Genomic DNA, 60,948 nt, shown 5'->3' on the forward strand with positions numbered 1-60,948 from the left:
GAAATAAATATGCAGTTATTGCTATCCAAAATAAACATCTCAATTTGGCCATTGTCTAAAATTAAGGTGGTACTGTGGTAGATTGGTAGCGTTCGATCAACTGGTTGAACTTTCTCCAATTTGATAGGCAACTAACTGGCTTGGACTATACTAACCCGTTTGGTTATACAGATGAGATGAGATTAGATGTTTTGTTAAAAACTGAATAAAATATTGTTATAATATAATTTTTTAATGTTAGTTTTGTTTTGAGATTTGAAAAAGTTAAATTGTTTATTATATTTTATATGAAAATTTGTAAAAATTATAATAATGAGATGAGATAAGATGAAATATTTTGGATAGCCAAATGGGATATAAAATAATGTATATGGATATTTATTTTTTCCCCATAAGAAAATTAAATTAACTAAAATTTAGAATACATTATAACTGTGGAGAGGAGATTTTAGTAAACGAAATGTTACTGTACTCTTTAATTTATACTGTTCATTTTATCTCTTTGATTGGACATTATAATATGGTACCACGTGCTTTATTAAAAAATCAGAAATGATTTGTGCAGTCGGGAAATGCAGTCGGCATGCAGTCGGCTGTATAAAAAAAATTAATACAGGACTTATATGAAAAAAAAAAATTATTTTTATAGCTTTTTATAATTCATGCAGGTCCCCCTGAATATAAAATAATTTTTTTATAATTTTTTTTTATTCATTCCGTACAGCCGACTGCATGCCGACTGCGTTTCCCGACTGCGTGTAGCAAAGCCCTTAAAAAATATACAAACTTATTTCAAAATATATATATATAAATATATATATATACAAACCTAAAATATAGAGAAAGTCTAAAATTTTAGTCTATATTTTTTTATATTTTAAAATACTATTTTTTTAAATATATATTTTTAATTTTTTTTTTAATAAATCATGTATAAATTAGAGGCATTGGTACTCTTTCGCAAAACACCCCAATAACTAATTGGCAGTTCGAAATAAGAAAATAATTCCAAATATATAGACGTGTATGTTTCCTTCGAAATGTGCTTCATAAAATCTAGATATGGGATCCCGTTAGTGTTTATTTTTTTTTTTTGTTTCCTTTTATATATATATATTTTAACACTTTTAAATAATCTTATTATAAAAAATTCACAATATCATTTAAAAATATTTTTTTAATCATTAAATTAAAAAAAAAAAAAATTTCGAATCCCTGTCTGTAATTGCAGCATTTCTCTGAAATCGAGAAGGGATTGCTATTGGCCGTTCATGGTTAGGCAATGGAGACGCCCCCAGACTAGCATCCACTGTCTCCTACTGTGGTAAGAGTACAGAGTACAATCCTATCCCAAAAAAAAAAAAAAAAAAAAGAGTTCAGACTGCGAAGTGCAAACTTTGGCACTTCAACTAAACAACTGAACGCGCTCCAATCGCGCGTTTATGTCGCATCGTCTTTTCGCAGCGCAAAGTCCCACAAGCACTCAAATTCACACTTGTTCATGTTGTCCTCTTGCAAGGTGCGCATCCTACACAGCACCAAACGCTAGTCGTAACTGTGTTCGCCACTGTTCCTTGGTCAATGACTCAAACCTAGAACCCCTCTCTCCCAGTTCTTCCGAGGGAGCTCACGGGGTTGCAATCTCACACCTTTCGTAACCAGAGATCCCCCAGGTAGCTCCAATTTCGAAGGTGATTTTCTCCCTTGCTCACATTTTCAGCTTCATTTCTTTCTATGCATGCATTTTGGATTATATGTCCCAAATGTATTATCTTTCGTGGGATTGATTTTCCTTCTGTGTCTCGCTTTTGGAGTTTGAGGCTCTAGAATGCTCTGTAAAAGTCAATTCCATAGTCCTTTTCGCCGATCCGTTTACTTCTTCTTGATTATGTTTTGTATTTTAATAAGAGTTTTAGGCATTAGATCATTTGGGTCTAGTTAAGAATAACTGCTCTATTATTGGTTTCATGTATTTTGAATGTCTGAGGCCGCTCGAATTATTTGACAGTATTGTGGTCTCAAACGCGAGATTATATCAGGTTTTTGTCAACGGTTCAAAACATTGAACTTAATAGGGTTGATTGGCTTCCCAATTATATGGAATAATTCGTTTAAGATGTAGTTCTTGGTGTTATATTCAATTTTCTTTGGTCTGAGGTTGTCCAGTGGTTCTACCAAAAAAAAAAAAAGATGCAAAAGTAATTGAGAAAAATGTTTTTGTAGTGTTGGGTCAGAGCCGAGCTGGTGAAGCCCGATTGTCCAATTTTTATCATCCGTTGCTTGCCATGAAAGGGGTATTTAGTAAGATTTTGGATAGATTTTAGGGGTTCCATATTACCCTTAAGAAAAATTCTAAACATAAGCCCACATACCACACACCACATTTTTTTTTTCTTTTACCAAATGTTTGGTATCTGGATAATGAATAGAAGAATTTAATTAGTTTAAGAAAAAAAACCCAAAAAAAAATAAAAACAATAAAAAAATAAAAAAGGTGTAGTGTGTGGTGTGTAGGCTTATGTGTAGCACAAATTGAACTAGCCGGTGAAGAAAAGTAATTAGACTGATGGAAATTATCTGCAAGAAAAAATGTGAAAGTTGATTTCTTTTTATTTTGCCTAATTCCAGGTAATTTTTAACTTTTAGGGGACTTGCAATGGGTTGCAGCTCAGACGAAGATACAGATATTAGTGAATCTGAAATTGATGAGTATGAAGGTAAATCTTATGAAGAATTGAAGAATGGGAATCACAGCTTCAAAAACTCGGACGAGACATTTTCTTGCCCATACTGTCCGAAGAAGAAAAAGCGGGTTTATCAATATAAGGAACTTCTTCAGCATGCTTCTGGGGTGGGAAAAAGTAGTTCAGAAAAGAGAAATACAAAAGAGAAGGCTAATCACCTTGCTTTGGTGAAATATTTGGAAAATGATTTAGCGGGTCCATCAAAACCTGCTGGCAAGAGTGATCCTCCAATTGACTGTGACCACGATGAGAAAATTGTGTGGCCTTGGACAGGAATTGTTGTTAACATTCCTACAAGACGAACAGATGAGGGGCGATATGTAGGAGAAAGTGGATCCAAGATGAGAGACGAGTTCAAAAGTAGAGGGTTCAATCCCATAAGAGTCCACCCTCTCTGGAATTTTCGGGGTCATTCAGGAAGTGCTATTGTGGAATTCCACAAAGATTGGCCTGGATTACATAATGCTATGTCATTTGAGAGAGCTTATGAGGCAGATCATCATGGGAAAAAGGACTGGTATGCGAAGAATAGCCAAAAATCCGGTCTCTATGCTTGGGTTGCTCGTGCAGATGACTACCATTCAACCGAAATTGTTGGGGACCACCTACGAAAGATTGGAGATGTTAGAACCATTTCTGAAATTATGGAGGAAGAAGCCCGGAAACAGGATAAACTTATATCTAATCTGACAAGCACTATTGAGCTGAAGAACAGGCACTTGAAAGAGATGGAGGAAAGATGTAGTCAGACTTCAGTCTCCCTTCGGAACTTAATAGAAGAGAAAGATAAGCTCCTTCAAGCTTATAATGAAGGTTCGTTTTGTTATAGAGATTTATTTTCTTTAATTACCTGAACCAGGTCATGATGCAATATACTGCACTTGTTGGGTAAAATAAAAGACGTATTTATCTATTTACAGCTAGATTTCACCATATTGGATTTGTTACTATACATTCCTTTCTCATGTCAGGCTGTTCTGGTGACATTATTCTATGCCATGTTTGTTTGCATCACAGATATAAGAAAAAGACAAATGAGTGCAAGGGATCACTTTCAGAGGATTTTTAATGACCACGAAAAGATTAAATTGCAATTGGAATCTCAGAAAAAAGAACTTGAGGTGCGTGGGATAGAATTGGAAAAGCGTGATGCACATAACGAAAATGAAAGCCGGAAGCTTGCTGAAGAAATTGAAAAGGTATAATTATTTTTGGCCTTGATTACTGTCACAATTTCTCTTATAGTTCAATGATTCCTACTACTCTAGGATTTTTTAAGATTAAAATTTCATGGGTCAACAAAAATTTTAGTATGAAAGAAATGGTCAAGTTTCTCTAACTCATAATGGATATCAGTCTCAATCCTGTCTAGAAGTGGAAGAGAAACACTTTAACCACAAAATGATCACAAAACTATTCAAACTTATTATCATCAAAGCAAGTCCTGTTATTTGTTTAAGGGTTTTCCAACCAATTGCAGCATTGGTTGAATTTTTTAATGACTTTATGCATGCTTGCAAGAGATATTCTTGACCGTGCCTCTTTTTGTGTTTCTATCAGAATGCCATTAGAAATAGCTCCCTGCAATTGGCCTCTCTGGAGCAGGAAAAGGCTGACGTAAATGTATTGAAACTGGCTGAAGATCAGAAGGTTTGTTGGCTGTTTTTGAGTGTTTAAACAATAACATGAACATTTACTTGAACCAGTTATATATTACCCTTGGTTTCACACAGAGGCAAAAGGAAAAACTTCATAACAGAATAATTCTACTGGAAAAGCAACTAGATGCAAAACAAGCACTAGAGTTGGAAATAGAGGGATTGAGAGGGCAATTAAATGTCATGAAGCACATGGGAGATGATGAAGATGTAGAAGTTCTGATGAAGGTGGAGGCAATACTTAAACAGTTGCGTGAAAAAGAAGGAGAACTTGAACATTTAGAAGCTCTGAACCAAGCTCTAATAGTGCAGGAGCGCAAGAGCAATGTTGAGCTGCAAGACGCTCGAAAAGAATTAATTAGTGTAAGTTCTTTTCCCGCTTCATTTATCAAAGTTATGCAGAAAGATGCTGTAATTATGCAGATGAAATAAAATGGTGTTTATTTACCAATAGTAGGTACTAGTTAATGAGTTAACTGGAATACTTGGATTGCCAGTATTCTACACTGTGACATCAATTTAGACCGTGGATCATGAGCCGTCTTGTTGGAGTTTTCCTTGTGTTCTGATATACGGTATTAATCTCAATACAATTTCCCATGACATGTGAGGAAAGACTAATTCTCTTACTCTCTAGGGCTTGAATGAAATAGCAGGTCGTGGTGATATTGGGGTTAAGAGAATGGGAGAACTTGACAATAAACCATTTCATCAAGTAATGAAGAGAAAGTATAATGAGGATGAAGCAGATGAGAGAGCGTCAGAACTGTGCTCGTTATGGGAAGAATATTTGAAAGACCCTGACTGGCATCCTCTTAAAGTTACCATGGTTGAAGGGAAACATCAGGTGTTATTCTTAAATCCCATAAGATCAGGTTTTTCTAGATATTACTTTTAATAAACCTGTTCCATGGTACATAGCGCATGTTATTTTTCATCAGTGTGATATATTTTGCATTTCTTTATATGTGCTAGTCAGGCATAATAATTCGTTTCTAAGGATGAGAAAAGGAATTTGATTACAACCAACTCATATATGTGCCTGCCCACCGAATTGAGCAGACCAAGCGAGAAAAACCTCCAACTGTATGAGAAGGGTTCTTTAGCACGGTCATCACTAATTTTCTTCTTTTAGTTATGATTCTTTGAAGTTTTACACTTTATTCTGAAGTGTTAATGCCTGAATGCTGAAGTTGCTGGACACTTGCACATTTTGAGTGCATTATACTTGCTATTGCCAGATGTGCAGATCACATCAACATATGTATTCTGTTCTTGAAATGATGGCCGCTGTTCCTAAATAGGAGCAACTTGACAGCTTTACCTTCCCTTAGATGTACTTTTCCAAGCAGCTGGGTTTTTGTTATTGTCAGTTATTCAAAATTCCCGTTCTATATGTGACGTTTATATTCCTATTCTGAATTATTTTGGTTATGCCTGCCAAATATTCTGTTGCTTATATGGTTAGATAGTCTGAATTTGTGAGCTACAGTAGCAAACTCCCTTGCCAATGATATGCCTGTTTGTTCATATAAGCTGCTTGCATGTCTGTTCGGTCATTTGTTGATGTCCTCTCATGTAGCTTATCAGGAATTTGCATTCTGCCATCCATACGTATTCATATTCATATTCATATGCATCTGCACTAGTTAAAGTCTGGGCGTGCACTTTGGTACAATTTTTTAGTGTTACAGACTCCCAGAAATAATATAAAGGATTATATTGCCTAATTCACTATTAAAACTCTTCACTGGCAATGCTACCATAGTCCGTCCATATTTACTTTGCCACCCTTTTCACATGATGGGGTTTACTTAAAATGGATGTTATTGTTTCAGAACGTTATAGATGCTGAAGATGATAAATTGAAAGGTCTGAGGAACGAATTGGGTGATGAAGTTTACAAGGCTGTGACTACAGCTTTAATGGAGATAAATGAATACAATCCAAGTGGGCGGTATATAACATCAGAATTGTGGAACTACAGGGAGGGAAAAAGAGCTACACTCGAAGAAGGAGTCATATTTATACTGAACCAGTGGAGAATAGCTAAACGCAAAAGGGGAATGAGTTAAAGGTCAGTGCTTCGAATAGTGTATTATAGACATTATGGCTGATAATTTTCTTTTGATAAGCAAACTAAGGGTTGATAAATGAATAGGTCTTAGTGGTGCCGATGAAAATATTTGAGCTTAGCTTTTGCTACCTTATTGACCAGGTTTTTGCTACCTACACTAGGCGGCATTCCTTGGGTGGTTATTGACATGCTTTTCTACGTAGTCTAGGTGCCGTCTTTTCATAGCAAAAAATGGACGTCACTTCATTTTTTTTTTTTCGGTAAACAAATTTTTATTGATCAAAAGAGTAGGCAAAAGCCCAAGTATATGGGACATGTACAAGAGACTTCATTTTCTAAAAGCAGTACCCGCAAATATTGCATTTGCATTCAGCTCAGTTTGTATCTACATCAGTAGTCTAGATAGCGTTGTAGTAGGTAATGTACCCATAATTTCAGTAGCACGCGAAGCCATATTGAATTTTTCTCACATGAAAACATTGTTGCTGGTGTGCAGGAAATAGCATATCTGTCTCCAAATGAAGCAATGCAGTTGCTAAGTTGGCATTTGGAAAACACGCTACCATGGAGAATGAGCTCATTTGCTTATCGATGGGACGCGGTCAAGGCAATTTTTTTTCCTCGTTATTCGTTAAATTATGGAATTTCTTCTTGTGGGGGGATTTTCTTTTATCCATGTAACAAATTTGTTGAAATAGACTATTCGTCCATTCTGGCTAATGCCTTGCATTCCTAAGGTTCACGGATGGAAACCTATTTGACAATGTAGCCTGAGATCTCGAACTCATGTTTTAAAATAAATTCTTTCCCTGATTCTCGATCTTTACAGTTACTCTTGTTGTCAAATTCAACCAACATCGATGGGTGGTGTTGATATTAGTTCCAAGATACACTCAAACATCAAACATCATTGGTTTAGAACAAAACCCTAGTCCATTCGTGGCTGGTTGAAATATGTGTGCATCAGCTTTCTTCTTTATCGGGACCACTAAATTGTGCAACTCTCAAGGCCTAGTTTTGGGGTCACTTAAAGCCAGATTGATGAAGAATAACACAACCTGTGGTGGCTTAGAATAATGTGCTTTTGTTACCTGAATTTGTATTCTGATCTGTGGGATTAAACTCCTTGCAACTGATGTTTTAGTATACATGCTCTTCAGACTTCTGGCGCATTGCAATTGTTGATATGTTTTGTGATAACTGATAACATTTTCAACTTCATCAGAAAGCATTGGTTAACAAGACTAAAAAACAAAAATTAGATGCTTACACAATTGATTGTGTTTGAGGTGAGAATACATTTCTGTTTATGTATTCTCTTAGAATCAACGGACTTTTTGCTACTTGATCTAATTTCCAAAACGGGTTTGAAACCGAAAACTGTTATCAGAGAATTACCTTTGGGTGTGATTAGGCAGCGGCCAGACAACCGTAGGGATGGTATCCACAGATGGCGGGCTATTCTATCTCGTTTTCATCTACTCAATTCCATCTCACATTTTTCTTTCTGATATATATCTATATATATATTCTTTATGAAATGCTTCCATCATTTTAATCCTTCAGCAACTTAGAAACTCAAATGTAAAGCTTGAACATTGTCAGACAATTGGTTATTAGATACAGATCGGCGAATAACTCATCCATAGCAACTACGTAATTAACACCGAGATTTATAGTAGAAAATGGTGGACTTAGATATGAGTTGGGGCTAGGCTAAGATAGCTAGCCGTTTTGGTTTGATTACCTTTTCAACGCAATCCAAGTAAATATTTGAGTCGATTAGTCATTAAACAGAAAGGCCAAACGTCCTTGAGCAACGGTTGCCAGTGGGAAGGAAGGGGAGTCGCGCTGATGACATAGGACTTTTGAATTAGCTCGAATGGCTTTTTTCGCCAATAGACGGATCATGGACTAATTGGCATACAATTTTCCAGGTTTCCAACGCCGGATTACTTTCATTCGTGAATACAGAAGAAGTTCGCCGGCAACCAAGAAGTTTCTACTTGCAAATGTTAAAAGATATTTGAAAAGTCAAGCCTCTACTGCACAACCTCGCTAAACTTCAAATTATAGCAAGAATTTCAGTCGATTATGGTCAATTCATTGCCTGCCTGCCTGCTTGCCACTTGGAACTTATCTCGCAATGATAATTTTTTATATCAGAAATTCAGAATCAAGTCCAGCCATTTTCCTCGCATTGGAATGATGTTTCAGAATCTTAAATTCACATATGCACACAATATGAAACGATTCACCGAAGACCAAACTAAATTAAAATACTTCATCATTCATGTATATATAGGTATAGATTAAAAAAAGAAGAAGAAGAAGAAGAAGAAGAAAGGCCGCGGGCTTTCATAAATTAGCAGCCACTTCAGCGCCTAACATTCACTTTTTGCTTTCCCTTTTTTCCCTTTCACCATGACCATGACTAATTGATCACAACACCCCTACCCAGAGTCAAAAAGTTTCACCACCACCAACACACTTCCCCGCATTTTCTTACCCTTTTCCCGCACATCAAACTTTCCCAGAAAAACAAAATAAACGGTAAATATTAAATTAAAAAACACGACATTATATTGAGCGGGAAACTCGGAATTTTTCTCAAACCCTGAAATTCTTCCCAGTGAAAGTCTGTCCAAACTGCCAATTGGAAGGGACAATGTTCCATGAAGTGGAGCTGCGACGGTCACTTGCTGTGACCCTGAAGGAGAGTGATTGACCAACCAGAACAACATTTGACTGCCAATTCTGACCCCAGTTACGGCTCATAGTCATCCACCCAGTCCTTGACCCCCTTACGAGCACTCTCGCTATATCCCCTGCACCCGCGACATTGGTTATCAGAACCAAATTGAAGTAACGAAAGCCGTTGATTGTGAACCTGATCCCTCCTCGCTTTCGGCACGGCACCCTACACAAAACATACGAGAATCAAAATTATTTTATTTTTGAAACTTCAGGATTTTATAAACTCAATATCTAATAAATATATATATATATATATATATAAGATTACAAATCGTATAAAATGTTTGGTCATCCATGCAAGTGTAAAAACTTCACTCTTAAACCTGTTAAAGACATAATGACAAAATACAATAAATGATAATTGTTTGGTCATTCCGTTTTCAATTGGAAGTTATGTATTTATTTAGACGGAAAAGGCTGGGTCAAAACCAGAACCCTCTTCAGATTGATGTTCGAGATCATACGTCACGCAAGCTCCGGCCCAGTTCTGCGCTCTGTCGGTTGTGGTAAGATTAGGACGTGACAATCGCGGAGGACAAAAAGGAGCTGATTCTGATATGTCAGCAATTGATGGACCGTTCTGATTTTATTGACTAAATTTCAAGGTACTACGATGGAAATCTCTAGGGAATCAAGTTTTTGTGATACTTTCACTGCTCAGAGGGCTCGGTACAAGTGGGTGAAAAAACAGTCAACAGCCCGTCACATGGCTTGAGGTGGCTTGATTTAACGATTGTAATATAGACATTAATCACTGGTCGTTTTTCTTAAGAGGTTCGCACCTTTACAGGCGTCAAACAGAGCACAGAGGAGCTGACGTTCAAAGAAAGCTTAAAAAGAAAACGTAGTTTAAAGGAGAGGCTTACCGGCGGTAAGAGACGGGAACAATGCCGGCACGGTACGCAGCGATCTTGAGGAACATGGGCATGGCGAGGTCGAAGTGGGGCCGAGGTGGGTTGCACCACCCGCCATTATCATTCGGAAGCGCATAGTTGGGAGGGCAAAAGTTGGTGGCGGTGACGAAAATGGAGGGGCTACCTGAATGGCACCATTGTGGGTCGTTAGCGCATTTGATCTCGAAGCAAGCTCCGCAACTGTACCCGTTGTTGAACAGGACAGTGCTCAGTGCAGCTGTGTTGACGCCGTAGCCTTGGCTGTAAAGGTTTCCGTAGCCACAAGCGCCTCCTGTGGAGAAAAAGAAGAAGAAGAAGAAAATCACATGAATATGAGAAAATAGCTTTCCAAGATTGCCCAAGAAGTGAAAGAATGACAAATGAATTTTCCGGGAAAAAAATCGCAAATGGGTTTATAGAGTTAGTGAAGAATGTGAGTCTTGGTGAGTGGATAAAACCGGTGAAACAGCCATGAAGTGTCTACTCTTTTGTGGTTTATTCGAACATGAGACTCTAAATCCATGGTTAGTAAAGCTTCAAGGACTTGAAAACAGAGCTAAAAACAGGGTACTAGATTGAGAGGTTTTCGATTTCTGTAGACTTGATGAGGGGGGACAATGAGTGGGAAATACAATACCCATAGTCCCAGAGGCGTCACTGCCACCGTAGAAAGTAGCATGAGCGCTCTGCCATGGTCCACCGGAGTAAACGCCCGGGATTCTGGCGTCAGCCAGAGTCAAAAGTGCCATCAGAGAAAGAATGCAGGTCATAGCAGTCATGACAGCCATATCTTAGAAAGCTCCAAGGTATACAGAGAGATATGGCTCAACCCTTAGTATTGTGTCTGTGTAGAAGTGGTTTGAACTCTGAAGGCTGTTAGCAGAAGCAGAGAGTTGGGTGCTATTTATGGAAGCTGAGAAGGCAATTGTCATTTTTTATTTTATTATTATTCTTTTTGACGTTTGATTTCGGGAAAGAAATTATGACCCTTAATTAATGGTGTTTGGTCTCTCCCTAATTAACTGCTACCTTTTCTTTTCTTTTCTTTTTTGGCCTTTTTTGTGGCGGTTCTTCCCTTCAACCTCTCTAAACCCTTTTGTCGAAAGGACGGTATTGCCACTATGATTTCTGGCTTTGCTGTTAATAACAACGGGGAATTTTGGGCAGAAAATGGGGATAGGTTATGTAATGATGGCGTGGGACAAAAGTGGCCAATGCCTCAACTCTGATACCACTTTGCTTCATTTGCAAGTTGTGCTATCAACTGCGGCGTATGAGGAAGATCACGCCGTAGGAAGTACACTTCGTAGCACGGGGTCTTGGTCCGTCCAAAATGCTTGCACTCAAAATGAGTTTTGTAAAATTCAGAGTAAAATTTAAAGGAAAAGCAGTCTAAAAGTGGACATTTTATTTTTATTTTTTATTTCTGTATAATATTGCCGTTAGGTGTGAAAAAAACTGTACACAAAGGTAAACATATTTTTATTTATTTTTTATCTCTTCTTGTATTTTTTTTATAAAATATTAAAAGATATATTATTAAAATAATATGAAAAAAAAATAGATAAGTTGATATATAGTATATTATAAAAATTAGTATATAAAATAAAATAAAAATAAAAATTTAATAATATATTTTAAAAAATAAGATGAAAAAATGACTACTACAAGAAGACGCTGTTTACGGCACTCTGATCCATTGTCCTAATCGTTTGTACGGATAAAATTGAATATAATATATTATATATTAATTTGTGGATAAATTAATAATGTGAATTATCCAGATGACTAAATTAATAGATCGATCAATGTGATATTGATGAATTGTATCAAAACTCATCGATTTGTAATTATTATTGATTTTCTCTACCAGTCTAGTATTTTTCAGATTATAATTATTGTATTTTACAATTTAATGTGATATGGATAATATTTGGTCTAGAAATCTCTTCTGGTTGGTGATGGAGAGGGCAGAATTTGTAATTAGCAAACCGGAATTGGCAACAATGATAATTAATAGTCAATAGTTGAGTAATACTATGTATAATTGGAGATTACAATATAGGTCTAAGTAATTTTATATTTAAATTTTTTTAAAATTATAAAAATATTCCTTTGAAAATAATATTTTTTTCTTATTTAATAAAAAATTTACACAAAAAATTAGAGACTACAAATAGAATTTCTCTTAATAGATTAGGAAAATTTTATACAAAATGCTATCATCCTACTTATATTCTATTAAGTAAGATATGACATATTTATCGTTATTGAATGATCATTTATTACATATTTTTTTATTATTAAATAATAATAAATACATTACATCATATATATATATATATATATATATATATAATAGGATAACGTTTTATTGTATCGATTACGATGACTTAAACGGTTAGGAACTTAGGACGGTGCGCTTTACTGGTTTCGCATTAAGGTTAGGATTTTTGGGAGGGGGCGTGGCACTGCCAGTGGGCGCGTCCCATTTCATCCACCAACCAGATCTACGAGATCCAACACGTCATCCAAAATAATTGAGCTGTAGTTGAACAACACGCACCCACCTGTCACCCATGACCCATGCTGGATCAATGCATGTGAGAATGCCACCAATATTAATTTCTTCACCTTATCTGCGAAAAAGACCAAATATGCATGCTAATTGTTATCCGGTACGTACGCACATGGTTCTTTTATATATATATATATAAGCTGCTGGGTTAACGAATTTTCGAGGGACGACAAGCTGGATCAAATTGTAAATCCAAATTAAAGGATAACATCGAAGATCGAAAACCTTAAATATGGTGCATGGGGGCCATAACATGCTTTTTTTTTTTCTTTTTTCTTTTTTTTTTTTACAAAAAGAAAAAAAGAAAAATGGAGGAAAGGCTTATATATATATATAGTAAGAAGCTAGCGGAATCGATCACATGATTGGCATTATTCTTTAGAAGTTGGGCAGTCAACATATATAATTTACTTTTTAACTGTAAGCAGTGTTCTTTGTCACCTACCAAGTATATCCACTTGTTAAGTAAAGATCGATGAAGTGTCTCTAAATTGTAGGCATGTGCCTGATGTACAGATCAAGGTCCAATATTGGAGCTACCTACCTGACCAAGGGCGTATAAGGCAGTAGTACTACTCTTGCTTATTTTCGGGTCCTTTTTTTTTTTTTTTGGGTATAAAACCGATTATGTAGTCCAAATTAATTGAAGGTTTTTTTTAGCCACATAGGATATATATATATAGGACTGCTAGATTCAAATAAACGTATAATTTAAGCAAATTATAAAATTATAGAATATCATTCTCTTATATATAAATTAAAGGTGACATTTAAGATAAGCTGCTAGAAAAACTGATGCATAATTTTTTTTAAAAAGCTGGTTTGGTATAACTGCAGACAGCATCCTTTGATTTAATTGATTTTCTTCCACACAATCAACTGTATGATTATTTAAGTAAGTCGTACTACTAGCTACCTGCTCCACTATTTTCTTTCTATTTCAAGTACTACTCTTACCTAGCTAACTGATCAAGCCGAATAAGCTCTCGTCTTGAATTTATAGCACCTGAAAGCTAGCAGAACTCCCCCGGCCAGGTCAGTTTGACAACATAACCGTTTTTAAATCATTTTATTATTATTTATAAACACTACGTTTAGTATTATTTATTATTATTTACAGATGATCTGAAATATTATTAACATCCAAACGAAGCCTTAGAATACCAACTATTCTAGACATCTTTGCTTAATGAGGATAATTGGTTACAAATTATTTGCAATTTTAATTAGTAGGGTACATGACTTATTCCTGAAATTAGAGTTGAAAAAGCTTAGCTCCAACATTCAAAATCGATCATCAATGTGTCCCAAATTATCATAGAATTAATATAGTTAGGAGAGAATTTGGTAAAAATAGTGAGGAAATTCCTCTTTTTTTTGTTGTGGTTGGGGGGTGGGGGGAGTCTAATTAGTTATATAGTTAAGGCTTAGACAAATGAATATATAAGGATATAAGAAACAAATGCCAGAATCTAAGCTCCCAGATTAGGGAGAGAATTTCTTCTCTATGTATGCATGCAGCATGCAAGCTTCATTAAAAACTTGCCCAACCTTTTGTAGACCTAGGGACCAAATTTCATTTGAGACCTAGCTAGGGACCATTTACCACATTCATGTTTCCTCTTTATATGAAACCCAATGTGTCCATGTACAGCAACTACATTTAGCTTTACGCGATCCCCTAAAGAAAAAGTTCCAAGTTTCTCCAGCAAGCAAATTTAGAATCATATATCTTCAAGTTTCTTCCTCCCAAGGCACCACAACCAGTAGTAGTCCCACTATAACTTAACTTTTCCTTTTCATTTTCGCAGGCCAAAGAACTACTAACTGGGGCTTCGGTCTTTGCATATTGTTCCCTAGCTTTGGAGGGACGTCCCCATATGCCTCATGATCAGTACTCACGTCCCTTCCAGCTCTCGCTACTTTCAGCTTCATGAAGACTAACTACCACATCAACTAACTTAAACTAACATCCAGATAAATCATTTCTAATCCAATTAACCATGGACAAAGTTCTTTTTATCATTGAAGAGGCCGATGGCCGTTACAGTGCTTTATGAAAGCATCTTCTTTAAGCTTTTGGCAATGAACCCTAGCTAACTAAAGACGCTTCTAATTATGACGTACGTATACCCCTTAATAATTACGTGGTGTGTGTGGATATTATAAATAACATAAATAAGAGTTCCTTCTTCTAGTGCACATTTTAAAAATCATTGAACAGTTTTAATTTGGGCATGGCATCATTAGCGTTGCGCCAAGTTAATTAATTGTTAAAACTGCATGCGACGAAGGCCTAAAGTTTTGTGACCCCCAATGGGGGAGAAAACAATTTTTTGTTTCTTCAGCTGGATGCATGTTAATGTGTATATTGGGATGGGTCCTGCTGCAAAATCATTGCACTCGACTCAAGGTAGGTGTGAGACAGTTTAAAATTTACTTCTTAGGGAGGCACATGTTGCACAATTTCGGAGCAACAACAGACATTATTTGAGTTCCCAGGACGTGATTTTTCGGCCAGCCAATCGATGTATAAGTGGTTGGATGTCTAAATAATGATTTTTTCTTAAATATATATATATATATATATTTATGTTTTTTTTTTTTTTTATATATATATATCTAGCTAGGTCTATGATCATTAGAAACGAGGACCCTCAGCCGCTCAAAGAATGGGTTAGTACTAGCAGCAGATCTAGGACGCTGCAGCCTCCGATTAAATGTATAAAATAAAGATGAAGATGCCGGAAGATCAGAAGGATATATATATATATATATATATAATTCAGGAGAAGCAAAATGATACGAAGAGAATCATGATAAGGTCATATTTCTTGCTTTTAAGTTAAGAGAAAGCGTAGTAAGTAGTTTATATATATGGAGTGGTAGTGATCAGATATAGATCATGATCAGTAAGATTAATGTATTAGAAATGATGTTGTTTTATTCATTAATTGTCAACTAAGTGACTAGCTTTGAGCTTTTCTACTGATTTCCTTCCCATATTCAAAAGGGTGAATGCAGCAATGCTCAGGCATTATTACTTTTATTATGCCTTATTTCACGATCTTTTTGTCATAAAACTGAACCAGTCTTCTTTCACAATCTTCTTCTTCTTCTTCTTCTTCTTCTTCTTCATTTTGTTATGGGCCTTTCATAATCTTTTTCAATTCTTTGCTCTAGTTTTAGAAGTGAACGGTTACATAGCATTACCCATTGATATTTTGGGCCGGTTTGTCTCAAGCTCAAAAAATGAGCACAATTGGACACGTTTATGGACCATAAATCCTTGGTCTTCCGCCCCACGGCTATTTGTAATTTGAAAAATCTTCTTGTCATCCTTACACTTCACACACTATATTTATTTTAATTTTTTTTCTATAATAAATATGTAGTGTGTAGATGATAAATAGAATAATTTAATTAGTTTAATAATAATAAAATAAAATAAAAAATAAATAAAATAAAAAATAATATTTTAATATATAAAATGTATGGTGTGGGATGATATATAGCATCCCTCTTTGTAATTTGTAAATGCTATTCAAAGTTCGAACCCAACTCGGAAAACCGGACCTATCGATCTCATCTCATAGAACTTTTCGTCCAGTACCTCCCCCAAAGGGCCCAAACACCCCAATCAAACCGTGAATTTTATATATTCTAAGCGCGCCCGCACAAAAAAAAAAAAAAGAAAAAAAAAAAAAGAAAGACATGAGTTCCCTATAGATATTTTTTAGTTTAAAGATCCAACAAGCATTTACTCACCGACAATCTAATCTCCAACGTCATAAGGTCCGTATTATGTACATATATAACATGGCAGAGGATACTGGATCTTTTTTTATAAATTGGAATAAAGTAATAGTTTATTAATGTTACAGAATAAGACTGTCTAGTTTAGATATAAAAAATATTTTATTTTATCTTATTATTATAAATTTTTTAAATTTTTATATAAAATATAATAAATAATTTAATATTTTTAAATTTTAAAATAATAATAATATTATAATAAAATTTTATTTATTTCATCTTAATTTATTATCCAAACTGCATCTAAGACAATTGATAGGTGGTGGTAGTTTGATTTGCATGATTTGATTTTCGTTGCTACAATACAACTTGAAGTGATCGATCTCCGGGTATTATTTATCTATATATACTCTATAGAGAGGGGGATTAATGGATAACTAACAATGATTTTTACCGATTGCAGATGTTCGTGAAAGTTTGTTAGTTTGACGCGGAAAGTGACAAATTGAGATCCAATTATTTATATATGTCAACCTAACAATCAATTACACTAGTTAGCTAGTGATCATCACAACAAGTTTGAACGTAAGGTGATATAAACATGTGGGTTTAGCTTAACAAGGTTGTATCTTGAATAGACTTCAGCTCTTAAACATTGTTCCACAAAATAATATTAATTTATCTATCCATTTTGCGTTATTTGTAAGCAACAGCCTATTAAATCTATCCCAATATTTGCACTTATAAAATTGAGGTCAATCATTAATTGCACGTTAAAACCATTAAGTCCACTTAATTCATTCTATAAAAAAAAATTAAGAGAGATTTATCAAACATCAAATTCATGTGTAGTTTGGATAATAAAATGGTTTTAGTTGAAAGTTGAATAAAATTATTATTAAAATATTATTATTGTTTGAAAAAATTGAATTATTTATTATATTTTGTATGAAAATTTAAAAAAATTATAATGATAAGATGAGATAAAATGAAACATTTTATTATATTTAAACGGAACTTAAGAATACAAAAGGGAATTAATTAGGATAATCTTATGAATAATAAAGGAATTAAGAAAACGTAGAAAATCAAAGAACGAATATGAAAGGATTAAAAAAATATTAACGTTCCGTGACGATGAATTTTTTTTTAATGCATTTTCTCTCACTTGACTTGGTGCTGCACCGACCCTTAAGCATCCTCAGTTTAAAAAGGTTTTAGATCTCTCATGGGAGACAGCTAGCTGGCGGAGCTAGAACGGACATGCTGTATTCACAAGCAATCACATGCTGTTTTTGAGACCTCTACGTAATACAAAGATAACAGAGATCTAGATTTCTCTACAGGTATCCCCACTGCCAATGGGCGGTACGAAAGCTTTCCTTGTACGTACGTAGAACATGATCGATGGTCGCGCTTCACTACTCCAGATTGCTTTTTGTTGGAAGATTCCTTTTATTAGCTGTAAATGCTCCTTTGCCTTTCGTAAACTTCGTGTTCTCGAGCTCTGGGCTTCTTGTTAACATTATCCAATATAAAATAACTATTGTTTTCACCCTTTTTTTTCTTTCGGTCTTCAACTTTGATGCTCCTTCACCATCGCTAATTGTCAAAATGGCAAACCTAAAACTCATGTAGCCTGTAAAAAGTAAAATGTCAGAGACCTCGATCCCACCATTAATGCCTAGCTACTAATCTAATCGGGTCAAGATTTGCAAATGTGGGTGTAGTGTACCAATTAAGGGCGATAATGTAATGTGACTTTGCTTTTTGTATAAAATTATTGTTGCTAATTACTATTAGAGAAATGGACAAATGGTAGTGACAATTGATACCTATGGAAGTGGAGTCTGCTTGTAACGCATAAGAATAATCAATGGGCGACCATCATCATCATTGTAGTCAGCGTTTTATTTTATTATATGTGTGTGTTAGTAAATGTGTGATCAGCCAATGGTGGCAGTACAGAATTGATTAGGCTTATCTATTATTCTTATTATTATTATTATTTTTTAGGAATCTTGGGTTTGTAATCATTTAAGTACATATAAAGGAAGGTATGAGGCTTCCTTTCATGTCGTACCGACAAAGGGTGAAACACTGAAAACTATATCTCACTGAATTGCTATTTAGTGAATATCTCAAAACAGTATTTAAGCTTGACTTATCACGAAAATCTGTTCTAACAAAAATTGCATAAACCTCATGGGTTGTCTCAATTATTCAAGTTTAACAAATGAATTGAAAGTGAATGTTACACATGTTGATACTACCGCTAATGCGTCCCAAATATTGTCATAATTGCTTGATTAATCTACCTATATGATTATCTTGTTGATTTCTTCAATATTGAAGTTAACAGATTCTTCTATTTGTGATAAAGAATGTTGATCTATGCCGAGAGATTTTTCATAACGACATATCAAAGTGGGTCCATTTGAACTCTGATCATTCGTTTGACTTTATTTTTTAATTTTCTTTCTCTTTTTATTAACTTTTTCATATCCCATTCTGATGAAGTCGTGAATTGTAGCTAGGACATCGATCCCAACCCTTTTTTAGTTTTTACCGATCAGATTAACATAAAAAGGGAAAGTCATAAATTTCAAACGGGTGGCCAACCCAAGTCTAATACAATTTCGTAACACGCCATTAACTTTGACCCGGAAATGCATGCAGCTCATTGCTTACTGACAGGTGTAAACGAAAGTTGTTTGTTTTTGCTGAAACCATAGGAAAATATGAGATGAGCTGGTTTAAAGAAAGCAAAAGAAAAGTATTCCGTATTCGTTCCTTGAACAAGGCGTGTCCAACACCGTTACAATGTAGGCACTTTTGACGGGACAACCGCAACTGTGGGCCCTGCTGTTTCGGTACCTTCTACGTAAAAAAATACCAACCAACCAATTACCTATCAAACAAGCAGACAAACAGAGCTAAGTTGAAGTTACATTACATGCAGGCAGCAGAGAGAGAGAGAGAGAGAGAGAGAGAGAGAGAGAGAGATCAGGACTCAAGGACAGAGCTCCACTCCATCGTCGATTCCCCCTTTGTAGCTGACGCGTGACGCCCTTAACCTTAATTAGAAGTTTATTTGGCTTATCCACTACCACTAGTGGTTCTCGCATGTCCTCCTGCACTTTCTGCCTCTCCCTCCACACCCTCATCCCCTCAACGTCAAGTACTCCCATGCATGCCTATTTAGCTCCATCTGTCACACTTTCCCCCATCAATTTCTTTCTTTCTTTCTTTCTTTATTCGTACTTTATAAATTAAATAATAAAAATAGTCTTATTCAGAGTTTGCTTTTAATTAGCTCCATATGTGATATAATTATATATTTGAATAATGCAAATTGGAAGATGACAAAAAAAAGACAGAGAAGAAGCTCGAGATTAAAATATTATGGGTGTGACATCTTTAACCGTAGAGCTCTCTGCGCAGATTGTACAAACATGGTCAAGCAGGCGGCTGCCGGTGTAATGAATCTTTTAGTTGCTTTATCTCATTTTTACCTGCATCGATCGTACGTGGCTTGTTATTTCTTTTATTTTTTTTTTTTCATATTTTTTTTTTCCTTTTATCAATAATCTGCCAACCTACTGATATAAATCGTACAACAATGCACTTTATATTTCTCAATACAACTCTATTTACGATTGTACCTGTCTTTTACAGCTACGTCACAATGTGACCCGCGCCTCACTTCAGCCGCCCCCTCAGCCAAGGAATTAAAGAATAATGCTAAGTAAAAGTAAATAGATAAATTTTATATAATTTTTTTAAAAAAACAAATATAACTCACTAATAAATAATAATTTTTTACACTCTTTTTAAATAGGATCTATTTTTTTTATAAAAACTTGAGTGAAATTTATTTACTTAAAATTTATACAATTATTTCTCATGAAAATTAAAAAAAAAACTAATTTCATAAATTATTTATATGGATTCCATCCAAGTGTTTTAACTATTATAGGTATTTTCTTTTATTTTTCATTCTCTTGAATACTTTTACTTTTTTATTTTTATAAGTCATATCTAAAAAGTCGAGTCTTTTATATACAATAAATATTTAATTGGGCTCTATATTGCTTCCTAACCAAACTGTTCTTAGATTCAACAAGAAACACGTTCCTTGTCAGAATTAAAGATTCTAAATATACTCAAAACGCTTTGAAAGAGAGATCCAATTAAATAAAATTCAAAGATGAAGTTGAGAGCAGCAGTACATGATCATTAATATCCTCTTACCTACTATGTACGTAATATGTATCCCTCATCACGAACAGTTTTTATTTCATTTTTTTCCAACAATCATAAACTCAAAAAAAAATTAACCAATTATAACTGTTATTTATATTGAAAAAGATAAATATTTTAATCATAAAAATATTTTATAAAATTAAATTAACAATTGAAGTGATTTATAAATATAATATGTTAGATTATAAATTTATTTTTGATATAAATTATATTTAATTTATTATACGAAGTTATATTTTACGAATTTATTTTTATGTTTTTTCAAAATAATTATAGCAAGTCTCAGTCAAAATAAATAAAAACCCAAACCCTATATATTGGTATGTCCAAATTGGACATAGAATTTTTAAAAGGAAAAACAGAACACGTAAATAAACTAAAAAGAAAAAAAGAAAAAAAAAAAGGCATATCAGGATATACCTATACCCTACAAAATTATATCCTATCTATTTTTTCTTATCCCCAAGAAAAATTGTAGAAATCTCTTAAAGTTTCGTACCGCCAGCGAGCCCTCCACGTGGCAGAGCCTATCCTCTGGAATAATAAATAACAAAGGGTTGAGAACTAGTCTAAAAAAGGAGTGGAGATTGTTCAAAAAAAAAAAAAAAAAAAAAAAAGGACAGTGGAGATGGGGGAGGGGTTTTACATCAATGACATGCTACCGGCTGGTCCGGTTGTGTGGCCCAGAAGCTATAGGATAATGCGGGTACAATTTATTTAAAGGGGTTTAAGCCACTGTTCTGCGTGGTTTTTCTTTCTATACGGGGTTTTTCTGAGGGTAAAAAAAACAAAAAAAGAAAAAAAAGAGAGGAAATTTTAGAGAGGGAGGGAGAGGGAGAAATGAGAGAATTTGAAGTGTTTTCATTTGAATTTGCATAGATCTTCTTGCATTTGCGGCAAATCTCTGATCTTGATATTTTCTTCTTCTTCGGAATTGTGTTTTTTCCATGAAAACTGCTGTCGATGGAAATTCTGGTCTCTGAACGTAATTTAGATGGATTCTAAACCGGAGATCTTTTTCCAGGAGGTGAGTTAATTGGTGTTTATGGATTTTTTGATGTTATATACGTTGAATTCGGGGTCTTTTTGTTGTGATCGCGTAGTTTCGGGTTTCCATGGGATGTTATTTTGTTGAATTTCGCGGAAACTCTGTTGTATCTTTGCTTAATGTGATGAATTTTTTTGTGGGAGATTGGATTCGATAGTAAATTGGAAATTCTAAGCAATTTGGTCCTAAGGAATTGTTTCGGATTCGAAATTAGGTGGGGGATCGGATCGGATCGGAACGTGAAAGTTTTGTTCTGTTTGGTGGTGTTGAATTGGAATTCTGCGTTTTACAGAATCTGTATTTTCTGAGAGAATTCCCTTTGATACGTTTTGGCTGATAATGCGTTGTTGTAAAGCAAACAGAGGTTGAAAATGGTAATTGGCTAGTTTAATGTCGACTTTACTCTTTTAATATGATGCACCTAGTCGCGGGTATTAAATTTATAACGTTTTCCTTGATTTGGAATCCCTATGTCGTGCAATTTGCAACCCTGGAATTTGTTTCCTGGATTTCGATTTTATAAGATTTGTGTCATTTTTAATTCATTGCTATATTCGGCAACCGACGTGAATTTGGAATTGGGGTCCCTTTTTTCCCTGATGAAAGGGTGGTCCAGTTTTATGCATTGAAATTTTTGTTTTCTTTCTTTCTTTTGTTTTTTTTATACAGGGATGGGGGTTGGAACTTAGTTCTCCTATTTAGAGATCAGGCCTTATGCCATGCTATCCAAAGGACCTTGGCACATTAGAATTTTTTTTAAACTGTCAGAGATCCGTTTTGGTCTCTATTTTCGGTTTTAGGATCTGGAAATTGATTTGAAAATTACTGCATGTTGATCTATTATGGGGTCATTTGGTTGCTAAGAAACTACTGAGACACAAATCTCTCTCTCTCTCTCTCTCTCTCTCTCTCTCTCTCTCTCTCTCTCTCTCTCTCTCTCTCTCTCACACACACACACACACACACACACACACTCTGCAGCAAAAGTACTGGTAACCTTAATTTTACTGATTTAAGTTAATTGTGTGCCTTTTTTTTGGGGGGGCAGGAGAGGCGGGGGGGATTATGCCAATACTGTAGTGTACCTGACTGCTTTAGGTGGTAAAAAATGTTTCACTATTTTAGTGCTTGTGAGCAAGCATTCAATCAAAGTACGATTTATCTTGTCATGGTTATTGGTAGGATTCCAGGATTTGACTCGTTTTAATGTTTTTCCTAGAACTAATTAACGAGAATTCCAGAATTCCATAATAATGGGTCTTTTTTTGATGATTTGATGGCAGTGAGAAGGATCTGGGTGGTGATGCTTGTTTGTGTTTGATGAGTTCTTGTTGCCATGTATGTCTAAGATATGGTGTTTAAGAAGAGGCTAGATCATGGATTTAATGGCTTCCGGGTCCCCGCTATACCTAGAGCTCCCAGATCTGTTAGAGTAAGTATTTTTCACAATTATTATTTCTCTGGTGTTTCCGGTATTATATGAGCTGAATTCTGGTTCCAACTCTACAAATCTTGGTTATTGGTTTCAGAGGAGGGGTCTGTGTAAGAAAGTTGAGGATAGTCAAATCTGTGCATTTGAATTACTGGCTTCTATAGCTGGCAAGTTATTGCAGGAAAGTGAAAGTTCTGCTTCTAGTAATGCGTCTGAAGGAAATGATCACCTTGCCACTGGCAAAGGTGCTGTTAAACAGGAACAACAAGATGAGGGAAAATCATTCAAGGCAGGGTGGATCTATCAGGGAAGTTGCGGAGAAGGTTCTTTTGCCTCTGAGATGGCATCGCAAAACATCAGTCACAAGTGCATCCTGAAGGAAATTTCACATGCTGATAGTGATGAGGTTTTGGAACGTAATTCCGTTTTTAATAATTCTGATTGCTCACAGAAAGTCGGTATCAATGTGACCGACTTTGGAAAGATCTCTAGTAAGGTAGAGGGAGGCTCCACACATTTTGGGGAGTCTTTTGACGGTAATGTAAATGAAATTGAAAGACTGAATGAGTTTCGGGGGTTTAAAACTGAAGGTGCTAATACATGTAGTTCGAAGGATTCAATGGAATTGTGTCTGAAATCTCCCACAGTGATAAAATCTGACAGCAATGTTGAATTGCCATTGTGCCAGGACCCGGCACCTGATACTTGTTTTTCCAGGTATAGGAATGATGATAAGTTAGGTAGTAGAGATGATGATGAAAATTTTTCCAGGTGCTTTAAACCTAGCACCAAGGCAAAGGCGTTTAGGTCTCCACCACGTGTTGCAAACCGAAGAATAAGGAAACTACTTACTTCCAGATACTGGAAAGCAGCTCCAAAATTGAAGGATTGTGAACTTTCTAGAACTGGTAAGCAGCTCATAAATTGTCTGGCCATAGTATGCCTCATATATATATATATATATATATATATATATATCTCATGCTTGTGTTTTAAGCATATTTGGTCATTACTTCTAGTTCTCATTAATGAAATTCATGATTTCTGCATTTGTAGATGGGGGATTAAAACAGTTTTATCGCAAGAGGAAACCCTGTTGCAACCGTCAGCGTGATGTGCTCTTTAAGAGGAGGAAAATGTTTGACCAAAGCTCGGTAGTGATTTCTGATGGTGGGTTCAGTTGTGAAAGTGTTTCTAATTCGCCTGAGAAATGCATGACTGAAGATAAGAACGACACAGCTGCAATGTTGAATGGAGGTCTTTGTCTGCCTTATTAATCAGTCTTTCCTAATGCTGTTGTGATTTGGGTTTTTGTGGTTTTCAATTCTGGCACTTAATAATGTAGTTATTTTGTGCAGCAAATGGGGTATCATCTTCAGTTCTTGGTCATCAAGCTCCCTTCCATTCCAAGGGTTCTCATGGTATTAGAGTGTCTGAGTGTGTGATGTACATTCACTCTTTTCATTTTATTTCTTCTTGCATCCAAGAGGTTCTTACGTGTTTATGTTTCTCTGTGCAGTGAAGTTTAGCATCAAGTCCTTCAGGGTGCCAGAGCTTTTTATTGATGTCCCAGAAACTACCACTGTTGGTTCATTGAAGGTATAAAAAAGTTGGGACTTTGTTTTCTTTTGGCACTAATATTCTATTTAACAGTTTGAATAGAGAAGTATATTGTCGAGGCTGCAAACTACAATGACCACAACTTACTTTTTTTAAGACCCTCCTTCAATTTTGCTTCCCCCCACAACTAAATTAGGTTATATGTTAAAGTCCCCTGGAAAACAATTTCATAAATGGTTTGCAGATCTATCATTTTTTATTGTTTAACATTCCCTTGTAGTCCCCATGACTCTTTTCTTATTGATGGGGATAATTGCTTGTCTGTTGCAGCAGGATTATGTTGTCTTCGGTTTGTTGTTGCCTAGTGATTTCCTTGCTTTCTGCATATATTATGGCATTCTTTGAACTTCTTGTAGAGGACTGTTATGGAGGCAGTAACTGCTGTACTTGGAGGTGGATTACGTGTTGGGGTTCTTCTTCAAGGGAAGAAGGTTAGGGATGATAACAGAACACTAATGCAGACGGGAATTTCTCATAAAGACAATATGGATTCTCTGGGTTTCACATTGGAGCCCAGTACTGTGCAAATTCCTCCACCATTGTGCTCTAGCGATCCTCCTCCTCTGATACCGTGTGACCCTTCTCAACTTTTAACCAGGTAATTCAAATGTTCTTTACATTTTTCAAAACCCCACGTGGTCATCAATTCTGCTTTTCTCTTGCTTAATTTGTTTCTTCTTCTTTTTCCTTATTTATAACTACCCCCTCCTAAGGTCCATTTAACTCAAACCAGCAGTACAAAGCACCCCTTTAGGGACCGCTGATTGTTGTAATGGTAAAAGTCTTCAACTGCCAAGAATTGACACTTCATATGAACATACCAAAGGCAAAGGATAGGGCCGTATCTAAGCCATCACTCTCAGGACCCCCCTTAGATTGGTACCCATTTTTGGATATCAATCTGTATATCTTATATGCATTTAAGTGGGTTAAACATTCCAGATAAACTAGAATTTGCATGCGTTTATCATTTTGTAGATTGAAAAGGACCAGGAAATTTTTTTTTTTTTTTATTAGTTCTCAAGTTTTGATTGAGCAGGTTCCAATAATTGTCTTTTAATTCATATTTTGATAATGAAATCAGCTTAAGCTGTGGTAATTTTAAATGCATCGAGATTTCTGGTCTGGTTTCCACTCTTATCAAATTGAGAAACATTGTTTTTTAATAATGCATTTTGAGCTATTTTTTACTGTAGCTAATATTATATTGCTGTGTTTCCAGATCCCCAGAAAATCCTGCTGTAGAGATCTCTGATCCGTTAACTGACCCTCCTCCACTAACCAATTTGGGAAACCATGTTGAGAGTAATGACAATACAGTTTCCTCCCATATTGACACAACTGACAAAACAGAGCCGGATTCCAAAGCTTTAGTCGCTCTCCCAGCAATGAGCATGGAGGCACTGGCTGTGGTTCCCTTGAATGAAAAAACAAGGCATTCTGAAATTGTACAGCGTCGAACCAGGAGACCATTCTCTGTATCAGAAGTAGAAGCATTGGTGCATGCGGTCGAGGAACTTGGAACTGGAAGGTGTGTTGTGGTGCTTTTTTACCGCGTATTGGCTCTGCTACAGGGATTCTTTTAATTTTTCAGAAAGAAACTCTAGGTATTTAACGGGTTTTCACGTTCTGCAGGTGGCGTGATGTTAAATTGCGTTCCTTTGAGAATGCAGATCATCGAACTTATGTGGACTTAAAGGTATGATTGGTGGGGTTATTGTATACGTGTATTAATAGAATAAGAGTTTTAAGGGGTCCTCGCTATAGATGGAACAAGTTCATTAGTGTAATGCTATTTGCCAAACTCTGTTTGATGTCATTGAAAAATGTGGCCGTCACCGGGTTGTTGTTTTGAGATGTGAAATCCTTTCTTTTTTTTCGTTTGTCTTCTGCATTAATTGCTAGTTTTAGATTGTGAATGTAAGTTTATGATGTTTGTATGTATTGTCTGATATCAAACTTGCACGTATGCATTTAACTTTCTCAAGTTGCAAATTTTCAAATTATTATTATTTTTTTTTTCAGAATTCCCTCTGACTAGCTTCCAACTGTTGGTATATAATGTGTTTTTGCGGTTTTGAGCAGGACAAGTGGAAAACATTGGTTCATACAGCAAGAATCTCGCCACAACAAAGAAGGGGTGAGCCTGTCCCCCAAGAGCTCTTGGACCGAGTCTTGGCTGCCCATGCATACTGGTCTCAACATCCAGTTAAGCAACATGGAAAGCATCAGGCTGGAACCCTGAAGATCATGGAGACCCCAGCTGCTGATGATAATGGAGTTGAAGGTATCTAATTGTTATGATGTAAAAAGAAAAGAAATGTTGACAGGAGATCAGGAAACGAAAAATTGTACAAATTATTCAATTTCATGTAATATTCCCACACTCACTCAATTCATTGCCGGCATCCCCCACAAGGGGTCATTGGCATTTGTAAATGATTTGATGGAATAAGGTTATACATTCTAACAGACGTTACAATGTTGTTTAGTTCAATTCATTCAATTTGATGAATGTATTATGTGGAAAGTTTAGAGAACAGAGCTGAAAGAGTGTAGTAATTCTAATTAGCTTCTTCACTCTTTTCATGTATATTGATGGTCCGAGTTCTTGGTAGAAGACAGTGAAGCAATGTTCATCATTTATTGGAATTGATCCTTTGGTACCCATGTTGTGATGTAGGAGCAAATTTATTGTTATTTTTATATCGAAATTCAAACTTCCTTTCATTCAAAGATGGCTGCATGATTAGTTTCGTGCGATTTACATAATCTCGGGAATTGGCAAACAGGTGGTGGTAGCGTTACGTAACAGGCTCATTGGCACATGGACAACCATATTCGAACGTGAAGTTTATGATTTTTCTCTGAGACCAACCTGTCCAAACACCTTGTACTACTAGAACAATCTCTCCGGCTGCCACCTATGATTGGTTGGACCCAAAGAGAAACTCAGAAACTTTATGAGTGTCCGAGTCTGGGCCTGTCCCACTGTTCCGCCCGGCCTTTTCTATTGTTGTGGCCCATCTCAAAACGGAATATGCAGCCAATAATTGGACAGAAACTGGTATCTGGGAGTTTAGGCTCTCCAGAGGAGTGATATTCGCTAGTTTTTACGCGTTCGCTCCTATGCTGTTCAAGGAGTTCATACGGGAATGGTTCCTGTAATACATTAGAGCGCCACGCCAAATTTACTCATTGTTCCTTCTCAATGATTTTAGAAATGCGGTGTCGCAATTTTGTTTTTACTGTGACCCTTGAAGAATCAAACACAATATTAAAGAATGGGTGAGTTTTCCTATTAAAAAAATGATTTTTTATATGAATATCAAATTTATTCATTTTATTCAAAAGAAATGTACTCTACCTGTACACTTTAAGACTGTAAAACCCTTGAAGTAAATTAATTTTGTCGTGGATCTTAGTTTTTTAATACATACATATATATATATATATATATATATAAAAGAATCTATCACTATAACATACAAAATTGTGTTAATCAAGTTATATTAAATACTTGGGACAATTTAATGCTTTATATATTAAATAACAGTCAATGAGTTGTTAAGAGTGAGATATTTCTGGAAGAATAAAGTTTTTTAATTTTTCGAGAAATATATCTTTATATATATAAAGTGGCTATCTAACGGAATTTTATTGGTTTAACGGTTTTTGTTGTTTTACCGTTAAAATTAACGCCGTTAGTTACATGAATAAATTAAAGTGGCTCTCTCTTTTTAAAAGTTCTTAATTTTTTAATCTCTCTCCCCAATCACTTATGAATAAATTCATAATTATTAAAATTCATGCAGCATGCATGATCCTGTAACCTATGCATTGATGATCATTTATTTATGAGGTATATTAGATATCTATATATATATATATATTCTATTATATATATCTATATAAATTATATAAATATATATTCTATATTCTATTATATATATATGATCTTTTATATAAATTATAATTTATATATCAATTTATTTACGTGATTTAAAATTTTTATTCATTCCTTATATAAACAAAGAGAAATGTAAAATAATTAAGTTTAAATATATTTACCAACTACATTTACGAATACAATTATCCTAATAAAATATTATTTATTTATCAATTTAAATTCATTATGAAACATTAAAATCAAATAATAATATCTTATAAAAACCTTAGTATTTTATTTCTTTATAAAAATTATGTTACTTTTTAAAAATAATTGCTTTATTAAATTAAGAAAACGTGTCTTTACTGTTAACAGTTTATCTCCTGTGCTGCACATGTTTGTTTCAAGATTCTTTTTTTTTTTTTTTTTTTTTTTTTTTTTTTTTTTTTTTTTTATAAATTCTAAATGCTTTAAAACTGATTTAAGTCTATCTTACTATTTGATGTTAGAATTTATATATTTTTTTTCTAAAAATATTACATTATTATTCAAAATTTTTTCCTTAATAAAAATAATATTTCTATACACTGGACAAACGTCCCTTGGACGTTGCCCAACTACTAGTGTTATAAAAATGCTCAAATAAAATTATGACTCATGTTAGCGTACTACCCAGTTTTAACATATTTAAATATTTTTAAAATATAAAAAACATATAAATATGCTAAAATATATTTTCTTAATTATTAAATAAAAAAATTAAAAAAAATATCTTATCCATCAAATAATTAGCATTTTCTTAAAATTATTCTCAAAACATGTGTACCCTGATGCTGACCTTTAAACTCTCGTCCATGCCCCTGACCGTCGGAGTAAACCAAGTGTTGACTTTGGACAAACAACACATGCAAAACGCATGGCCAGCGGCATGTAAAGTGGAATGAGGAACAAAGAGAGGAGTAAAATCAGGTTGCGTAATCAAGAACCTTGGGTAATACCGTCAAATGATAACAGGGCAAACTGAAATTTGTCGGTGTCGATGACTTGTAAGCTGATTTAGAAGTCGAAGTGTGAATAAGGGCAGTTGACAGGCCAGTCACAGGGGTTGGCGCAGCCGGGACCATGCCTCACCACTGCAAGGAGCATGCAGGAAGAGGTATCAAATAAAAAGAGACGTCCAAACAACTTCAAGATGGTTCTTTAAAAAAACTTCTTTTTCAACCTCTCAAGAGAGAGCTCTAGCTGCTGGGTCTTTTCCAACAAACATATTTAAGATCTTCATTGTATAGTGATAAATAAGAAATAATGCAAAATTATAATAAGCATATTATAATAGATTTCTCATTTTCAAATGTTCGTAGACATAGACATTATGTTGAACCACGTAAATCTTATGTTTATCTATTTTTATTTTTTTTAGATTTATTTTTCTTTCACTGTCATATATATACGCACCGCATCAGTACAAGAATAAAATAATCTTCAAAAACAGCATAATTATGGGAGGTTGGCCACTCATTATTGACCATAAAAAGTTCTATTTATTTGTTAGTAATGATGCATCAAACACATCAATATTACTCATTTTGTCATATTTTTTTTAATTATAATAAATCTCACCATATGATTTAAATAGCTAAATAGAGGTTGATTGGCTCTGTGAGATTGGCATCCCATTTGCATAACTCTGGTAATTTTATATGTTCTTTCAAGTTTCGCTTTCCCCGTTACGTGGACTTAAAACTGTTTTGAAAAAAAGTGTCGCCTCCCATATTTCTATCACATAGGATAATGCCAAGCAATGTATGGAGACCGGCCGGAGTTTTAGATAATAAGTTGACATAAAATTAATTAAGATGAAAATTAAAGACTGAATACAATATTATTAAAATATTATTTTTAATATTATTATTTTGAAATGAAAATATTGAATTGTTTATTATATTTATTTAAAAATTTAATAAAATTATAATAATTAAATAAAATAAAATAAGATGAAATATTTTTTTTATATCCAAACCTAGCCACACTGTCCTTTGGAAGGAACTTCGTATGCATTATTTGCAAATGAAAGTGAGCAATCAAACATATATTTGGGTCAAATCGAATTCACATCATTGCTTTTTATTCAAGATAATTTTATAGGATGATGATGATAGATTTTATTTAAAATAAAATCTAATTTTTTTTTTTAAATTAAAATAAAATAAAATAAAATCTAATTAAAGTTTGGCTCGTGAATTCAAACTGACTATTTTTTTTTTTACTATTATTTTATTACAAATATTTTTAGTATGGTGGTTCTTCTTCTTTTTATTCTCCCTCGTTTTGTTCTTCTATTGTTTGTTTGTCTTAATTTGATTTTTTATGTTTTCTTTTTATACCTTTTAGTGACCAAAACCATTTAATTAGACTGCAAAATCTATTTCATATGTGAATTATTTGGACCCCGTAGATCCCATCCCAAATAAAAATCTAGACTTTTTTATTTGGTTCACTTTAAAGACTTTTGTCTACTCTCTATTGATATAATTGACTGTATTAATTTTTTTTAATATATAATCAATCATATTAATATAATGCATAAAAATTAAAAAGATATATAAGAATAATTATATATAAAAATTTTATTATAAAAACTGGCTCTCTATAATGAGAAAAATAAATTCTCTGATTAAATTTTGATCAAAATATAACCACTTCAGTACAATGCCATGAATCAAACCAGAAGAAGATAATGTCATGAATGGACGGTTAAACGTACCGTGAAATTCACATTCTTGCAAGGAGAATGTTTGGTAGGAAAAAGATAGACATGGCCGTGCACCACGCCTGCATCCCGTCTATCCAGACAAGGACATGACGACAGTTGATGTTATCATATCTTTTGTGACGAGATAAAAACCTTTTGAGTAAATAAATATATATTAGATTAAATATATATTTATTTTTAAAGATGATATGAAGTTAATTTAATTTTAATATAATTAGTAATATGATGAGACTCATAAGTATTTATAATACCTTTTATAATATTTTATTTATTTATTTGTTTACCAATACTGTAATTTTTTAGATGAAAACTTAAGAAAAAATTGAAGATCTTTTGAGATGAAAACTTGAGATTTTTTTAAATGAAAACTTGAAAAGAAACTTAAGATCTTTTGAGATGAAAATTGATAGATTAAAATGTGTGTTTGTTTTTATAAAACTTCTGATAGTATGAAAACTTTGATAAGTTTTCAAAGTTCTGATTTTTAGTCATGAAAACAAACTAGGCCGTTTCAAGAAAAATTTTAAATATAAGTTTATACATTACACATTATATATTTTTTTAATTTTTATTTTTTGAAAAATATATTATATATGAATAATGGGGAGAAAAATTCAATTAATTTAAAAATAATTTAAAAAAATAAAAAGATGAGGTGAGTAGTATGTAAACTTATTAATAGAAAAACTCAATAAACAAATTAAAATGAAAACCATGCAGTAAATTAAGATATGTACACTTTGTTTTGTTCCGAGTACTAGCTAACAACTCATTATATATATAGAGAGAGAAGATGAGACAGACGTCAATTTCTGATCAATAGAATCATTTCGTTTTTTTTTTTTTTTTTTTAAGATTAACAGATGTTCATACTTGGTTATAATCATGATTATGCTGTTGAATATGACGTCCTTTGTCATGACGACGTGGATGAATATGACGGCCCTTGGTTATAATCATTTAGTACTAGCATGACCACGTCTATTTTTGGCTTAATTTCTCCCCATCCTACCCAAAAAAAAAAAATTGATAAATATTAGTATTAATCTTGGATTTTATAATTCTTAATTATACCTACATAATTAGCTAATACTAAGTATTTAAAATAATTTTCATATGTCAATAACTTAAATGAACGACCTTTTAAAACGTGTTATATATATATGTAATGACTATATATGATTAAGAATGACAAAATTATTAAAAGAAAAAAAAAAGACATTGCTTAAAATATCAGCTTTCTTGATCATGCAAGGCAAAATGTATACTTCACTATCAATTGATTATTATAATTATTATAATATAAAAATTTTAAATTTTTTATTATATTTTATATAAAAATTATAATAATAAGATAAAATATTTTCATTATCTAAACGACTTTATTTATTTATAATGCTGCGTATCTTTACGCGTGAAAGAATATTCTATTAAGTGGACCTACGATCCGATGGCTTTATATTTTTTAATGTTCATTTTTTTTAACGCGCATGTATAATTTAATTGTCTCGTGGCTCCGCACTTACTAAAGAGTAGTCTTTGTTCAAGACCTAATTTCAATGAGATTCTTTCGTAAAAAAAAAGAGTTGGAAGGTGGGACAGCAACTCGGCGTGCTTGATATATATTCTCCACCGTTGAGGCCGTCCACGAAACACATGGGATATCATGTCAGCTGATTGGAAAGTTGAAACCATGGTATCAATCAACGTGAAGATTATGTGTTTTGAAATGATTCATGGTCAAGGAAGGACTTTGATACAATTATTTCAACCAAAAAAATTGGGGGTATCATCAAATCGTGAAGAACTCAAACTACCTACTTCAAAAAAGAGCATGTTAAAAGATCCGTGAGAGACAAACTTTTACATTCAAAGGTAATGATTTTAGTTCTTTTTACTTGTTATTTAACACTCGGTTTCACTTTCAGGTTCTTCACTTTTTTCTTTTTTCTTTTTTTTCTTAAGGATGAATATATAATTTCAAATAATTAATATATAATGTTATATATAGTTATGAAATATATAAATATTAATATAATTATTTCAAAAAATATAAAATTTATTATAAAAAAATTAATTTTTTCTTTCTAATATATATTCCGTAATTATTTATTTATTTTTTTAAATTGCGTGGCACGCACTCCACAATTGTAAATGCATTTATCATAATTAAGAGTTTGTGAGAGTGTGACATCACATGGAAACATTATTAAACTTACACACATTCTAGCCTTGAAAGAAGACTATTTTTATTAGGTACACTTAAAAAATAGATAGCATGCGTTTAACATAAAATACGATATATTCTGGTCATTATTTTTATTAAATATACTTAATGACGCGCATCGTATTTTCATTTTTCTACAACTTATTTTATCTTTTAGTGATATTATATATAGTCACTTTTACATACTTTCTGTACATTTTATTGATATGATTGGTTACATTAATTTTTTTAATACACAACCAATCACATTTATTACACAAAAATAATTACACATAAAATTTTATTTATTCTACAGAAATAGATTATAGTCTTTTTCTTCTTTTCTTTCATAAAATAAATACATTAAAAAAAGTAATAAGAAAATGAAAAAGCGTTAATTCAAATTATTATTATTTTCTTTCGTATACGAATAGCCATAGACTTGTTTAATTTTGAATCCGAGAATACTACTAAGTTACTAACACGTCGAACGGTAACAAAACAAACGCGGAGGTGTGGAAAGAAAAGTAATATCCGCGAGCATACGCGTAAATTTAAATAAGCAAGAATCTTCTTGGTAGAAATCAGGCAAGCCTACCATCAGAGATTGTTCCCATCCTCTCAAATCCTCACCAGCCATCACCCTCGCCCAGAAAACCCACCTCCCTTGTATTAATTTTGTTTCGTCTAAAAAGTCCCCCACTTTCGGCTCTTTCAAAAGTAGAGGTTTCTCTATCCCGTGTTCTTGGCTCAGGTTCAGACTCTTTATATTTCGGCTACTCTGAGTTCCGAATTATTATGCAAGAAGTGATTTTTTTATTTTTTTATTTTTTTTTCTCCTGAAAAGTATCACCCTTTACTTGTTCAGTTTTATTAGATTACTGTTTGATTCAGTCGTGGCATGAAACTGTATATTGATCGTTATTGTTTTTTTCCCCATTTGTTTTATCTGCTCATTTTAGTTGATTCCATAATAAACCTATTTTTCTCTTGGTAATTGAATGAAGTTAAACTTATGCTTCTGATGCGATTTATTGCTCAAATTAGCAATTTTCTTGACCCATTTTCATATGCTTTTGATTGTGTCTCTCATGTTTATCAGGGTTTTAGTTCTGGGCTTCGAAACAGAAGTGCACTGTTACCTGTCAGATTCTATTGAGGTATACCTTCTTGGGTTTTGGGTATTAGAGTTGTGAATGTTTCTTACAATCTAGATGGTCATGGATAAATCTTCGGGAGGACTCTGGCTTTACCAAAGGATTAAAAGCAGGTGATCAGAGGTTTTTGGAGTCATTTAATCAGAATCTTATCAGGAGGTTCGAAATGGATAATACCCTTGTTGATCGAAATCATACATGTATTCCTCCGCTGCCACATGATCCAGCACCTAGTAATTTGGAATCGACTTCGAGCGTGAACTCTGGGGGAGATTTGCATGAGGAATGTGATTTTAGTGATGCAGCTTTGAGGTACATAAACCAGATGCTCATGGAAGAGGATATGGAAGAGAAGGCCTGCATGTTTCAGGAGGCGCTGCAAGCCACCGAGAAATCGTTGTACGAGGTCCTTGGGGAGAAGTATCCTCCGACACCCGATCATGGATTGGCACCTTATGTTGATCAAAAACATGAAACCCCAGATGAAAGTCTTGATTTAAATAAATATGGTTTTGAATTTAGTACTAGCAGTACAAGAGGTAAAAACGTAGCAGATACTTGGCGGAGTAGTTATTTGGGTGAGCCCAAATCATCATATATTGTTTTGGAGCCTACCTCTGAATCATCCTGTAGCTCGTCTCACAGCACTAATGTCGCAGATGGGTTTGCGGATTCCCCAGTCAGCACTCTTATAGTGCCCGACATATTTTGTGAGACTGAGTCTGCTATGCAATTTAAAAGAGGATTTGAGGAGGCAAGCAAGTTTCTTCCCAATGGAAATGGTCTGATGGTTGGTTTGAAGAGTAATGGTTTGTTTTTTAAGTCAAAGGAAGATGCCAAGGATATGGTAGCTAAGGCAGAGGAGAAGCACGAGAGTCAGCACTTGGATGGGATGAGGGGAAAAAAGAATCGTCATCCCGAGGATGTGAACTTAGAGGGATGGAGGAGTAACAAGCAGTCTGCAGTGTATTCTGAATCAACTGTGACTCCGGAAATGTTTGATATGGTTTTACTAAACGGTGGAAAGGGTGAATCTATGCTTTCTCAAGCTTTGCAAAACGGGGCATGCGAGAATGTGCAGCAGAATGGTCGGTCCAAAGGGCCGAATGGTGGAAGGGCCCGTGGAAAGAGGCAGGGTGGTAAAAGGGATGCGGTGGATTTGAGAAGTCTCTTGACACTTTGTGCACAAGCTGTTGCAACCAATGACCAGAGGAGCACTAATGAGCTACTAAAGCAGATCAGGCAGCATTCTTCTCCTACTGGGGATGGGATGCAGAGAGTAGCCCACTATTTTGCCAATGGTCTTGAGGCACGCATTGCTGGCTCTGGTACTCAGATTTATACTGCCTTGATTACTAGGCCAACTTCAGCTGCTGATGTTTTAAAAGCTTACCATCTTTTTCTTGGTGCATGTCCCTTTAGGAGGCTCTCAAATTTCTTTTCAGATAAGACAATTATGAATTTAGCCGAGAAAGCAACAAGGCTCCATATAGTTGATTTTGGTATTCTTTATGGTTTCCAATGGCCTGGCCTCATACAACATCTCTCGTCTAGGCCTGGTGGACCTCCTAAGCTTCGAATTACTGGGATTGATCTTCCCCAACCTGGTTTCAGACCTGCAGAAAGGGTCGAGGAGACTGGGTGCCGCCTAGCAAAATATGCAGAGACTTTCAATGTTCCATTCAAGTTCAATGCAATAGCTCAAAAGTGGGATACCATCCAAATTGAGGATCTCAAACTTGAGGATGACGAGGTGCTTGTTGTCAACTGTATGTACAGATTAAGAAACCTACTTGATGAGACGGTGGTGGTAGAGAGTCCAAGAGATATTGTTTTAAACCTGATCAGGAAGATGAATCCAGATGTTTTCTTACAGGGCATTGAGAATGGGGCCTTTAGTGCACCGTTCTTTATCACAAGATTCCGTGAGGCTCTCTTCCATTACTCTACTCTGTTTGATATGCTTGAGACTAATGTGCGTCGTGAGATTGAGGAGAGGCTGCTGATTGAGAGGGAAATCTTTGGGCGAGAGGCAATGAATGTCATTGCATGTGAGGGCTCAGAGAGGATTGAGAGGCCAGAGACATATAAGCAGTGGCAGGTGCGGAATTTGAGGTGTGGGTTTAGGCCGCTTCCTTTGAACCGGGAGATTGTGAACATTGCAAAGGATAGGGTCAAAAAGTCTTACCACAAGGATTTTCTGATTGATGAAGATGGTGAGTGGCTACTGCAGGGGTGGAAGGGACGAATTGCTTATGCACTCTCTTCCTGGAGACCTGTTGGTTAGATGCATGATCGTTAATTATTTTCATTGAAGGTGAAGATCATAGGATTCTTTGACTTGCTCCCCTGTGTGCTATGACATCTTTTTCTCATTTTTCTGATGCCGGAAGTCGAGGTACTGAAGTTTTCTGGCTAAAATGTGTGTATTTCAGAATTACCAAAAAATACGTACATTTCTCTTCTTACTAGTACCTTAATGTTTGTGTTTGTAATGTAGGAAAGTATTGAATAATGTTTTGTTGAGCAGGGTAAGTGGGAGCAGAATCATGGCTACGGCCTGCTTGTCATCAAGCTATGAAAGACCTGTTCTCCAATTGTAGGATGAAGAAGCATTCTTATAATTTCTAGAACGGCAAGTGCACCATTTACCTCACCTGCCCATAGAAATCTTGTATCTCAAGGGATGCTGATACATCCCTCTTAAGAATTTAGTTGACAAAAATGCTTCAGCAAGGAAATAGTTTTAAATTACCATATTCATCAACAGGGATCATGCTTTAGGTCCTGCCGCTTAGCAGGTTCGTAGAAATGTGGAGGATTCTGAAGAATATCTGCGACAGAAGGAAGGAAGATTTCTTCGTCATTCTTGTTGTTTGAAGTTCTTGTTAGCACTGCTTGGCATTTCCCAGTAACTGATCATCTACTTCACAGGGCTGCATTTGTATCCAGACTCAAATGGTATTTCATCATATTGTTTCCAATCTCTTTATTGGAGGAATATGTTTAGTTTTCTCATAGACACTGTTTGTATCAATTCAATGGAAAGTGCATTGCCAAATATTGTTTTCATATATATATATATATATATATATATATATTTAACATCTCGAAGTCTATAATTTGCCTGTCATTTACTAATCAGAAAACGAAATATGCGAATAAAATTTTCGTGAAGTGGGCATCCATTCCTGAGTTGTTGAACTTTGGTTCCTGTTTTGCATCTATCTCTCTGTATTATTTCTTTTTCCTCTTCCCATTCTGGGTGGCAGATTAAAATATTAACAGTTTGCTATGAGGCTAAGAAATGTTAATAATTTTACTGGGGCGTCAGAACTGCCCCCACTAAGTTCCTAACCACGAGATAACTGATAAGAGATCGAGTCATTAGGAGGAGAGTCGAGACCCAACAGAAGAGAGAGTGATGAAGAGAAGTTATATGGGGGAATGATCATTGATTATTCTATTTGAAAGTCATAGAATTGAAAGATGGAAGACGAAATGAAAATAAAGAAACATTTGACTTCACGAACAAAATGAATGAACCAACGTGTTTATATATCTGTACGTATGTGCTTACGTTTAAATTAAGGTCCTCCAGCTTCCATCTTGTTCCGAAAAATAAAAAATTAAAGGTTATCCATCAACTTTAGAGGCCTGGAATCGAGGGATGTAGGAGGAGGCCCAACTATTTTTTATCGTACCAAGGCAGACCTATTTTTGAAAAGTGGGCCATTCTATTTCCAAAGCAGGCCAATTACAGGACTCTCTGAGTGAGGTTGATTTCGGCTGCTGGTCCATCACAAAATTGATATGATACGAGTATCAAACGCCGGACAACCTGATTAGCAAAGAGTGGTGCAAAACCCTTCCAATTCAACCCCGAAGGGTTTTAGACTGCGAGAACAAAGGAGACTGAATGAGTGGGGCACCCGATTTCTTCTACCGAGAGGCGCAACGCCTTGGCTATGTCGCTCGCTCTGCCTTCAAGGTGCTTCTTCCTCCCTCTTCTGCTCCACTCTACATTTCTTTCTTCTTTTCTTTTTCTTTACCGCTTTTCACTTTTAATTTTACTTCTCTCTCTCGTCTCTCCCTGTGCGCTTGTGTGATGGGGCAAGAACAGCTACTTCAGATGCAGAAGCAATACAAACTTATAACACCCGGTTCGTCCGTTCTTGACCTCGGCTGTGCCCCTGGTGCTTGGCTTCAGGTCTTGAATTCGAAACTGCTTAATGGGTTTTGAAGGGCATCTTTGTTGTCTTTCTTGTGATGGTTTTCATAGTGGTCTGGCTTCATATACATGCTGCAGGTAGCTTGCCAGAGTTTGGGTCCGCTTAAAAGTGGTGGGGTTGTTGTAGGCATTGATCTTAAGGTGTTTCTAGTTCCTTGATTCTTTTTAGTTTTTGTTCTCTTAGTGTTGGTCTCCCGAAGCACATTGATATGAATGGGTTTGTTGGTAAAGGAATTTACTGTTTAAGAAAGATTTTTATCTTTTTGGTGGGTTGTAATTTTAATTTGTGAAATATGGAATATGCAGAGCAGAAGGTGAAGGTTCCTCCTCGTCACTGTGATGCGAGGGTTCAAACTGTTTGTGCCGATGTCATGAACCTCACCAAAGGCAAAGTTAAGGCACTCTCTCCTCAGGTATTATTATAAAATGGAAGTCACTATGCGATTCCAATTGCTTGTATTTTTGGGGATATGAGGTTAACACAATTAGTGTTGGCAGGGCCATATGTAGCTGAGTTGATTTCTTTTGGGCTACTTAATAACCTTAGAACTGGTCCAACATTGGGGGGTGTTCATTAGGATTCCTTGAGATTGAATGAAACCATCCTCCTATGCATCTACTCTTGCTTCGTTAGTTTGGGGCGTAACAGAATTTCACAGTAATTTAATTTGTAGAATGCTTAATTACCATGCAGCACGGAATAGTAGTTGATTCTCTCAAATATTTTAGCCTCCTAATCCTCGCCGCTTATCAGGTTATCATTTACCCTTGTTGCCTTTGTTTGAACTTCTGAAACAGTAGACACCTCAGTTATGAGACCATGTTCATGGTATCCTTTTAAGTTTGAAAAGAGGGTTTTTATTTTTTCCAGTCAAGGATTTGAACATTGTCTATTTGAGTTACCAACTTGATAAATCTTACTTTCTCTTAAGGCAAACCATTTCTGGAATCTCTGTGGTGTGTGTGTGTGTGTGTGTGTGTGTGTGTGTGTAGAGCAGGGATACAGATGATCTGTTTGCCTATTGTGCAGAAAGGGTTTTCTGTAATACTCTCGGATATGTGTCCCTTAGTTTCGGGAATTACAACAAGGGATGCAGCTTTATCAGTTGAGTTAGGGATGCGAGCACTTGATTTGGCTGTTGGTGGAGCTGCATTACCGGATGAGAAACTGGATGGTTCAATCTCTGATACAGATAATAATGGTCTATTGCACCCAGGGGGCCACCTTGTAATAAAGCTTTTAGAAAGTGAAGATGTGCAAGGTTGGATTTTATTTCACGAGAGCAGTTATATATATATATATTTTTTTCCCGGCTGATTCATTGGCACATTTTTTTCTGGTCTTTTTCCCTTGCAGAATTCAGTCGGATATGCAAGTCGCTCTTCAGAAAGGCATCATGGCTAAGGCCTAAAGCTACAAGATCTTCATCCAGAGAAATTTATTTGATATGTCAAGGTTTACAATCGCATGCCAGGATGTAGTTTTTTGGTTCAATATTTGCTTCTTGCGCAGATGGAGGCAACCAGATTTCTGGAAGGAACATAGATTTCTGGAAGGCTCATGAAATCATATTTTGTTTCCGTCATTGTTGTGGGAAATGTTTAGGATTTTATTATAACCTGCAATGCGATATTTGTTAGCCCAGTCACTGTTAATTTTATTCAAAGTTTAAGAAGATTGAGATGCCAAACCATAGCTACTGCTTTTTTGTTTCCCCGAAGCACCACGAAGTTCAGTTTACTGGTACCTGGTAAGCCCTGTTAAAATTGGAAGTTCGTTTTGATATTAAGTCCATACGAAGCCATTGTAAATTGTTCCTTGTCATCATGCTTCGTGCCCGGGCGAGTTCCATTATATCTATGACATATAAGGTGGACTCATATGGTGTCGGTGATGATGGGTGGTGGCTTGTGTACTGGGTTCTGCGTAGTTGCATTAGTTGTACGGGCTTAAGCTTATGTTTTCAGCCAATAAAAAACTGTTGCTGAAGTCCAGGTATAGCGATGGAGAGGACATCTCATGTCACACACTTTACATATGTTAATAATATTATTATTTTATTATTATTTTATTCTTGTTAAACTAATTAAGTTGTCATCCATCTATAAACACTATATATTTGTTATAAGAAAAAAAAAAAAATTCAAATATGTATTGTATATGTTGAGATGATAAGTAGAATTATTTATCGATGAAATACTTTGCAGAATTATTCAAATGAAACACCCCCTCTTCCCAAACGAAATAAAACCAAAAAGAAGAAAATAATTAGAATTACATGTCACAAGCACTAAACTTTCATGTTGGGATGATAAGTAGAATTATTCATCAATAAAATATTTTGTAGAATTATTCAAACGAGGGGGCTTCTCAAACGAAATAAAATCAAAAAGAAAAAATAATTAGAATTACATGTCACAAGTACTAAACTTTCAGGTTAAATCATCGCATAAGGTTTGTTGGAATGATAAGTTGAAAATTATTTATCGATGAAACACTTTGTAGAATTATTCAAACGAAATACCCCCATTCCCAAACGAAATAAAACCAAAAAGAAGAAAATAATTAGAATTACATGCCACAAGCACTAAACTTTCAGATTAAACCATAGCATAAGGTATGTTGGGATGATAAGTAGAATTATTTATCGATGAAACACTTTGCAGAATTATTCAAACGAAACACCCCTTTTCCCAAATGAAATAAAACCGAAAAGAAGAAAATAATTAGAATTATATGTCACAAGCACTAAACTTTTAGTTTAAACCATCGCAGAAAACATTTTATAGATTTTGAGACTATATTGTTCAGACGCGACCCCCCCCCCCCCCCAAAAAAAAAAAAGAAAAAAAGAGAGGAGGAAATAAATAGAATTATTGCACCAATTCTTCTGGCTCGTCTATGTCTGATAAATTTACAGTATCATATTAAATATACATCATAAATTAGCCCCTTTTTTCCATGTGCAAAAAATATTTAGTTTCGTATACGCAAAGGGTGTCAACGGATATAGGTACGCCCTAGTGACCAAAGACCTGTTTCTTTTACTGGTGCCTGAAAACACATAGGAGACAGGAAAAGAGCGTATTATTAGGGAGCAGTCAAAGTATTTTGATCAGAAGATGATAAGTTGTGATTTGGATCTGATTGCATGCTCACCGGTGTTTTCATGGATGGGAAGACATTCCAAAACCGGAGAGTTTCGTCGCCTGCTCCAGTAACTATTGTCTGCAGGAGGTAATTGAAGTTAAAATTACAATTTTTTATAAGCAATGACATATTTTGTACAGTTGCAAGCATGTTTGGTCTTAGTTCTTGGGTGCATATATACGTGTTTTTGCGGCCTGCAAGTATGTGTTATCAGAAATAGCATTAATGAAAGGATGTAATACCTGTCCGTCAGGTGACATTGCTAGGTAAAGAACTCGCATGCTATGTCCAGTTAAAGTTGCAACCTGTCAAAGTTTAATTCAATCCAAAGGGCGTGTCACTTCAATTGTCTAGAACTTTTGAAGCTTATTTTAAACGAAGATTTGCAGACAGATTACTGTGAGCGGAAATTTTATGACCGAAAAGCAATACCTTTGCCATTGACGGATACTTCCACACCATAATTTGATTCTGGGAATACCCATGAGTGCTTACTAGTTCATTCACATTTTTACTCCACGCAAGATTGCAAACCTGCAGGTTAAGCAAAGAAATCTATTTTAAGTATAGGCGCATGCATTCTTTCAACAATAAGTTTTCACATACATGGTAATTATGCCCTCTAAAAGAAGTCCAAAAGTTGTTTTTGGGCATTTTTACATCTCATTTTTTAAACTTTATTCTTCCTAAAAGTTATTGGCATTCTAATGTATAGAAAAACGAAGAGAAAAAATTACCTGGCTTCCTGTATCAACACTGTTCAATTGGTGGCCGTTTGTGGTGTTCCAGAAGCGAATACATCGATCGGCTGTTCCACCTCCAGATGCAAGAAGGCCGCTTTGGTGGGGAGACCAAGCAATGGCCTTGACAGCAGCTGTGTGCTCTGTCAATCTCAAAGCTGGTTGCTGAGAATGCTGGTTCCAGACCAGTAGCTGGAGTCATAAGCAAGTCATTTGATTAGTAATTGACTAGGGGTGCGGAAAGACACCAAAAAGGGCAAGTGTCAAGAGAGAAACAACAAAAAACTATGTGCTGATATACCTGATTATCATTGCCACCAGATGCAAGTTCCCTGTCATCATTGGACCATTTTAGCCCACATACCTGTTGCATTGAACCATTACAAAAAGATCAGCAAGGCTCGGGAAAGAAAACTGATATGTGGAATTATGAGATGTGATTCAAAGCTCAACGATAACAAAGGATTGTAAAATTTGTATAGCCAATGCCAAGTAGCTGGAACCGAGGGCTTTCAGTTGATAGAAAGAGCTACTCGGAAATTTTTTGAAAGCTTCACACCTCAGACTTGTGACCAACTAGCTTGCCAACAAAGTCATTTGGAACCCGAAGATCATGTTGAAGTATGTTGCGGTCCCTACTTCCAGAAGCTAATGTGCGTGAATTCCAAGCCAAGACTCCAGTTCTTGTTTGATGCCCAGCCATGGTTCGGACTTTCTTGCATTGAGTCCCATCCCAGACCTATAATAGGAGCCAAAACACTAGCTAAATCTCACCTCTATAAAAAACTAACTGAACATGCTGGGCTCCTATGAAGATGCGATTATTAAAGGATCAGATGCAGTTTAGAGAACTAGCTACCTGAACTTGACCAAAATTTGTACCAATAGATATGTATGAACCTTCTCGGGTCCAATGGACCGAACACACACCATCGTTAGGTCCCAAGTCACACAACTTCGTTACCTGAGGAGAAAAAAACAGCAGAATAAAATGTAATACGCAACCCAAATCACAATCTCTCTGTTCAATATACTGCGGCTGCCAACTAAGTAGCATCAAACTTACTTTGCTGTTTGAAGCACTCCACAGATATACACAGGTGCCTAATCCAACTGCCAGGACATTTTGAGAGGACCAATCCACTAGGTTCAAGTAAAAGTCATCTTGAAGTGATGGCGCATCTAGAACCTGCAACCATTTAACCTTCAAAGATCAACAATCTTCTAAAATCTCCACGTTGATCTTTCTAAATTTTCCACTAAATTTTAGGCTTGCATCTCTCCCTGCCTAGACGAGATTTAGTTAATCTCATTTCCATTTCGGTGCTTCAGTTCAATGAGTTGACTATCGGCTTAGTTGCTAAGCAAATGGAGAATATTTCAAATCTGTACCGTGCCTAACACAGTAATTTTCTTTTCTTAGTTGCTGTCAGCTTAGTTGCACAGCTATTTGTCATACCGGCAGTCACAAACTAAAAGGACCAGAGCTTACCTTGTGTGGGGTCTTAGGAACCTTACGAGGTGGCTTGGGGGGTGTAGAAGTCTCTGAAGAGAACCCACTATCATTGCCTAACACCGAAGGAGAGTAAGGAGAATTCGGCCCCGAGACCTCGGTCTTGAACCGCAACATGTTCTTGCTGGGACTCATCGGCGACCCAGGACCTGCAGGAGAAAAAGACCCAAAATCAGACCCAAAAAGTTCCAATCTCAATAACCTCGAATATGCCTCGTTTCCGCCTTCTTTAACCGGTGACGCCTTCTCGATTAACCCGAATGTGTGCAGCCTCGACGACGATCTGCAAGGTATGAATCTGTCACTACACATCGAAGATTTCGATTTCGAGGGGGATGACAAGTTCGATATCGTTCGAGGCGATCCCAAGTTCGACGCCGCACGAAAAGAACCGGAAAAGGTCTCGAGGCGCAGCGATGTCTGGGACATCCCAGGTGGGAGATTAAGCCCTGTTTTTCTCATTTGGGGTGAATCCATTTTGTGGGTCTTATTTGATCTTTTTGCTTCCTTGAGAGATCTTGGGTTTGCGATGGATAATTGGTTCCCTATAAAGAAGGCCTCTCCTCCCGAAGCAAAGAGAGCTTTTTACAGGGGCTTTGGTTCTCTCAGTGAGAAAGATTTGGAACGGTGGTGGCAATGTTTATAGGAGCGAGCAGTCTTGGAAAAGGGAGGGAGGCGGGGTCCCGTGAAAATAGAACATTCTCCAACGGTCAAATTGGACATAAATCGAGCTCATAATACAGTACAAGCTGGTTGTACTGCTTCGTTGCCAAACTAGCCGTTGCTCTCAGTCTCATTATTTTATTGCTTGAAGCTTCTCTGGGAAAATTCCCTCGCGCACGGGGACCCTCGCATGAACACTGTTTACACGGACCCCGTGCAACTAGCAGAAGTCAGTTTTTGGTCATTTATATATTTATATATATATATGTATTTATTTGTTAGATTATGTTAGCTGATCTCGTGGTCCGTTGAGGTTTCAAACTGCTTCAATTGTGAAGGGTGCCCAAATTGGGAACAATTATGTATTCAGGAAATAAAAAAACACATTTATCGGGGGGAAAAGTGGGTCAAAATTGAAGAAACTATACTATAAATTTTTACCCTCTACTTGGCCTTTAAGCAGATCATGCTCAGGAAAGGATGGCCTTGAAAACATTAACATGCACCCATCGGAAGTGAAGTTTTTTTTCCAAAGGTTTGAAATTCAGTTGAGCAACTTCGGGGTCTGAGACGAGTGAGAATATAGTGGCAAAGCCAACTATTTGCACAAACACTTGAGGATCAGACCACGAATTGAACTGGATAGGAACAAATATCAATAGCCTGTATCAGTGCTTAACAGCTACAGCTTCACTGGACTTCAAAAATTAGTCTAGAATTTAATTGACTTTAGAGTCATCTAACGTTAAATGATAATTTACATCAATGCACCCTGACCAAATCATCTATAAACTGTACTTCACTTGATATCTGCGAAGCCAATCTTCACCTTTCTCATAATAATCTGTTTTACTAAAAGTCTGTGTCAGAAACTGTGGATCAATGGCATAAGCAGCAGCCCCACGCCATGCATCAAGAACAGGATCAAATGCTCTTACCACCTTTATAAGTGACCCAGATGGCCTAATCATCCGAATTCCAGCTTCCAATCGCTCAGCAATACCAGGGAAAAGACAACTCCCACCAGTCATAAATATTGAACTGGTCAGTCTTTCCTCCACACCTTCGCCCATAGATGGCAACCTCCTTATTGAGACCCCAGCCATCTCATCTAACCCAGCTTGATCCACCCCAATCCAGTTGGGATGAAATAAAATTTCTGGGCATCGAAACCTTTCAACCCCAAGAACAATCTTGAAGTCTTCCTTTGTCAAAGGACGGATACGAGGTACTTCAACAGGTTGAGAGGTTCCTAATTCTGAGCTGGGAACAAATGTAGGATCAATTTCCTGCCACAATATTGGTCAATTGAGACTTGTATTTGAATTAAAAATAAATACCGAAATAAAAAGGTGGTTTCAGATACATATCACCATCATATACTATCATGGCATGAAAAAACTAACCTGGAGCCTGGAAGATATGCGAGTGAGTTCAGCTTCATCCTGATCTGGCCCATCATCATCATCATCATTATCTTTGCTCATGAGTTTGTAAAGTTGCCAATCTTCATCCCTGGCACCAAAAGTATCTTCTCCCTTCCCCCGATCAAAGGCTGCTGTAGTTAGGAGGCGCATCCTTTCCCTCTGGGCTGCACTCAATCTCTCACCACGACCAACACTTCCAGACATATTATTTCCATTTGTATGGTTCCCATTTGTCTTGAGTCGTTTTCGCTGCTCAACCTTCTCAGAAATCTCTTTGTATTTAACACGCAGCTGTTCTAAATAAAGCTCCGGGTTCTCTCTACATAGAAAGAAAGACAAATAATGAAAAAAGAAAAGTATTTTTATTTGAGGAAATCTATAAGACTATTCATGCATCGAGTAAAGCCAGCTTTCTTAAAACCTAATGTTATACTTGAATCAATTATTTAGATACAGCAGGATATGCTTTTCTATCCTCTTTACTCTCTTGCTTCTCCTTAACAACCCTACTCAACTTAACATCACAAAGATTTACTTTTGACTGGAAAAGATTTTCTCTTTTCTCCTGGACACCTGACTGCAATTGAAAAAATGAAAGAAAAAACCAAGACCCACCCATACAAGCGGTTTTCTTCATCTTGTTGGTTTTTTCTTTCTCGTTCTAATTCTGATTCTGAGCGTTTCTGTTTTGCTCGCTGCCGGCCTTCAGACGTGGTTTTAAGAAACAACTGCCTCCTTTTTTCCTTGAGCTTTCACGTGACCATAACAAAGTGAATGATTACCATTAGATCGGAAAGCTTAACAAAAACAAATAGAGCTGTTATCCATCAGGTTTCCGACCCAGCACTGCAACCATAAGGTTGCAGTATTGTGTCAATTACAAACTCATTCCAATTCAGGAAATTTTAGAAACAATAGTCAATACTCAAAAATAGGACCTAAGAAATATAAATGATAGGTTATGCATAAACTTCAGACTTAACATACAAAGAATTTGCAATGTAGAGGTCTTGGGGAATATGGCTATATGAGTAGGTGTGTGTATCGATGACTTGATAATTAAAATATGCAATCCATTCCATGTTGTTTCTCGGTCCAGGTTAACTCTTCATTTCACATTCCAGACAACAGGTGAGCCACTAGTTGGTCTGGAGGGACAGAAGGCTAGGTTACATCTTATAAGCACAACCAGTTAAAAGTTCAAAATGAGAAGGCAGCCATTCAGTATAAAAGCATACCTGCTCGGGTGTCAGCATGTTATCGGGTATATTGACAAGAGGAAACTTTTCGTTTGTAGAAGGGTCTGTCTTCTCCTCAGATTCGGCTTGGTCATCCTTTGGTTCACCTTTTGCTTTTCGTAAAGATTGAGTAACTTTCAGAAGGGCAGATTCTATTTCCTGCTTGGAGAGATAGCCAGTTGCTGACAGAAAAGATGGAATATCATCCTCTTCCACTTGTTCGAGCTGCTCTAAAAGAAATTCCAAACCATGCAATTCATTTTCTAGTTCGTTTATCCTAGATGACCTCTTTGCCTCAGCCATTTCTCTCAGCCGTTGACCTTGTTTCTCCTTTATGGCTGCCTTTCTAGCAATCTCTTCTTCTGAAGGAGGCTCCTCAACTGGAGGTGGAATCCATGGAAGCTGCCAACACCTAGTTTTATCTTCAGCTTCCTTGGCCCCTTTCTGTCGCAAAAAAAAAAAAAAAAATGCCATAGTTTATTGTCAGAGATTGAAAAGGGAAACCCGAGGAAAAGAGCCGGGCAATTTACTTGAAACAATCGAGCTTCTAAAGCATAATCAGGAGCGATATAACAATGCTCCATCTTCAGGTCTTCAACTTTCTCCCATGTAAACCTAGCCCTGTAGCATTTAAACAACAAGATCATAAGTTTTGCACAGACATGACTGACTCAATAGAAGCATAATTTAACACATTCTACACTTACATGTGATGAGGGTATTTAAGTGAAATAAGTTGCTTCAAATAATCAGTGATGTGGTATCCACCAATATTAGTTCGGCAGCTTCCTCCATAAACAGGCTCTCCTTCAATAAACTGAGAGTCAATTGCCATAACACAGCATAAAATGAGACACCATAAACACACCATAACACCAATGATGATGAAACACAAAGAGAAATATATGTGGGAATTTCCAAGTAAAACTAATACATCATTTATTTGCAAGCAGGGTCATCAATATGCTCCAAAACAAGGTTAGGTTTGACAACATCAGTTCGGGATGCATGTTGATGTAAGATGTCCATTGCTTGAATAAATAACGCGAATCTAGGAAAGCATACCGGGATTACATGAGTTGTGGTAAATCCAGGGCAGATAGCAAGACCCTCTTTATCACAAACGCCAAGGTGTTGATTATATTTATAACTGAATGCAGCATCAACACCAAATGCTGAGATGGTAGAAAGAAAAGGCAGATTAATCAGGACATAAGTACACACATCAATGATGTAAAATGGGAACCAGCACAAAGTATTTCCAAAGGAAAGTGCAAGGACATAAAAAAATAAAACAGAATAGAAATAACCATGCCCACTGATCAGACCCATTGCTTACATAGGCAAGGCCATGCTATCTGCTATATAGCTTTTGAGCCTGCCCATTGAAGTTTTATGTAATAGTTGGTGATATACCTACTGATGGAACTCCATAAGTCTCAAAAAGAAGCTCAGCCATTTTACTACGAGACTGAACAGGGTTGCATACGCATTCTGTGATCAGGACAGGATGATCAATCTGTTCTGCCCTCAAGTGTAACATAAAAACAAGTAAAAAGAAAATTCCATGAGTATATTGAAAAATCCAAAACCGTTTTTGATAAGTAAAGATACCATGTCTTATTAAAATGCGTGCAAGTGTGCAACCCAAGTAAACTTAGGGTATACGAGGGACGCCTAATTTAAGGAAGAGTAGGGTAACAAGAAATACTAAATTAAATACAAAAATTCCAAAACCTAGTTCACAATACAAAGCATTTAGGATAAATAACCATGCCTGAAGCAGCAAACAGTGTAGAAAAAACAAATATTGTACAACATATCATGCATGTAGATTCCATTTTAAATCCTGAATACACTGTTTACTCCATGCATTACCAATGGTCTCCAAATGCCACAGATAGGTGAAGATGAATTTATTAAAATTTTAGATTTGTAAATCCAAATTAACATTATTTTGAAATCTTTAAAAGCAAAATACATAGTACCCAATCACTTCATTTTAAAATACCTAAATACCATGGCCATGGACCGCAAGTTTTTTACCAAACTCGATAGAAAACCACAATGTAAAATAGTAAGTCTAAAAATTTACTCTTAACTGTCATTGCACTCAGTGGGACTGGAAACAATCACCAGATTCTATATTTTAACAGAAACCATAGGATAATAGAAAAGCATAGAACAAGCCAAAAAAATAGCTGAGAAATAGGCCTTCTGCAATAAAAATCCTACAGCATAATGTGTATAACCATTTTTGACATACCTCCGATCCATTTGCACCCAACCGATCAAAGCCGAAGTCAAGAATCTACAGATGCAAGAAAACATTCGTGAGGCCACCATTCTTAACACGTGCTCATGCATACACAAAGATACACAAAAATTGGACGAAAATGAGCTCCAGATTTATCTGTCAATAATCAAAACGTGCATTTCGGTATTTGTGACCAAAAAGCATAACATGCACAGCCTGGGAAAATCCTTTAAGAAACATAAAAATTGGTCAAATTATAAATGGGTTTGAGATAGAATACTTCGAACCAGTTACTGAGCTCCTTAAAAGAGCACCTAGGCGGCATGTTCATTTTCTTGGTTCACGCAGAACAGCAATTGTAAAATCAAGTGTCATTTACTTAAAAATAAATGGTGCAGGGACTCTACTAGGTTTTCTAATTTTACTAATATAATTTAGAATTTAATACTTAAAAACGATATTTCGGAATGGATTGCAGAAAAGTGCAAGATTTTTGCAGTAACGCCATTTGCTTTCCCCTGTTTTCTTCACGCTGTTTTATTGATCACTTCGCCTTCTGCATATCCTACTAACCGCTCAAAACAAGAATCTCTATTTAAGTAGAGAGCAGAAAAAAGGTGGGCTAACTCAGGAAATAAAGGTGGAAGCAAATGGATTCTTAAAAGAAAGCGCAATAATAAGTTCAGATAAGCAGGAAATTCCTTATGAAGGGAGCTACAAGTAGATTAAGGGGCACTGCAGTACATTAAAAAATAAAAGGCATGTTATGTTCCATGTTCATAAAACTTGAAATGCCATTTCAATATCATTAAAATGGCACTTATATAATTACGACTATAAATATCATTTCTCTCATGACATTAATTATCTTCACAAGAATTATCTATAAAAAAAAAACTTGAAATGCCGCACTCAAATACTGAGCAGAGAAAGAAGAACCAGCTTACATATTCCATTATTTCAAACTGATAAACAACATTGCTATCAAAAGCCGAGCGAGGCCCCGAGCGAGTGCAGTCAAAGTACTTCAACAATGCAGGGTCATGGTCACCAACAATAGTTACAGTTTCCCCTGCATCATAAAGCAAAACCCCACCCCAAAACAAAAAAAAAAAATCATGCTGAAGAAAAATATTGGATGAATAAATGAAAACATTAGACGTTCACCAGGACCTATCAGACCAATTTTAGGGAGGAAATATGGAACGAGAATAGAGGCTCAAATTCTCCTTTATTTTCTTCGGCCACTCACTCATGAGCCAAACAGAACCTAAGAATCTAAATCCCTTGTCCCTTCTAGAAAAAGAAAATAAATTTTTAGAAAAATCTTGGAATTAAACGTTACCAGTAGTTTTATGTCGTGGCCGCTGAACAATGTTGCGGAAAATGACTCGAGGGTTCGTCTCTCCGGCCCATCTGAAAATTCAAAAGTAAATATTAACTCATAAGGCCCTACGAAAATGAATGCCTACATACATATATAAATATAGATGTTGGGTTAGGATTTCTTTGGGGAGTACCCAATACGGAAATAGGAAGCACCATTGTCGATGACGATGGGAACGGTGGAGGGGAAGAGATTGTAATCGGATTGCCGCTGTATTCGTGAAATGAAAGGCATTTTCACTTTCTCCCCTCAAAATCTGAATGGGGAATTAGGGTTTTGTGGAGGAAGGTTAGGTCCAGCAAGATGGTAAGCAACCATGGTAGCAGGTTAGCAGCCGTGAACCGGATTAATCACGATCCGAGCGCCGAGCGGGTTCCACTCGAACCGCTTTGTACTCTGGAGTCTGGGATTTGGCAGAAACTAATCTTGAGGCTTTTCAGAATGAGGTCCAAACCATCTAAGCCCAGCCCAGTCTCTGGAAATTTCTACCCAATTACAATGTCCAACATCAACTGGCGCGCACTCTCTCCATCGGGCCCACCCACAACAAAAATAAAGAAGCGAACTTGCACACCGCGCTTCCAAAGAGGAGGGAAACGAACGTGTGGTCCAGATTCAAATCAAACCCCCTCTTCGTTTCACGTAGTCCACGTGGCAAAATAAACTCTTTTCGCCCACTTTTTAGCTCCACATCAGCTAAGCTTGAGTTGATTCCACCGCACGTTTTGATAAGTCAAAATGTCAAATCGCAACTTCTGGAACAAGCTAGCAGCTAGGGTCCGTTTCGACTATATAAATCATCTAGCAATTAGACTAAACATACAGAGACCATTGAGTCATTGACATCATAGAATTACATATATATATAGTTTGAGGTCGTACGATATGGAGTTGAATGAGAGGGTGGTTGGTAACGAGAGAGTGGAGGAAGAGGGTTGCGTCACTCCGAGACACAATGACTGTCAAATACCAACGGCTCTGGCATGCCCGCCGGCTCCAAAGAAGAAGATGGCTCTAGTGAAACATCGGAATCAGCCGTCGAAGAATGGTTTTTTTCAACCACCTGATCTTGATGTTCTTTTTGCGATGACACCCAGGAGAGAAGCTTGTGCTTGAGGGGTTTACGTGGGTGGAAGAAATGACCGGTCCTTTTTAAATAATTTTATATAAACCCATATTTTGATTGTTTCAGAATGTTTTGTTCTGTAAGCTCAGAATATATGATGGCAATGTGTAGCTATAAGCTGCTATCATGTATGTATATATTTTTCGATGTCTTTGTTTAGTACGGGCTAGCTGGATAGTATAGGGTTTCTCTTTCAAGTCATTAAATATGGTATGGTCGTTGATTAAATGTCCATGGGCATGTAAATGTAAACTTTGGTGCCTAATCCTATTAACCAAATGAAATTGTAGATCCTAATGCCAAGCGTATGGGTCGATTCTTGCTCTTATATGAACCCAATCATATTCAAAAGTCTCCTTCTCCTTCTTCTTCTTCTTCTTTGTGCATTTCAGCTAGCTTGAGACGTAAGGGTAAAGTTTCTGTTTGTTTGAAAATAAAAAGAAAAAAAGTAAAGACTTTTGTTCATGTAGTAGAATAGCAGGAAATGCATGGGACCATGGGTAAAATAATAGGGACAAGAATTAATGGAGTGTGGTCTCAGCGGGATAAGGTTTTAGATACGCAATTGCCGAAGGGCTGGGGACAGAAAACCGGGCTCTAGTTTTTGTCACCAAAGCCTATACTCAATGCCTAATGGGTAGGCTTTAGGTCGTGGAATTTTGGAAATCGGCCCACGACTCTAGAAAAGGCCGCAGCACAATTTCAGCCCTGCCGCGATCGGCCCACTCGTTGGAGTCCTGATTAAAATAGCTAGCGCACTTTTCTTTTCTTTTCCTAAAATTTTCTTTTAAAAGGGAATTGGGATATGAGACTCGATCCCAGATAGGACTAAAAAAGGGGAGAGAGACAAAATCATAATGCAAAGTCATCGGTACTAGCGTCCATAGTTACCAGCTTCGAGACCAATGTAAGCAGCAGCAGCAGCAAAGACCAGCTTGTTTCAGAAGATCATCATGGGCAGCTTAGAGAAAATGTAAAGCTGTGCAATTTATTTTCCTCTGAGATGAGAGGACGAGAAAATGCAGTACTTGGTAAGCATCTTGCATGAAAATTCAACGGCAAGTTTGATGTTCAGGTCATTGTGCATGAATGAGTGGTAGTCCGATTTTTTTTATTTTATACATTTTTTAATTGTACCGAAGACGTGCAGTTGTTTATAGCTGGAATTATTGTACCATTGGGGCCGCAAAACTGAGCCATTAACGGGTACGGGTTGTACTGACTGTCTGGTCTAGTGGGCTCGGGGATTTCTACTATGGACATTGGATACCCCACTATTAGTCGCTTTTATGGGCCCACTTTGATCATATTATTCGAGCATTATTTTATTATTCTATTTTACATGGCAGCATCATTGTCATTTGTACGGCATGCTAGAGTTTCCCATTCTTGTTTCCTGCACAAACTCTACATTTTTCTTTTTTCCATAAAAAAGACGTATGAGAGTTTTTTTTTTTTTAATTTATTTTACCCGTTTCTTTGATAATTCATCACGCCAATTTATACACTAATCATGGAAGTAAAGTCCCCCTCCCCCGCCCCTAAGCAAACTTTTAAATACAGTTATTATAAACTTGAATGTATTGTTGACGACCAAGTTCTTCTGTCCAAGGGAGCTAGCTAGTTTCAAAACGTATTATAGTTTCAACCACAGGAGTCACAAGTTGAATGATGGAGACGTACAGCCATTAATCATGGCGGAATGTTGAGAGTGTTTATATATACCAGCCCAATATGACTTAATTAAATGCTTTTTCCAAGTGCACCAGCCCGATCGAGCAATGCATTCCCACATTGGATTATGTGATTCTTATTACTATATAACGTTCTAATATAGTAATGATCAATACATGAATAGATTCGAAGAAACGAAAGACTAACAGGACCACATAATTGGATCTAAGGACACCCCGCATCATGATCGTGTTTACAGAACAACAACCATATATATATGGCTGTTCGTAGGTGTTTGGGCCAGCTTGCACGCACTAAAACCATATATAAACCTATTAGGTTCATGTCATTTCCCTTAATTACCTTTCAACCAGATAAACATTAGCTGCAAAAATTATCTCTAAACTATACTCACAAATTGACATATTAATTTTGATGTGACATGACGTTAGATTATAATTAGTTTTATAATAATCAAATTAATGATCCAACGTATTTATACGAATGACTTGTCTTTCTAGAATATATTAATAGAATCTCTTTATAACTGTAGATTTTTGTACTAGAATATATATTTCACGTGCATCCCCGCTTTTTATTGCCAAGATGTTTTTTTTTTTTTTATTCACCAAACAAGGACGAAAAAAATATGACGTTTGGATGACTCAATCATGATATATATAGTATCGTATAAGCTGATTCACTTGAATTACGGTCAATCGAATTATCATACCTCTAGAGGTGGGTCATACTCCTTTGTACGTAGTTCAATTATGTGAAAATATTAATCCTCGTCAAATCAGAGCACCTGAAAAAAAAAAAAAATCACTTAAGAAATTAAGTTATAAAAAATGCAACATAATTAACAGAGACAGATCCTCAAAATGTATATATATAGAAGCAATTAATACACACTGACGGAAGGGTACTACTATATATAACAAAAAACTATATATAGATCTGGAATGCATAGGTTTGTTTATCAAAAAGTAGCTAGCTAGGGTTCTTGACAACTGGAGAATAAGCTCACGACAAGGTTTAGAAGAGCTAGAATATCATCATGTACATGGAGATCGAGCATGAACTCCAACGATTCATATATATATATATATATATATGATATATAACAATGAAGCAGATATACAAGTACTATCACTACATGATGTACGCAACATAATAATACATGTATCCCAAGGGAATTTACTTGACAAAATAATGAACTACGGTCATCGGGTCATGATATATAAATCATAACTGTTTTGATTGTCATTAAAGCTGCAGTAAGTGGCAGTACTACTGACTAGCACTGTAGGTTTGGAATCCCTTCCACTGTCATTTACAAAATGAGCGAAGTCACAGTCTCACAGATCGTTCACCAGATTTCACACTATCATAGTACGTGAAATATTTGTTTTATTTCTGAAGTACTCTAGATCGCATTTTATTATGATTTTCCTTAAACAATCATAACGAAAGATATATATGGCTTATCTCAAGAGTTCACTGGTGTGATGGTGATCAACCTATCAAATGCCAATTTATGTTAAAACTCTCGAATGAACATGCATGAAAGTACAGCATCGATCTTCAACCCTGTGCATGTACGCGTTCAGGCACGTGTTAGAAATGTGAATGAGTTCCTTATACACAATAAAAACTATAAGTTTATTGCAATAGGAATGAAATGCTCTCTTTTTCCACTTTGGAATTGCATGCAGTCCACCCAACCGGCCGGTACAAGTTCTTGATTGCTGCCAGATTTATTTATTGGTTGCTATACGATCTCAAAGCTTGCACATTTTGTCCTACATATATTATATCATTTGGACCGAGGGTCTCTCGTTAGTCAGACAGAAAATATATTATTCCGATAATAAATCCCACCTGATAATCGGGCTAATGTAGTAGTTAGCAGTCCTAGTTGATTATAAACAGACCTAGAGTACAGTTAAGAGAACTGAATGGATCTCCAAAAACAACCTGATTCATGATGTAGGAGTCGCCACAAGCAAATTTTGGAAACGGTAAACTCTATGATTAGAACGCTGTAATCTAAACTAGGGCAGTAAGGATTTCAATCCAGACTGGAACATCCGACTAGATCGGACCAATGGAAACACCGGTCAGTTTCGGTCTTCCCTTTACAAAATTTTCATTTCGCTCAAGTCTTAGGGTTGGATTTTTCTACCCTATGACTGACCGAATTTAATATACATATTTAAAAAAAAATTATATATATTATTTTATACAATAATTATATAATTAATTTTTCTATAAAAATAATTATATATTTTTTATCTAACTTATCACCATTGACTATATAAAATATTAAATATACAATTAATAAAATGTTATCAATTAACTCATATATTATTTCAATTAACTAACCTATTGCCATTATTGAATTATTAGTATCTACATCTAATTAAAGTAATTAGGTAATTTTTTTGTAAAATAATTAAGTTATTAGATTAAAAACCATTTGGTATTGGGTCGAACCGAATAGTTCTGGTCTGATCCGGTCTATATGGGAGTTCGGTCCGATGCAAATTAGAAAAATTATGAACTAGGGGGTTCGGTCTGGTGCCAAAAACCTCATTTGGACCGACCGGAGCGGACCAACTTCACCTCAAACCTAAATGACTTGTTCCTTAATATATAGGCTCTCAAACCTAAATGACTTGTTCCTTAACAGGCTATCACGTGTACTGAACCAACCAAACAGACCATAAGACTTCATCCATGATATATTATTAATATATATTGTACAACTTTCCTACTTAAGATGACTCAATGTAAGATATTGAGAAAAATAAAAGTTTTAACTAAATTAGTATCCAACTATTTTAAAATTTTTATATCAATAGTTTAATCTTTAACAATTGAAAGTTCTAGGATTGTTGAATATGGTTAAGCTTTTAACCCATATACCATAAAATTATTATTAAAGATTCAGCTATTAATCTAAAAGTCTTAAAACTGTAAGATATTAATTCCATTAAGCATTTAACAGATAGTAAGCCAAAGCGCTCCCCTGCTTGAACATAACTGGAGAAGATTTGAAGTAGACAACTTTCCTCTCATATGCAAACCCAGAAATCCTAAAATGCCACTTCAAAGGCCGCTTATATATCCTGGAAAACCAAACCAAAATTATGAAAAACAGCCGAGAAACTGTAAATATTGAACTGCCACATCAAATCTAAGAAATCCCTCATTTGAAAGGATGGCTTTCAAATTCAGATGCCAGAAAAACCCAGAACTCCACGATTGTTATGTTCGAAACCGACAAAATGATTGCATGTTCGACTTTATGTGTATTCCAACAGAAAAGCTGGTCATTCATGTTTTCAATAAGCTGGTTAGATCGATATCATGCAGATCAAAATGAATATCAAAACGAAGAGAGAGAGAGAGAGAGAGAGAGAGAGAGAGAGAGAGAGAGAGAGAGAGAGAGAGAGAAAAGCGAATAACCATTCAATACATCAAACAAAAAGACGTCATGATTTCTCGGGTTACAATACGCTCCAAAGGACAGACATACCTGCTGAGACCAGGGGTTTGCAGTGCGAATAACTTTCAGAGAAAGATTTCAGTAAAACTACTGAAAATAAAATATCCCAAAAAACACAGATTATACCGTATTACCGTACGGATCGTGGGCCACCTTCTTTAACCCAAACATCAGACAAATCGGGATTAACCTGCAAAAAACCCTAAAAATATCAACCGGCACGGGTTAGAATGAAAATTCAATCAGAAAAAGTGGTTTCTGATCCGTAGATCTAAAAGTGATTATGGCAAACTAATTTTCGAAGTAATCGATGACTATGACTTACCTTCAATCTTATTGGCACCAAAATTGAGGGCATAGTCTTCATAACCTGTTAGTATTAGCCATTTATTGCCGCTGCAGCATCATCAAGATTCCCAGATCACAGGCCACACGGAATAAAGCGATGAACTACCCCGAAGAGGCCCTCAAAACGATTGTGAATCTTGATGATGCTCCATCCGCAAACAATTGCTGTTGGTCTTTAGAACTTCGTCATCATTTTTAGCCCATGCAAGAGATAGAATAGGAAGGACCAACATCCTAACCCTAACCCTAAATCTCATGCCTAAACAGAAAAGTTAAGGAAAAAAGTTCACGGGAAAGAGAAAAGGATTCAAAAACTTCATACGCCCATGTCTAGGTCTATGATTTATGGACAATATTTTTTTATATTGAACAATAATATCCTGCGTATGCATAAATTAACTCCTAAAGATGTAAAAAGAACTAGTGAAAGGAAAAGATTCTCAGGAAAGGGAGAGAAGGGGAAGAGATGGAGAAGTGCTGAGGGGTCAAGAGAGTTGGATGGTGTTATATTTATAGAGTTTCAATGAAGAAAGAGAAGGAATGAGCAACGAATAAAGGGAGAGGAAGACTGTTTGGTGACGGAGAGATCTGTCGGAAAGAGAGAGATGGGTGTGCCCATAACAGTTATCCGTCGCAATCCAAGGTACCAAATTTATCGGAAACTTCCCTCATCCAGGGGTGTCAGAACTCAGAAAAATAATAGCAATCTAGCAGAATTGGGAACCCGAAAATTTACCCATTGATGCAGTAGTGACATCTACATTTAGAGGATATGTTGCGTCCTCCACAAGCATTTTTAAGTGGGGGCGACTGGCAAGAGGAATTGACAGGGGCGCCCTGGGCAGGCCTGCCCAATATCACTGGGGTATCACCCCCCCTTCTTTAGGGTTTCGGATTCTATTGATCCCTCTTCTGCCACTTTCTGATTCCTTGCAAGTTTTAGGAGAAGCTTTTGCCAGTTTATGGCCTTGTGTCTTGCTTTTTCTATTTTTATTTTTTTTGAACAACAAAAATTAAAATCTGATGTTTAATATTAGGACAGATTTGGGGCCAAAAGATTCTCATTTTAAAATTTTCATCTTCTCATTATAAGTACGTTTTTCAAATTTTCACATAAAATATAATAAACAATTCGATTTTTTTAAATCTCAATACAACTTTTTCAAATTTCAAAATAATAATATTATTAAAAATAATATTTTAAACTCTTATCTTAAACTCACAATTCTCATCTCTACCCCCAAAACCCCCTTTCATTGCTTTCGTCAATAAATACTTTACTTCGCGAAAAGTACTTATCCGCGAATGGCCAACCTTTCATTCCTTTCGCCGATAAGTACTTTATTTCACGAAAAGTTGATTATATCATTAATAAAACATGAAGAATTTCCACCATCGTATTAATTTACAAGAGTACTAGACTAAAATTATATGACCATTTCAAATTTCGCCCAAAATAAACACAATCGACATTATGAAAAACTGCTTAGTTATAAAAAATCTGCACAGTTATGAAAAAATTATTTAGTTATGACTAGTTATTTTCTGTAAATTATTTATTTTATATTAAAATGAGTTTGTTTTAATCATAAATAATCATTATTGTCGGATATTATCTGTCATATATGGTCATCTTTCCTGTAAAGTGATTTCAATTAAATTTAGTGTATATGTGTGTCATATAAATTATAAGAAAAAGAAAATTTATATATGATTGGCCTCTCAATTTTCTTTTTATTATAATTAATTAAGCACAATTGCGCTAATTAAACCACATTAATTCTCATGCTTCGACATAGGCAATGTACGTATGATAAGTCTTTGAGCAATCTAGTTCGCGCGTTAAATATAATACAGGTAGCTAGGTTCCTTTGTATGAATTAGTACACATATACATATTATATATACTTCCGAGCTTGATCACTCCACTACATGATATGCAGACTGTAATTTACTGATAATCCAATATAATGGAACTCAGCCAATTATATATATTGCCCATGGCAATCATGAGCCTCTCCCTCTGGCCCTCCATCTTAGGCAAGTTTCTTGATTTCTTAATTAATTTCCTGGCGACATGCATGCTTGCAGCTGGTTGTTGTTGGGACGGCCGATTTATGTTCATGTTTACATTGTTTAGTTAGGAATCGGCATATTCTTCTCTCTCTCTCTCTCTCTCTCTCTCTCTCTCTCTCTCTCTCTCTCTCTCTCTCTCTCTCTCTCTCTCTCTCTCTCTCTCTCTCTCTCTCTCTCTCAAGCTTTTGGGATATCTGCATGAGCTCCTCGAACACCTGGCCCACAAATCGATCTCCCGCTATATGAAGTCCAGAATTCCAATTTGTTGAAATTAAACACTGAGCACCCCATGAGTTAGCCATTAAAACTATTCGGACAAGTAAAGTTTAGTCTTGAAGTAAAAAGCTGTCTTTTCCAAACATTGTTACTATAGTAATATTTAATTCACAAAATAATCTAGTTTATACATGATGTCAACAGTATAGATGAGGATATACATGTTGTCAACACCAATTTGTACGCTCATGTAGTGTGTGTGTATTTGCATCAGTTGTAGTATATAGAACTTGGGCCCTATTTGTATGTTGAGTTGAATTTTTTATAAATAGTAGTGAGTTGAGATGATGGAGTGAGTTTTATAGGACCTACCTAAGATGAGTTTAGATATGTTTAAATGTTAAGATAAGTTTAGATGTATTTATAAAAATTTTAAAAAGATTATGGATCTCTCATATAAAGAGGTTTTGAATTGAAATGAGTTTAGTGATTTGAAAGTTGAATATTTGAATGTTAGACTCAACTTCAGATTA

At 35.7% G+C, this 60,948-nt stretch overlaps 6 protein-coding genes, 1 long non-coding RNA gene, 1 other non-coding gene and 1 pseudogene across 13 annotated transcripts; 5 read left to right on the plus strand and 4 right to left on the minus strand.

Moving 5' to 3' along the window:
- The first annotated feature begins 1,375 nt into the window (after positions 1-1,375).
- LOC122291090 (protein INVOLVED IN DE NOVO 2-like) lies at positions 1,376-7,311 on the plus strand. 4 transcript variants are annotated; one of them, XM_043098748.1, is made up of 8 exons: positions 1,376-1,673; positions 2,629-3,557; positions 3,762-3,943; positions 4,305-4,394; positions 4,478-4,765; positions 5,040-5,249; positions 6,241-6,479; positions 6,976-7,311. In XM_043098748.1, the coding sequence occupies exons 2-7, from the start codon at positions 2,657-2,659 to the stop codon at positions 6,475-6,477; spliced, it is 1,908 nt and encodes a 635-aa protein (XP_042954682.1). In that variant the 5' UTR covers positions 1,376-1,673; positions 2,629-2,656; the 3' UTR covers positions 6,478-6,479; positions 6,976-7,311. The 4 variants fall into 4 exon arrangements, with proteins under 4 accessions (XP_042954682.1, XP_042954686.1, XP_042954671.1 ...); XM_043098752.1 differs by having other exon boundaries at positions 2,647-3,557; XM_043098737.1 differs by having other exon boundaries at positions 1,377-1,691.
- A 548-nt stretch (positions 7,312-7,859) lies between these two features.
- On the plus strand, positions 7,860-7,980 carry LOC122294020. The gene has a single exon (XR_006237444.1). It is a non-coding gene; the product is annotated as a small nucleolar RNA snoR143 (small nucleolar RNA).
- Positions 7,981-8,749: 769 nt separating this feature from the next.
- Positions 8,750-11,018, minus strand: LOC122291111 (expansin-A4-like). Its single transcript, XM_043098761.1, has 3 exons — positions 10,767-11,018; positions 10,103-10,421; positions 8,750-9,399 (listed from the first exon to the last, which is right to left on the minus strand). Exons 1-3 carry the CDS (start codon positions 10,915-10,917, stop codon positions 9,090-9,092), a joined length of 780 nt encoding a protein of 259 aa, XP_042954695.1. The 5' UTR covers positions 10,918-11,018; the 3' UTR covers positions 8,750-9,089.
- A 10,454-nt stretch (positions 11,019-21,472) lies between these two features.
- On the plus strand, positions 21,473-27,499 carry LOC122291119 (telomere repeat-binding protein 4). The gene is made up of 10 exons (XM_043098768.1): positions 21,473-21,756; positions 23,061-23,209; positions 23,307-24,117; positions 24,266-24,466; positions 24,568-24,630; positions 24,729-24,808; positions 25,186-25,427; positions 26,052-26,360; positions 26,465-26,528; positions 26,915-27,499. Exons 2-10 carry the CDS (start codon positions 23,129-23,131, stop codon positions 27,122-27,124), a joined length of 2,061 nt encoding a protein of 686 aa, XP_042954702.1. The 5' UTR covers positions 21,473-21,756; positions 23,061-23,128; the 3' UTR covers positions 27,125-27,499.
- Positions 27,500-34,192: 6,693 nt separating this feature from the next.
- LOC122291128 lies at positions 34,193-37,322 on the plus strand (annotated as a pseudogene).
- Positions 37,323-37,354: 32 nt separating this feature from the next.
- Positions 37,355-40,776, plus strand: LOC122291160 (ribosomal RNA large subunit methyltransferase E). Its single transcript, XM_043098804.1, has 7 exons — positions 37,355-37,815; positions 38,604-38,845; positions 38,978-39,064; positions 39,164-39,226; positions 39,397-39,498; positions 40,116-40,347; positions 40,443-40,776. Exons 2-7 carry the CDS (start codon positions 38,774-38,776, stop codon positions 40,565-40,567), a joined length of 681 nt encoding a protein of 226 aa, XP_042954738.1. The 5' UTR covers positions 37,355-37,815; positions 38,604-38,773; the 3' UTR covers positions 40,568-40,776.
- A 1,174-nt stretch (positions 40,777-41,950) lies between these two features.
- LOC122291149 (protein FIZZY-RELATED 3) lies at positions 41,951-45,300 on the minus strand. The gene is made up of 10 exons (XM_043098796.1): positions 44,469-45,300; positions 44,043-44,165; positions 43,836-43,940; positions 43,536-43,715; positions 43,278-43,340; positions 42,974-43,168; positions 42,669-42,770; positions 42,479-42,541; positions 42,246-42,314; positions 41,951-42,140 (listed from the first exon to the last, which is right to left on the minus strand). Exons 1-10 carry the CDS (start codon positions 44,964-44,966, stop codon positions 42,087-42,089), a joined length of 1,452 nt encoding a protein of 483 aa, XP_042954730.1. The 5' UTR covers positions 44,967-45,300; the 3' UTR covers positions 41,951-42,086.
- Positions 45,301-45,766: 466 nt separating this feature from the next.
- On the minus strand, positions 45,767-51,872 carry LOC122291133 (actin-related protein 5-like). 3 transcript variants are annotated; one of them, XM_043098783.1, is made up of 12 exons: positions 51,595-51,872; positions 51,420-51,490; positions 51,022-51,146; positions 50,084-50,128; positions 49,234-49,336; positions 48,883-48,992; positions 48,525-48,634; positions 48,348-48,438; positions 47,818-48,261; positions 47,201-47,328; positions 46,559-46,898; positions 45,767-46,441 (listed from the first exon to the last, which is right to left on the minus strand). In XM_043098783.1, exons 1-12 carry the CDS (start codon positions 51,693-51,695, stop codon positions 45,938-45,940), a joined length of 2,172 nt encoding a protein of 723 aa, XP_042954717.1. In that variant the 5' UTR covers positions 51,696-51,872; the 3' UTR covers positions 45,767-45,937. The 3 variants fall into 3 exon arrangements, with proteins under 3 accessions (XP_042954717.1, XP_042954713.1, XP_042954721.1); XM_043098779.1 differs by having other exon boundaries at positions 47,195-47,328; positions 51,595-51,869; XM_043098787.1 differs by lacking the exons at positions 51,420-51,490; positions 51,595-51,872 and having other exon boundaries at positions 47,195-47,328; positions 49,234-49,341; positions 51,022-51,134.
- Positions 51,873-57,068: 5,196 nt separating this feature from the next.
- On the minus strand, positions 57,069-59,152 carry LOC122291166. The gene is made up of 2 exons (XR_006236572.1): positions 58,101-59,152; positions 57,069-57,977 (listed from the first exon to the last, which is right to left on the minus strand). It is a non-coding gene; the product is annotated as an uncharacterized LOC122291166 (long non-coding RNA).
- Positions 59,153-60,948: the final 1,796 nt, after the last annotated feature.

The sequence above is a fragment of the Carya illinoinensis genome, chromosome 1 (genome assembly GCF_018687715.1).
Source record: "Carya illinoinensis cultivar Pawnee chromosome 1, C.illinoinensisPawnee_v1, whole genome shotgun sequence".
Taxonomy (NCBI): Eukaryota; Viridiplantae; Streptophyta; class Magnoliopsida; order Fagales; family Juglandaceae; genus Carya; species Carya illinoinensis.

Bases quoted from the DNA above. Each gene is read 5' to 3' on its own strand.
- LOC122291090 (XM_043098748.1), top strand. From the start codon at position 2,657: ATGGGTTGCAGCTCAGACGAAGATACAGATATTAGTGAATCTGAAATT. The intron at 3,558-3,761 runs GTTCGTTTTGTT...TTTGCATCACAG, and splicing joins CCTTCAAGCTTATAATGAAG to ATATAAGAAAAAGACAAATG. The intron at 3,944-4,304 runs GTATAATTATTT...TGTTTCTATCAG, and splicing joins TTGCTGAAGAAATTGAAAAG to AATGCCATTAGAAATAGCTC.
- LOC122291111 (XM_043098761.1), bottom strand. From the start codon at position 10,917: ATGGCTGTCATGACTGCTATGACCTGCATTCTTTCTCTGATGGCACTT. The intron at 10,422-10,766 runs GTATTGTATTTC...TTTTCTCCACAG, and splicing joins TGACGCCTCTGGGACTATGG to GAGGCGCTTGTGGCTACGGA. The intron at 9,400-10,102 runs GTAAGCCTCTCC...TGTTTTGTGTAG, and splicing joins GTTCCCGTCTCTTACCGCCG to GGTGCCGTGCCGAAAGCGAG.
- LOC122291119 (XM_043098768.1), top strand. From the start codon at position 23,129: ATGGTGTTTAAGAAGAGGCTAGATCATGGATTTAATGGCTTCCGGGTC. The intron at 24,467-24,567 runs GTCTTTGTCTGC...TATTTTGTGCAG, and splicing joins AGCTGCAATGTTGAATGGAG to CAAATGGGGTATCATCTTCA. The intron at 24,809-25,185 runs GTATAAAAAAGT...AACTTCTTGTAG, and splicing joins CCACTGTTGGTTCATTGAAG to AGGACTGTTATGGAGGCAGT.
- LOC122291160 (XM_043098804.1), top strand. From the start codon at position 38,774: ATGAGTGGGGCACCCGATTTCTTCTACCGAGAGGCGCAACGCCTTGGC. The intron at 38,846-38,977 runs GTGCTTCTTCCT...GGGCAAGAACAG, and splicing joins TCGCTCGCTCTGCCTTCAAG to CTACTTCAGATGCAGAAGCA. The intron at 40,348-40,442 runs GTTGGATTTTAT...TTTCCCTTGCAG, and splicing joins AGAAAGTGAAGATGTGCAAG to AATTCAGTCGGATATGCAAG.
- LOC122291149 (XM_043098796.1), bottom strand. From the start codon at position 44,966: ATGGATTCACCCCAAATGAGAAAAACAGGGCTTAATCTCCCACCTGGG. The intron at 43,341-43,535 runs GTGTGAAGCTTT...TCAATGCAACAG, and splicing joins TAGTTGGTCACAAGTCTGAG to GTATGTGGGCTAAAATGGTC. The intron at 42,771-42,973 runs GTAATTTTTTCT...CTTAACCTGCAG, and splicing joins GTGTTGATACAGGAAGCCAG to GTTTGCAATCTTGCGTGGAG.
- LOC122291133 (XM_043098779.1), bottom strand. From the start codon at position 51,695: ATGCCTTTCATTTCACGAATACAGCGGCAATCCGATTACAATCTCTTC. The intron at 48,993-49,233 runs GTATATCACCAA...CTACCATCTCAG, and splicing joins TTATGGAGTTCCATCAGTAG to CATTTGGTGTTGATGCTGCA. The intron at 46,899-47,194 runs GTGGGTCTTGGT...CTTTCTATGTAG, and splicing joins GAAGAAAACCGCTTGTATGG to AGAGAACCCGGAGCTTTATT.